This window comes from Chelonoidis abingdonii, chromosome 7 (genome assembly GCF_003597395.2).
Source record: "Chelonoidis abingdonii isolate Lonesome George chromosome 7, CheloAbing_2.0, whole genome shotgun sequence".
Lineage (NCBI taxonomy): Eukaryota > Metazoa > Chordata > Testudines > Testudinidae > Chelonoidis > Chelonoidis abingdonii.
In genome coordinates this window covers 8,063,145-8,127,751 of record NC_133775.1, presented here as the reverse complement: position 1 = coordinate 8,127,751, position 64,607 = coordinate 8,063,145, and the positions used below count along the sequence as shown (strand labels likewise).

The window sequence follows — 64,607 nt, the reverse complement described above, 5'->3', positions numbered from 1 at the left end:
TGGAGCACCCATAAGACACTACTCGATGAAGGAGAAGAAGTTACTCACCATGTGCACAGAACCATAGAGTTCTTTGAAATGTGTGTCTCCTATGAGAGCTCTACTAATCTCCCTCTTGCTTCAGAGTTTCCTTTGTGGGGTTTTGTAGTACAGAAGGCAGTTTGCCCACTCAGCCCTATATAAGCTCGGACACAGGGTACATGGGTTGGATGAACTGGCGCTTCTCCGATAAAGGCACAGAGCGCATTCAGACCTGAAATGTGTCCCCGGGGTTCTCCATCTCCAAGAACTCCAGACACTGCACAAAGTGAGTATCTCTCCTTGTGATTAGGTTATAGAACTGGGAGTAAGAAGACTCGGGAAGTCTGTGGTGAAACACTCTGCCTCCTTGTGCCTTTGTTGCCCTATCCATAAAATAGGGAGACTATACCTTTCCTACACAGGGAAAAGTGCTTAAAGATCCTGAGAGAGAATTTGTTACAGAAGTGATTTATTACGGGGAGGTGAGGGGAACCTCACCAAGTCCCATCTCCTATTCGATAAAAAGGGCTTTACTGTAGATTTCCCAATTTCTTACTTTTTTTAATCATGTAACTCTCAAAATTAAACAAGCACTATTCTTGTTGAGATGGGAGCCTGATGTTAAATCTGGCTGAGTCCATTGAGAAAGAGAGTGTACAATTCTGACAGCTTGTGGCTTAGAGACTAATCATTATAATAAAAATCCTAGCCAACCTCATTGGTTTAGGTTTTGATCCTGCATGTCTAATCCTGCATTGTTCCTACTGGAGTCTCTTCTACTCTATATAGGTTTTTATACTTAATCTATGTGTATATATGTATGCATATGTATGCTGTGCTATTAATTTATCTTAGTAGAGTCGAGGTCAAAATTTGCCTTGCACCTAGAGTGGAAGGTGGCGAGTCATTCTATCACTATATAATCTTCGTCTTCCTGAATCCTAAACTTGATGTTATTTTAGCAACGTTGAACTGTGCAAAACAAAATTTTGCCAGTGACCTAAGTATATAAATACAGTCATTCAATAGAAATTCTTTGGATCACGTGAGGTCTAACAACTGTCTTAATTAAGACCATATGAGTTTACTTGCCCGACTTAGAGACAAAATTTATCAGAGATTATTATTGAGAAGATTTAAAAGTTGGAATTAGCTGTGGAGTGTGACAAGGACTTTTGAGCTCTTTTTTTCTCTAAAAAGTTTATGGGGAAAGCGGTGACCAAGCTCTTCTACAGCAATCAAACCACTAGAAGCCAGCCTTTGGGGATGACTTGAATTAACTACCTCACTGATGGAGATGATGCAGTAAAGAGGGAAGCCTTTTTAGACCAAGTCCTATGTCCCATAACAAACGCACCCTAATCACCTACCACCCTTGTAGTTTCATGTGCTTGCTTTGTGAGGGAAAACTATTCTGAAATCCAGAATAATTTTCTGGATAAAAACCTGTAGGAAATGTAAACCTTACCTTTGGCATATCAACTTCAGAGGTCCATGCAAGCTTTCTGCTGTGGATTCCCATCCAGTCAGGATGGTTGGTTTTGATCTAACAGAGCTGTGGCACCTAGCCATCTGAAACCACTTTCCCCATGATGCTCCATTATGACGGCTGCTATCAGCTGAGCTACTCTTGCTATGGTCCCTAGCTTTGAAAGCTTTTAGGTCTAGAGTCCGACATGTTTTGGAGAGTCTTTGGTTTTAGAACTTTCTCTCTCTGTTCCTCAAAGTTTGCCACCTTTTAGGGCATAGGGTGGGGTGCTGTTCTTTGGTCAGACTTTTACTTAACTCTGTAGAATTGCTGGGGACGTTTTTCTTAGAATGGGTTGGGGTGACACAAAAGAAAGAGATCTTTGTTCAGTCTGTTGGGGGCAGTTTAATGTGTTGCTTTCCATATGCATCAACGCATCCAGATGCCACGGATGAGGGGTTTATAAAATAGTCATTTAAATAAATCGCTTGAAAGTAACACAGGCAATATCCAGTTCACCGAACTTCTGTAGATTGGATGCTTATGTTTAGATCATTAAACCAACTGGAATTTTTTGGACTTTGAGCTCAATGTGTTCTTTCAAAGGCGATAGCTCTGTGAACTGGTTCATTCAGCACTCCAGTAGTAAACACTTGACAGAAGGTTGCTTTCCCTGCCTGCCTTGTTTTCACCACAATCATGGAGTGTTTACATACATTTTAGCCTCTGTGCCATTTTTTGAAGGCTTTATTTGTCTCATTTATGTTTTTGGTTTGGATAATACTTAAATATGAAATCCATCTGTGAAGCATATTGTATATGCACATTGAAGGGTAAAACCAATTTTTAATTAAAATTTTATACAGTGCTTGTATTTCACTCTGTCCTGTTTTATTATGAAACACTTCAATCTTCTTCCTAAAACACATATGTCTCGTACATTTCAAGATGTTCCGTGTTGCTCATGCAGAACCAGTTTCTGAGCTCTGTCAGCAGAGCGCCATATGTTGTGGGGTTCATTTAGCGTCTCTCTCTGGCATTTGTGTAGGCAGCATTTTGGATGTAGTGCAACTAAGCTAGATTCCATTCTTCTCTTTTGTAAAACTTGTCAGAAGATAAAATAGCAGGGGAAAGAAAACCCTGAATTATACTCTAATGACTTGCATTATAAATAATTTATGGTAAGCTGGCCAATCAAAATTTAAAAAATTGTATGAGGATTTCATTTAATTGTGACTTGTGCAGAGTATATAAAATATACTAATGTTGCAGTGCAGCCCAATATTGCATCAGAAATTAAATGCTGGAGATGAAGATACTACTTGTACGTAAAGAAAATGACACTTGTCACTGAATAACGACGTAAAAGTACAAAAGCTGAGTTTTGCAGCACATGGGTAAAGGTATGAGGCGTTGCTTTGGTGTCTTCTGTCTTCATGAAAGCTACATTTCCCAATTAAATGTCTGCAGCTGGAGAGCAGTCCTTCATCCCCATGGGTTCGATTGTCTCATGCTGTAAGAAAACCTTCATCTTCCACTTGATAAGCAATCCATTCCCACCATGCAACCTTGGCTTACCGCTCTTACAGGCTGTGAATCCACTGATGAGCTTTCTTGCTCTATTCCGTTTAATTCTGGCCTTTAGAAATTAACCCAAGCATTTTAGCTTCTGCATAACAAAATCAGATAAGAGGAGCCAAATATCAAGCCCCACCTCCCAAGATTCAGTGATGTTACAAAGCAGCAAGCGTGGGGAGCATTGGCTTTGAAAAAGTGCTTCCCTTCTGTTCAGATGGTATAAAGGGGGGCTTCAGTGGAAGCCCACTGATTCTGATCCTCTTTACAGTGATGTAAGTCAGGACTAATTCCACTGAAGCCAATGGAGTTACACCCGTGTAGCGCTTGCGTAAGTGACAGAATCTGCTCCATGAACTCTATTGCCATACTCTTTCCTGAAGAATAAGCTTTTTAAAAAGCTGTTGACTTGGCATTCAGTTCTTCTATATGAGGGAATCTGATTTATAGTGGTTGTAGGTTTTACAGCATCTAACAAAGCAAAACTACTGACATTTCTGCTTTGATGTGGGTCTAGCTGTGATTTGATTTTGAAATCTGAAAGTAAACTGAAACTACTTCCAGTTTAAGTCTTGCTAACCTTTAAAGTTCTCGAAACCTTTTTCCTGGGGGACCAGACAAAATTATAGCAGTAATCTTACTTATGGCTGCACACCTACAGAGACAGTGGCTGTAGGTTAATGAAAAAAATGACTGTTACTTGCCCGTACTTCCAGTGGAATTTTTTTTCTTCAAATTGATGTGAACTCTCGCATTGAGACAAGTCTGAGTGTCTCCTACTAAATTGAATGTGCCTCTTGCAACTCACACATGAACATTTTCAACAATGCTGTTTTTTTTTAACGGATGCAATAAAAATTACACGTTTCTCTTCAAAATAAGCTGTCTTTGTGCCAATTCCAGAAGATGGTCAGAAAAATCTGCCCCTAACATCGAGGGAGTGACCACATTGCAGACTCTACTATTGTGTTTAGTCCTCATATTAGCCTATCAGGCAAGGCTGCAGCCACACTACAGATAATAGCCGACTGCTGCAGGAGATACACTGCTGAAATGTCTTGTGCCCATAGCGGTGCTCTGTTTGCTTACATGTGGCACTAAGGTAGCTGGGGACACATCCCTTGGTTTGTAGCACTTCAGTAAACTCTGCCTCTCTGTGAATACTTTTGCAGTGTATTGTGAGTGAACTTATCTGGCCCTTCTGGGGAACCTGGGTGGAAATGGCATGAACCTGGCAATGCCTCAAATAAGCTAGTTCTGGCTTGGCATGGTCCAGCTTGGGATCCACTGCCACCTTAATCCCTTTGTTTTTCTCCTGGCGTTGAGGTCCTGTTTTAATGGAGCCTGTGCTCAGGCAGTTTATGTGAAATATCATACAGCCTGGCATTTTGGTTCTTGCTCCTGAAACCATGGGCCCTGCTTGCATTGCTCCAGAGACCCACAAGTACCGTGGTGTCCGGTCCTGGCCATCCGGCATCATGCTTGAGCTGTCACAGTGGGGCGGGGGCATTCTCCAAAAAAAGGAGTTCTGTACCAGGGATGGATGAGTCTAACTGATGCATGGAAGCTGCATGAGGACATAGACACTGAGAAGAATAGGCCTATATGCAGTGGTGGATGGCTTCCCGTCAAGCAGCAGGGAGCAGTTAGTTAACAATAAAATACCATAGGGTTGTGGGGGCCTGTAGGAAACCTGGGAAGGCATTTGAGGACCGCCTCAAGGGTGGTTGCAGTTTCATGTCCACCCTATGGATACCTTGTTAATGGGTAATATGGTGAACTTATTCAAGCTCTGCCTAGTGCTCACGTGTGTGTCAGCCAGCCACCCACGATGGGTTTTTCTGTGTGGATAACGGTCAAGTTAAGGGGAAGATGCAAACTGTACTTTTTGTTCATTCATATACCAGGCTTCAGTTGGCCACTGCCACCTCAATCAAATGATGTTTTTATTACCCTAAAACCAGTCACTTACAGATGACTGCAGCCTGAAATACACATGCACGCTCTCTAGGATGAAATTCATCCCTGTCCTTGCAGGCAGCAGCACTTGAGTCTTGCTTGAATAGGTTCTCAACAGTGCAGAAACTTCTGAGCCTCTGCACATGGGCAAATTGTGCCCTCCGGCACTGTTTACCACTGTTCAGATTTCGTACTTGGCTCCTGACTGCATGTTACATGATCCATTTCTGCACAGACTAGTTAAAGTGAGATGGTATCTTTTTTGTTTTCTCAATAGGGATTATGCAGCATGACAACTGGAGCTTCTTCAGCGGGTGACAGAATTTCAAATACTTTGTACTTACAACTGGAGCAGATTTTCCAAAGAATTTGGCACTCACTGTACTGAGTTCTTTTGAAAATTTGAACCAGCAGCCTTAATAGTTTAGTACAGCCACAGTTCTATTAGTTTCAGTATTTCAGTGAGCTGCTAACAACATTTTCAGAGTCTTATAACTTCTTTGGTGCAGAGCAGGGCCAATCTAAGGAGCTGACCTTCATGAAATGTCTAATAGGCACTGCCCTTGATTGCTCCTGTAGGCCAGCATTAAGGAGGCTATTAGAAATATTGCAAAAGCTATTGCATTCTAAAAGCTTTAACAAGTCTGCTTACAGAATGCTCATAGCTGCAACCTCTATTGCCTTAGACACCTTGGCGAGTGATGGACATGCGGCGGGGCTCAGAGAAGAAAAAACACTGGTTGAGCAAGGCCTTGTACCCTCTAAAATATGAAATGCACCAAAATATTTGACCCTCTGCAAAACAGCAAATGATGAATTATGGGGAACTGCGTTCAGGTTAATTTTTCAAGCAGCTCAAATATTTAGCTGTATCATGGGTACACAGTTAAGCTGGACAGTCACCCTTAACTCTGCACCAAACGTGATGCTCTATCACTTTTAGCCTACCACGTTAAAGTACCTCAGTAACTGACACGTGATTGCTGGTATTTTTAAGTCTCTTGGCTCGCTGCGGTTGCAGCCACATCCAGGACTGACCCTCAAGATCTGCTAGTAGGTCCAGATCACCTTTTTCTTTTTTGTTCTGTAGCTGGGCAAGGATGGGTTGGTGTTTTCTCAGATTTCCCCTGAAGATGGAAGCGTACGCATCGTGCTGTAGAGATGAAATGGGCCGTTAAACGCCAGCCAGCTGAGGTGGTGTGTGTTTTGCTGCCCTTCTGCGCTACAGCAAAGCGCATGCCGAACGCCTCTTGTGACCATGTAATCACTTTGCAACTGCAGCAGCTGGAGGTCAGCAAAAAGACAACCCTATTTTTTTGATTTGGGTTTACAACAGTGGTGCTAGCCAGGTGCCTCAGTGAGCTAAGGTGCATACTCACAAAGAAGGCTGGATTTCTGTTATTTACTCGATGAGACACACTTGCCAATACATAAAACAAAATTGTTTTAACCAAACCCTAGAGCCCCTCGCACAGGAATAATGGGCCAGTTGCAAAGAGTTTGCTTTCCAGGGTGAAGATGAAAACAGTTCCCCGCCTTCCTTCAGGGCAGGGACAGCAAAGATGGAGCATTGTTAAAGCTAGTAATCGGGTTAACTTAAGGGCTCTAATCCTGAAGACACAGGCACAGATGGTTATAGGGGACTACTTGTGTGAGTAAAGTTACTCATGTCCTTATGTGGCTTCCCGCCATGAGGAGCTGTTAGAAAGGGGAATAGTCAGACGGGCAGCTGTGGAAGCTCCATTGCTGGGACCCTGAAGTTTCTAGGCAGAGTTGGGCAACTGATCTACCAAGGGCAAGCCTGCATTGGCAGGGAAAAGGCCCACGGACACAGTTGCATTTGCCAGCATGCACCTCCCCACTTGAAGGCCGAAGAGAGCCAGCTGGCCATCCTCACATCCCACCTTAATTGTCTTGGGTCATGCCCATAAACAAACCCAGGCGGTGGGGCTCGTGAGGGGGAAATAGGTGGGGTGGGGTCTCAGGGGGAAGCGGTGGGGTAGGGGAGGGGCTTTGGGAGAGATAGGCAGGGCAGGAGTGGCACTTCAGGGCAAAGAGATGGAACAGGGGAGGTTCCAGCACCCCTGCTGGAGTGTCTGGTTTTTAAATATTACCAAGTTGGCAACCCAATGCCTTAGCTTTAATGTTGGTACAGTGATTTGGAGAGGTAAAGCACTGCATAAGTGCTAAATAATATTAGTCACATATGCTCATGTTCTCATGGGAACTGCTAATGCGCAGCCATTTTGTGATGACATCAAAGAGGAACTGGATTTGTAATTACACTACTCCTTCCTGTAAGCCAGGAAACATTTGGTTGGTTTGGTCGTGTGGGTCCTTTATGACCCAAATCATAGAGTCCTTACTTGGGCACCATAAAAAAGAAGTCTCACGTGTATGTGATCAGCATTCAAGCATATAAGTAATCCTCTTCAGTGGGAACTGAAGCACATGTGTTTGCAGGAGCTGGCCTCACGCAAATTGGCTGGCCAAAGTTTTTTAACCTTTCATCTCAGCGATCTAAAAGAGAGCGTGGAGGAAAGAAAAATGCAAACACTAATCCAGCTGCATTGGACTTCCTTTTCTTGTAGAGCCTCTAGTAGGCTATTGGAGGATAGCCGGGATGAGATTCTGCTTGCCACAGCCCCTTTCTCCCCCACCATGGCCCTCCCTTTCCTGCCATGATCCTGATGCCTCCAGCGACTTCGCACCAGCACGCCATTCCTCTAGGCCGGGGAATTTTCTGATGGCCGCGTACAGCCGGATGCTGGCGCCTTTGTGGCACCTAAGCGATGCAAAGGGCTTTGAGCTCTGTGTGGCTTCATTAAATGCTTTTTTGATCCTCATCTGTCACCCCTTGTCGGAGTTCATCCCAAGGTTCTTGATAAGATTGTCTGTGTAGAGTGACTTGAGGGGAGAACATCTTTCTGTCGCTTAGAAAATCTAGGCAAAGAACTACAGTAAAGATGGCTTCATGTTTGCTAACTTGCTGGCCATCTCCTTAAAATTTATGGAGTTTCCTTTTTTTATTAAAAAAATGTGCCTATCATAGCGTACATTTTTAAATACCATTTTAAAATATTTTCTGGTAAATTAAAGTGGTGACATGTTTGTAGAGTTCATTGTTAATTTCATTTCCTTTTGCTCAGCCAGCCAAACCGCCAAGTAATTAATCTTTGTTTAAAAGCTGCTCCTTTGCTGCACAATCATGAATGATCTTGATAGATTTGTCAGGAAAATGAATGATAATCATTTGCTGAAAGACACAAGCCTAGGCGGGATGATAAATAAGAAAATACGTATTGGCATCATTAATAATGTCTGCTGCCAATGGACTTGTGTATCAGTTACAATTCTGAATGCAATGCAGTCTTGTTAGAATACTGCCATTTATCACAGGCAACAAGGATGTACGAGGTCTTGCAATGCAGACAAGTTATTCTGTGAGAAATCCTGGCATGGACAATAACAGCTTTACTCATTCGTGGGTGGATCTGTGTGTATTTTCCATCTCTCCTTTTTCGCCATTACCCCTTTCCTCTGCCCTGTGAACATGTTACATACAACGGTCCAATTGTATTATTCTCTATTCTGGAGCAGTTCTCTGTTAAAGTGTTTCTGAAGCACCCACAGGCTTCATCTGGGCACCATGCTGCAAAACCACAACTGCTTGGGCCAGATCCATGACTAGTGTAAATCCACATAGCTCAGTTGATGGTAGAGGAGCTTTACCAATTTGCACCAGCTGAGCTACCAGCGCCTAGGTAAAAATAGCTCAGATCTCAGTATTCGCAAACACACTGTCCTGTGTGCTAGCCTCAACGTGTAGAGCACAAAAAGCACCCACCAAGGCCTGCCCCAGAAGTGTAAGCGCTTGTACGTCTTCATCTATCACAGTGTAAAAGCATCTCTGTTTTCTTGGACATACAATGTTCTGAGAGGCAGAACTCCTCCATGTCGGAATGTCACCTTGGCTTGTGCTGAGTCTGAGAATCTCTATTGCTTCCCAATCATATTTATTCCCACCTAATAATCACGACCCCAGTGAAAGACACGCTTGGGAATTGTCTTGTGCAATTTAAGAAAACATCGGATAGGTTTGTAAAAGTCTTTCTACATTCATCACTGACTCCTTATGTGGTCATATCTGAATCCTGGCCATGTTACCTTGCCTTTGTCTGAGCTCATGCTAGGGCCTGTACTCTATGTACCAGCCCCAGAGAAACCAGATAAGGTAGGAAAAGAAAACACTCCATTGCACAGTAATGCTGACACTGGTAAGGATGGCATGTTCCATCCAGCGCCTAGTACGACTGAGAGGGATAGCACGGGCTTATTGGCACCAGTGGTGGCATCCCTGGCCCTAACATAGAGAGACCTGGCACTTAGACACTAGGAGGACATCATAATGCTGGATGAGTCCCACAGCGGATGGTCCTGATTCCCCAGTGGGTATTTTGGCTGTGCAGGTGCCCAGTGAGCGGCAAAGCCCATTCCACAGAGCAAGCATCGCACACTGGCTCACCAGCTGCAGAGAAATATGCTCATTTTCATATGAAAAGCCCAGGCCCTGGGCACCTGTCTGTGATAAGTATGCCAGCCCAGGATCCTGTCTGGCTGAGGACTGGCCCGGGATCTGGTTAGATCACACTGGTTGCAGAATGTTTAGCTATGAGGCCAGATAAGTCACTTCATTCATTATCACAGTGCTGACAGCAACTGGAAACAGACTCTAAAAACCCTCTGAATTTTTAAAGCACCATGATTTCCAATAGGACATGCTGGTAATTAAGTAATGATGCAGCCCCAGACAAGTGTGTGACCCCTGTCCCCGGAAGCCCCACAATATCAGCTGGCTTAGCCCCCTCCTCCCCCCCAATACTGTAACTCAAATCAGGCCTGCCACATTCACTGCCCCAACAATATAGATGCATATTAGGATCAGACTCGGGGGATGTATGTGTAGTAGGAAGAGAGCCTGCGATAGAGGTCTGGTATGAGGCAGGACCTGCTCTCAGAATCTGGCAAGAACAGGGCTGATATTGTAGAAACATTCCTAAGAAGTGCTAGTCACAGCGAACTCATGCAAACACAGCCCAATATCAAGTGGTACCAGAACATCCCAATATCAAGGATGGTACAAAAACATTCCCCAAAAATAACAGGCACGCACTGACCCCTCCCAAAAGATAAGGTCAGGATGACAGTACGTAATAGAAATGTTTTGATTGAACTAATATGTACAAGGTAATGGGTAAAAACTGCCACGCCAGGGGGCAGTAACTAACTATGTCAGAAGGGCAGTATGTAACTTGTTTGTATCAGGGTATAAAGATGTTTCTCAGAGGGCATATTTTTGTCTGGCACAGGAATGGAAAGTCCCACCGTTCACTGAGCTTGTCCGTTGTTATGGGCATACATGTATTAGTGGTCCAGTAGAGTCTGCGGGATACTAAAACCATGCTTCATTGACAATAAAGCTGGCTGAGTGCCTTTATCACTTAACGGATCTTGTGGTCATTGGACGGTTCGCTTAAGGTCAGCCACGCCAGCTGTCTGCGCAAGGCTGGGGCAGCACACAGAGCGACCATACACACAGCCCGACATCTATCAACATCTAACCACAGAAAGTACTGATAATACTGCGTTGCCATTGACAAGAGCAGCAAGAGAAAGGCAGCTCCACATCAGCCAAAGACAATGAGGCAGAAGTGTCACGGTTTTTCAATCACACATGCATATGTTTGGCACAAAAAAAAAAGCCAGAACTGAAACAAAAGGTAGCCATGAAAACTGTTTTATGGCTGTAATATTCCCTTTTCAGTTACTGAACAGCCAATTTTTTCAAGCACTGATCAGCTGCCTAAGGCCAGGCTACAAGGCGGGTAAATGGTAAGGTGCAGTTGCTGATGGCTTAAAGGTATGGAAAAGCAGGTCCATGAATACAAGATGGCTGGTGTAATGTGCACATTGTCCCAGTGACAGCTGATTGTGGTTTGTGTATCAGCAGTTGATACTAGAAGAAGTAAGACTGGAAAGTATTGTGCTACATGGACAAGAGAAGCCAAGGCATCAGCAATGAACGGTACGGTTGTGTTAAGAGTTACTCGGCAGACAATGAGAAAACACTGCTAAGTATGGGCAGTGATTTGGAACAAGATAACCACACTTTTGCTACGTATTGATGTGCATCACATTGGCTCAATCTATCTAGACAAGCCCTTACTCCAAATGCTTAGACGAAATGTGGTCGATTTACAAAAGTATTTTCGTAATCACTTGGAGCCTGGTTAAAAGACTGTCAAGTTCTGTAAACTCCCAAATCTCTGGTAACACAATGGAACAGTCAAAGAACATGCCTGGAAACATATATTCAAAAATTGTCTCCATTATGTCAGGATTATGAGTGATCAAGAGGCGGAATTTAAAGATAGAGTGGTCAGTGTAATTAATAAGCAAAGGATTTACCAAGAAGCAAATACACCTCTACTTCAATATAACGCTGTCCTCAGGAGCCAAAAAAATCTTACCAAGTTATAGATGAAAGCGCATTATATCAAACTTACTTTGACCCCCACCCCCCCAAGCGCTGCTTTATCGTGCTAGATTCAAATTAATGTTTTATTGGGTCACGTTACATCGAGGTAGAGGTGTAACTTGATCAGTCAATTCAATTCAGTTTCTGTGGCACCTGACATACTTTAACAAGGACTTATGGTGCATGAGATGGGTGGTTGGATTTACTGATGAATGAAAATCTTGCCCCACATAAAACAGACGTACCAAAGAGAGTTCATGAGGCAATTGCAAATGTTGGCCGACCTCCTTCATCCAAAATATGCAGGCAAGAAATGTGTCATTGGAACAAGAAGAAATTGCAAGCAGTAGCTGCTGAGCAAAAATCCTGACTTTCTGCCATATTTACTTGCATTTAACACAGAAGACTTACTGTAACCAAAATTGACGTTTTCATCCGCTATCAAGGAAAAAGTTTCCACTTTAACGTGGTGGAAAAAATCTGAAGAAGGCCGAGATTCCCTCTGACTTCACAGAACTGGTGGTGCAAGTTCAGCAAGCATAGCATGAATCTTTTCAGACTTTGGATACATCCATTCAAAACTGAGAAATAGGTTCAGGTTGTCCACAGCGCTGCTTGCTTCTGATTGCTTCATGGCTACAACTCTGCATTATTGTTACTGAATGTTTTTGACTTTGGGTTATATAATGTTGAAAACTGAAGGGCGTCATGGCCTATATAACTTCCTGGAGAAAATACCACACTAAGTTGTTTACAGAGAGTCTGACCCTATTATAATTACATATATTAGTATTCCGCTTACTGCAATTTTACTTGTTTGTTTGTACAACCCTAAATTAATCTCCTAATCTAGTGCCTTATTTGACTATGTAATGCAATTCGAATATGTGACTACAACTAAGTGTGATGTGTGTGATGACAAAACAGTTTTAAAAATAGAAAATATCATAAACTGGGCCCAACTAATTTTTCCCTTGGTGACAAAAAACATGATTTTACCTGATAAAAACCCTCTTTGGTAAATACTATGCTAGCCCTGCCCCCTGGGTTTGGTCTTCTAGATTATGAGCTCTTTGGGGCAGGGAATTCCAGTTGCTGTATGCATGGCACCTAGAACAATGTGGGCCTGACCTGCTTGACGTCTCTAAGCATTACTGCGGTATTCTAAACCAAAGCCAAGCCAGCCCAAGTATCAGCCAAAGTATCCCCACAGAAAGACATTAATAGCGAGCAGGATTATAGCATTAATGTTGCAAACAATCTTTGATAGGGGCTTTTCCACAATGCTGGTGAGTTTCTTTTCCAGGACAGCTTTCTCTTCCTTAGTCAGTGTGGGTACCGGGCTGCTGGAGATCCCGCAGAACCAGAAGTATAACTTCCTCCAGCAAGGAGGGCTCGCTGCTGCAGGAAATACAGACAGAGAGGGGGAATTAGTCTCATTTTCTAAACACTGGAGTATTCCGCTCGTCTCACCGCTGTCGCATGCCCTAAATACACCATGTCCCCTGTCTGCACATCTCCCATGCAGCACTATTGCTTGAGGCGTACAGGCTGAAAACCAGCCATGCTGAGCCACATCCTCAGTGGAAGGGAATGCTTCACCCTCTCAGCTGATGATAGGTCCAGGAACCAATGGCTGCAGCTCAGGAACGGCTCTGCGCAGGGGCTATGGCCTCCCACTTTTTACTGGCCGTAAATGCGAGCGACAGGGGCAGGGCGTGGAGAGGAGTGGGGGCGAGGTTTGGGGGAATGGGTGGTGTGAGGGCGGGACCTTGGGAGAAAGAGGTGGCAAGAGGGCGGGGTCTTGGAAAAGGTGGGGTGTCGGGGATGGGGCAGCATGAGGGCGGAAACTTGGGATAAAGAGGTGGCAAGAGGGTGGAGTCTTGGAGGAATAGGTGGCACAAGTGTGGGCCTCAGGGGGAAGGGGCTGTGTGAGGGCGGGGCCTTGAGGGGAAGGGGTGGTGTGAAGGCAGGGCCTCTATGGAAGGGGCAATGTGAGGGTGTGGACCCAGGGGGGGAGGGGCAGTGTAAGGAGGCGGGGCCACAGTTCAGGTGTCCATGGAGCCCGCCCCCACTTTTAGGGACATTCCAGCACCCCTGGCTCTGCATTAAAGGATTCACCCCAACCAGAGGAATTAATAGTCCGAAAATGACCGTGACTGTGGTTCGAAAGTTGCTCTCTTCCAAGAGCACAGAGCAAAAGCCAGCCCTCCTTGTTAGTGCTGCAGAGAAAATGAACCAGTAAGCTGGTTAACCATCATGGCCCAGTCCATCCTCACGACACAACTAAGCTAGCTGAAACCTAGATGAAAGAACCTTTAAAATAGCAAGTTACATTAGTAGCACTTGACATGTTCCAGATGCTGAGCAAGCATGAATCAGTCCTTGCCCCTGGCTGGAGGTAAAAAAGTGGCTGCTGATTTTCCACACCAATGATTTTGGATGTGCCGCTTGAACCATTTCCAGAAGCTTCGTGTGCCCACATCTCCCATAAGCTGACCAGGCGCTACAGGCACTCAGCTACTTGGACAATCAGGCATAACAACGTGAGCGCCCAAAACCAGTGGTCACTCTGGAAAATAGTTGTCCTAAATCAGTGGCCCAGCTACAATTTAGGATTGAGATGTCCCTGGATCTCAGCCCTGCACTCAGGCCCCAAATCTAATCTGCCTTACTTTAGCCAGGCATTCTTAAAATGTAACTAAAAATATGTCCTCCAAAGAGGTTAAATCATCCCAGTCGATTGACATATGAAGCATTTATTGCTTAATGAATAAAAACTCTTCTTATTTCTCCACCGCCCAACTTCCACAAAACTTGTAGGATTTCATCATCTCCAATACAGAACTCATGGCTTGTTTATCAGGAGTGAAGCGCTGTGTGCATTATGTCTTTTAATTGTTACTGGCTATTCCTTCCAGGCTTTGAAAGGTAGCATGTCATAAAAGCTTGAAAAAACATGTTACCAAAACCTCATTAAACTGTTATATAAGCTGTTCTGCATTTCCTTCCCCATCACTGCTAATTACCAAATTACCAAGCCGTTGGGCTATAAAAAGATGAGCTGGGTCAGGTATACTAAGAATTGATAAGAAACAACATCAGCAACCTGAACAGTTACACTAAACTTGAATCCCAACTGCCTCCATTTAAAAAAAAAAAAATGGAGGAAAACTTTTGTTGTTGTTTCTCACCTCTTCATTCTGAGGTTGGGAACGAATTCAAGCATGGCCAGTCTAGACTAAGGAGAGGTAGAAAAATCTCACGAGTGCGTTCCCATCTTGCGAGCTCTCCAGTTTTGTGGACTCAGGAGGGTTAGGTTCAAAATGTGCACCTGAAATTTTGGATGGTTTTCATCCATGCTGAGAAGGGGCGGGGAGCTATTTTCTTTCTAATAAACTGATAATTAGAAGTCTGCTAATGGAATTTGCTGATACAGTTGGGAGGCCTTGTCAATACAGAGGCAGATTGGAATATTAGACAGGAAGATCGGGATTACCTTGACGGCTTAAGTAACAGAAACGGGATGAAATTCAATAGTGCAAAGTGCAAAGTTAGGGTCTAATAATAAGAATTGTTGATATAAACTAGGGGCTCATCAGTTGGAAGTGATAGAGGAGAAGAACGACCTGGGTATGGGGGTTGATCACAGGATGATTATGAGCCACTAATGCGATGCAGGTGCAAAAAAGACCAGTGCAATCCTAGGATGTACCAGGCGGGGCATTTCCAGGAGAGACAGGGCAGTGTTAATGCCATTGTACAAGGCACTGGTAAGCCCTCATTTGGAATGTTGTACACCATTCTGGTCACCCATGTTCAAGAAAGACTCATTAAAGCTGGCATAGGTGCAGAGAAGAGCTACTAGGATGATCAGGGGAATGGAGGATCTATCTTATGAGAAGGGACTGAAAAAGCTTGGCTTTTATAGAAGACTGAAAGGGACTGTGATTACTGTCTGTACACACCAGGGAGAGTGAAGAGCTATTTAAGCTAAATAATTACCTTGTGGAATCTCTGTCATTGGAGGCTTTTAACAGCAAGTTAGACAAACACTTGTCTGGGATGGTCTAGCTCAGCAGTTCTCAACTGGTGGGGGGGGGGCGTGAGCTATTTCAGGGGGGCCATGGGACCTCACAGATGAAGCCTGTGCTCCAAGTCCCGGCACCCCAAAAACTTCAACAAATTACCTAAAAATAGCTTGTCTGCATCTAAAAATATCCTGACTTTAAAGGCCATATTTCAGGCCATCTAGGACTTAAAAGCAGGTGCTTGGTTTGTCTATCTTGGTGCTTATCTGGCCCCCACCACTGGTATATCTCAGGATCTGCTGGGAAGTTTCTGCATCCAGCTTGCCTGGCCAATGTAGGCAGTTAAAACTGGGATACTTTTAACGTCTAAAAATGCTGTTGCTGAACCTGGCTCTGAGGCTGGGGCCATGTGGGAGAAGGAAATTCCACATTTAGGGAGAGAAGGAGGAAACATTTCTCTGGAAAGTTGGTTTGTTTTCTGGTTTAAATGGAAGCTCTCTGGAACTATACAGAGGGTTGAGATGTTAGAATAAACCCGAGGAGGGACAGGGTAGCAGACAGAATGCAGGTACGGTGATTGAAGATAAATTAATTTAGCATGTAGCTATCACCTCCACAAACGTGGTATCGTTAGATCCATGGGCCAGATGCCATTGAAGTCATTGGAAGGATGCTGATAGGCCTTGGACCAGGTCCCCCATACCCATACATGCACATTTTTGAAAGTCCCAGCTAACCTACCTCCATGTTCTTTGCTTTCTGAATCTGTGCTCTCCCATGTCGGCTCGTCTCCATCGCTCTCGCCCACTGAAGGATTTACCTCCGCTGACTCGCTCTTGTAGCTCACCAGGTCAATTGCAGGAGCTTTGCTGTGTCTAGTCCACCACGTCAGGCTAGCCAGCTGGATGCAGCAATGCAAAACAAACAGGGAAAGCAGTTTAAAAAGCTGTCAGTTCATAGAACAAGACCAGTGTTGGTGACACAGCTGGAAACGGGAGCCGTGATTAGAATGGGGAGGATTTGACCTCACAAAAATCTGTGTTGCTTTGTTTCCAACAGTTCTTGTATTTTCCGTTGGCTGGTGCCATTTTAATCATCTGGAGATTAGCACACCTCTGGGTGTGAAGGCTCCTCTGTTTGGGAAATTACAGGATCAGTACAGGCAGAGCTCTGCATTGGGGGCCCGAAAGCTGTATGTGTTGAAGTTGTAGGCAGGGCCAGTATGCTTTGTAGTCATATATGGTGCCTCCTTCTCACACACTCCCTTCCTGAAACAATATGGTCCAGTTAAAGCCAGGGAAATATTTAATTAAAGGTGAATAAGTTGCTGATTCCCCCTCTCCCTTTGCAATCTGCCAAATCACGGTCTGCATCACAGGTTATTAGCTGCTGATGAAGCAGGCTTCTAGTGCACTCACACAAACAGATGGCTCTCCACAGAGCTGCAAAGGGACAACGGCAGTATCTGGAGCCTCACTCCTGCTGCTATGGAATGACATTTCACAGTGAAACACCATCAAAGAAGCCAAGCCCAAATCCTAGGCACAAAGGTCCAGAAACTCAAGGTTATAGCAAAGGAACAACCAACAGAAGGAACAACGGCGGGCTAGGGCATGGCAGAGACAGGACCGCCCACACCCAGGGCACTGGGCCAAGACAGACCTTGACAACGTCATGTTCATTCAGGGTTAGATTTTCCAGCACTTTTTTGGAGGGCACACAGGAGAGAAAGAGAGAATGTCCCTCAGATCCCCTGCACAGATTGTGATTCCAGCCGCAATACGCCCTGCTGTGATGGGAATGGGGCCAGCCCTGGCCTCCCTCTCTTTCTTGCTGGCTATGTGAGGCCTCCCCCAGAGCAAGGGGAAAGCATGGGGGAGGAAGTGGGACTGCCTGAAACACAATCCACTCTCTGCTCAGGCTACGCACTGTCCCTTATGCAAGGCAGATTATAAAGTTATAGCCTAGGTGGCACAGTTCAGGGCACCTTCACCTGTATTCCCCATGGTCCAGCAAGAGCACGTGGCTCCCTCACCATCACCTCTCTTGGCCAGAGACCTGTGTGTCTCTGTCTCTCCCTCCTGATCGGGACTTTTCCAAGCTGCACAGTTCCTTATCTACACTGCGCTATCCCCAGCAAGCAATACTAGCAAACCAGGCCAGCATCTGCACTTAGCTTTGGCTTCGAAGGCTTATGGACAGCATACATGCCCACAGTTATAAGTTACCATGTAGCGTGTTCTAAGCAAGCAGATTTTATTCTTAAGGTGACAGCATTACAGCGAACTCATATTAGAAAAAACAAAAGCACCTACACACATGCTAGAAAACTGATGAGCAATCAGCTCCCCCACGCCAAGCCCTGGCAGGTATCAGTGCTTCCAACCCTTCCCCGGCCCTTGGACAAAAGGTCCATTTGCTGGACCAGAAAGCAGGACCTGTTTCCATTTAAATGCTGGCTTTTAGCCACAAGTCTGTTGGCCTCTGGCAAATCCGGTTTGAACTTGTACAGGTGAGCCTCCCCAGGAGGAGATATCTCTCTCTGGAAGTGATACAACCAGTGTGAACTTGCCCAGTGTACATACGTACATGTACACACACACCCTTAGTTCCTGCAGGAGCTGTAGTCACCTGCCTTCCATGGAATTATATACAGTCCCTGGCCCACAACGATACACAAATGTAATACAGTCACATCTCCCAGAGACGTTGTAGGAAATTGCCATATCTGCCACTAGGCCTCAGGGGAAGTTGGCAGCAGGGCCAGGGACCTGGCACTATACAGGTGCACTGGCCATTCCCCAGCAAAAGGCTGGCAGTGTTGGCATCAAAGAGGATGCTACAACTGCACTTTGACAACTTGGTGCGGAGGAGTCCTCTCTTCCCTACATGTGTGACACCCTCCCAGGCCCAGTATGCACCCGGGATTCAAGGCACCCTGGCATTTTGTGCTAAGTTCTGGAAAAGTGCTATTAGCCAGTAGGACTCAGTTGCAGACAAAGGCGAAATCTGCATCATCATTGTAACTTTACAGAGCGGCGTCTTGGCCTGGCACTTTGCATGTCCATTGACTTGGCCCACCTCTCCTTTTTATTAAAAGCTGGGAAGTTTTACACTCACAGCCTAGGCCTTGCCAATGCCCCATTTCTCGCTGGCTTTCGGCAGGCATGAGTGGCCTTCTCCTGCCTCTGCAAGGAGCAGCGCAGCTGCTGACTCCAGAAACGTGCGCTCTCATTCACCCTCCCTTTCGAAGCACATGGCCATGCCAGGATGGGCCAAAACACTGAGCTAGTAGCAAGAGATGTGACGCCTGGCTCGTGTGTGGTGTATAAGCACAAGAATCCAGAAGTCTAGCCCTTCCAGGGAAATGCACAGTGTGGACTTGAACTGGGCTAGGATGTTAATGGACCTGCGTCCTTAACTATTAACACACTGTGGTTTATATGGTCATACCCTACATAGCCTATTCCCAGTTGGCGGTGGGAAATGTTGGTGTTTGCACTTGCAATTTCCATCCCATTCTGTCCTGAGGTGCTGGGGGGAGGGAATTGCTGCTTTCCTCTGGCATCCCAACCCACGTAACATTACTGAGAGCGAAGTGGCTAAGTTAATTCTGATCTGCTGAATTCTCATGTGTTTGTTAGGGGAACAGACGCCACCAGGAGCAGTTGACACTGGCCAATCACACCCCTCAGACCGTCACTTCTGCCAGACTGCTCTGGAGAGGGCACTCATTTCTCCCAACAGCACATTTCTCCTCTCTGCCTCCACGGAAATTAAATTCTCCACTGAGTTGCACACACAGTATCACCAGTTTAAATAGAGATTTTTTTTTTAAACACGCGAAGTCTGGATGGCAATTTCCAACTGATACAACATGTTCCAGAAGATTTATCGCTTTATTTAAATCATTTTCAACCAAGGTGAGCGTCAGGCAAGGCTAATCTTTCTTGCCACATTTTCTAAATTACTGTGATTTGATGATCCTCATCTTTACTGAGGATTTTTTTTTAATCACTTAAGAAATGTCACCAGAATGTTGCAAAGTTTGTGAGCACAAAAGAATTCAAGAAACTATGGAGACTCCATCACCCCCAGTCCCGCCCCCCCCCAACACAAATTGCTGCTTGTGCATAAGGTTTGTCCTGGAATTAATGTATTAAAGCCAGAATTTTCCTAAGAGCTCACAACTAATTGCTGATTTTCAAAACAGGCCCATTCCAATTTAGGCCACAAAATATGGCCAGGTTTTCAAATAAATTTGGTAGACTGGAAGTTATGGCCCAGATCTTCAAAGGCAGGCTCCTAACTTTCATTGAAATCCGTGGAAGTTCAGAGCCTACCTTTGGCTGAGCTCTGGTTATGCTGGATACCTCTTTTGAAAGCCTGGGATGGAGGGTGGGTGTGTGCATGTGTGAGAAAACTTGACCCCCACTGAAGTCAAGAGAAGTTTTGCCCTTGATGTCAAGATTTCACTCATGACCTTTACCTCGCTGTCTAAATGAAGGCAGAGCTTTGTGGAGAGCTGATGGTGCTGAAAGTTTGAGAAATGTGATTCCCAAATTTTGGGAAGAGGGGAAACTCAGTTCAGTAGAGAGGGTAAGGAAGGGAGAATTACAGAACAGACCCTAGATACTCAAGATGCTCCCTCCCAAAAAACTTTACTTTCAGAAGTCAAGTTTTTAAGGGGCAAGAGTTGCAGAGTCACTAATGGGAGTTCAGTGCCTAACTCCCACGGACAGTCATTTGGAATCAGGCACCTTGAAAATCTTCCCTTTCAGCTTCAGCCAAGTTGCCATGAAATGCCTTCCCCTGCATCCTTGTGCTCCAAATCTCCCTCCACCTCTCACCTTTACATTCAGGAGCTTGTCGATGGGCTAGTATGTTGGGGAGAAGCCTTATCGTGTGTCCTACCCACCCAGCAATGGCCTAAAAACTACGACTGCAGCAGCCTACCTTCAACACTGACAAACCAAGGACACAGCCATGGCATATCTCATGAGCTGTGATCTCATTAAGCGCAGTCCACAGAGATTTGCTAAGGGGAGCGTATGGCTAACAGGACAGCTATTTTGGAATAAGCAAAAAAAACTGACTGGGGAAAGTTAGCAGCATAATTTCCGTGTGCCTTAGGACAGTATTTGACTCAATGGACTGGATGTAGCAGAAGAGCTGGAATGCAGCTGCTGAAGGCAGATGGTATTTCTGATTGGAAGCAGTGCATGAATCAGTAGATCTACAACGAGCACTTTGCTTTATTATCGTGGCAAGTGCACAAAGAGCAGGGTCCAGATCCACTCAGCGGACCTAGATTCAGGTTGCAGTGCCTCACTTTTAGGCCCCCTGCCCCCAGTGGGAGCTTCAGCCCCACGTTAGGTGCTCAGGCTCCCCACACAAGGCATGGAGGGCGTTAGGTGCCTCAGAATGGGATTCACGAAAGCCAGCACTGCAGTGGCATAGCCAGGTGGAGGGAACAAGGGGAGCATCAAAAAAAAAGGTGTCACCCGCTGCAGCGCTTTTACTAACGGGGTGGTGCTTTTACTCACCCGGCGGCGCTCCGGGTCTTCAGCGGGAGGCCCTTCACTCGCTCCGCGGGCAGGGGTGGCTCCAGGCACCAGCACGCCTAGCGCATGCCTGGGGCAGCAAGCCATGGGGGACGCTCTGTTGATCGCTGGGAGGGTGGCAGGCAGATTGCCTTCAGCAGCATGCCTGTGGAGGGCCCGCTGGTCCTGTGGCTTCACCAGACCTCCTGCAGGCATGCCGCCGAATCCATGGGACCGGGACCTCCCGCAGGCAAGCCGCCAAAGGGAGCCTGCCTGCTGTGCTTGGGTGGCAAAATACCTAGAGCTGCCCCTGTCCGTGGGTCTTCGGCGGCATTTCCTTCAGTGCCGCCGAAGACACTTGGAGCAAGTGAGGGCCTGCTGCCAAAGCGCTGCTGAAGATCTGGAGCACTGCTGGGTGAGTAAAAATTAAAAAGGTTCCAAGATGCTCAGTGCGGGAGCGGCTGCTGCCCTGCCCCCCCCTCCCCCCCCGAGCTTCGCTACTGCAGCACTGGAAGCTGCCTAAGCTAGCCAACGGGAAATGCTTAGGAGAGGGGCCTGACTGACGCTTCTTCCCTCAAAGGGAGTTAGACACCTACTAGGAGGTGTCTCCCTCCACTTAGGTGCCTAACTCCACGAAGGTTCACAGTTGTGAATCCTAAGCCAGGTCAGTCCTCTCTCACGAACAACGAGGACGAGGTGGTGGTGCCTGCCTTTATACCCAGTGGTTAACTCACTTACCCAGGCCAAAGGTAGAGCAGGGACCTGAATCCAGGTCTCTCAAGCGAGTGCCCTAACAAGTGGGTGATAGCGTGTTCTCCTATGGATCTCTCTCTCTCTCTCACACTTTCTCTGGTGGTCTATTTGGAAAATCTCCAGTCTGGGGGCATTTGGATCCCCAACTTTAGTCTGAGCCCGTGTCTCCTCTGCACACTTTGAAGTTCTGATTTTTGAGGAGAGGAGCATTTCCAGCTCTCATTGGCTGCACCAGGCACTGTGGGAACTCAGCAATTTGGAAAACACGGCACCGAATGTATTAATCTGACTCTCTGGAGCAGACCAGTTGAAGTTCCTAGTGCACTAGGCCTCAAGACAAGCACAGGCCCTGGGAGTGTAGCAGGTGATCAGCCCAGGTGTCCTGGTTCATTTGCAGAACAGTTGCCATGTCACTGTACCACTTCCTTTCCCTCTGTGGCCCCTCCCCCATACTCCTTGCCCAAGGGACTTTGAGATACTAGGCAAAGTGAGAATAAATCCTTCTGTTCCAAAATGCCATCTGGCACCTGACAGTTGCATTTCAGCTTCACAGCCTCAAATTTAATTGTAAGTGCTTTTGCAAGGTTTTCAAGGACGGCGTGACACAAACCCTTGACTACCTACAATGAAGACATATGAACTCTGGAGCATACCAAACAAATTCTTTGCATATTTGTTTCCCAGCACAGCATCAATCACCCACAGAGATGGGAGAGTGTCCAAAACAGCAGGGAGAAATGCTACTGCTGGCAGTTCTTGGATTGTAATTCATTTAAAGCTCAGCACATTAACTGTACCACTCTAACATCAGGACTGCCTAGAGAATTCAGGGGCCTGGGGCAAAGCAATTTTGAGGGCCCCTTCCATAAAAAAAAAGTTCCAATACTATAGTCTCATGTGGGCCTCTGCGGGGCCCAGGGCCTGGGGCAAATTGCCCCACTTGCCCTCCTCCCCTGGCAGCCCTGTCTAACATCAGCTACAAATGGCTATTTCCCCTTCTATATATAAACCATTGAGTCCTTAAAGATGTCTGGGCTACATCTTCCACTGGTGTAAAGCGGCATCGCTCCACTGAAAAGCTGTTCTTAGTATTTTAAGTCAATGCAGCTATGCCAATGTACACCAGCTGAGGGTCTGGCTTGTCAGTATTTTTCTTGGGTTTGTTGGTGGCATGTCTTGTTTAGTTCATTTGACAGGATAATAATAATTCCTAGCTCTTATCTGCCAGTTTTCCTCAGTAGATCTCGATGCATTTTACAAAGGAGCTGAGTAGCATTATCCCCATTTTATAGCTGGGGAAACTGAGGCACAGAGCTGAGACATGAGTTGCCCATTTCAGCATCTGGAATAAAATGCTGGGGGCCTGAATCCCAACCAGCGCTCTCACTAATGCATCACACTGCCTCCCAATGATAGTAGCTGGGCTGGGCCTGGTAAGGAGATATGAAGTACTTTCATCACAAGGTTATTGGTTCAAACCCATGCCAGGCTGGGGGCATAAAAATCAATGTTTAAAAAAAATCCAGCTTTCTAAATTGTTTTTTTTTATTTAAATTAAATGCATATTTATTTATTTATTTATTTATTTATTTAAAAAAAAAACTTAGTTAAAATGAAATTTGAAATAATGACAACCTATATTAAGGCCTAGATTTATCGTGAATCTATTCAAACTTTTAAATTAAATGCAAAAAATAATAATATTGAGTAGTATATATTTGGTGCTAATTTTTAAAGAATGTCAAACCACCGAGCTGGTGGCCGTCACTGGCTGGAAACCTGGAACAAGAGTATGAAGTGCTAAACCAGCTTTTCACAGCAGTGGACTTTTCCACAAGTACAGCGAGGATATTTTATTTGTTTTAGTTTATTCAACTAGCTCAGTTCAGTGACTGAGTCAATCAAAATTAAGAAACCAATGGGAGTTGAAAACCTGTATGCTTCTTTCAACCAGTGAATAAAAATGAGGTGTGAGAGGACCAGATCGGCTAGTTCTAAAATCTGAAAGGATACGGTGACAAGACATAATCAGTTCAATTCACTAATTACAGATAATGCAGCCTTTGTTGAATAAAGCAGTTAGTTTTAAATGAAAAACCGTGTTTTGATAAAACATTTTTCTTATGTATCCAGCATATTTAAAGTAGCGTTATTTAATAATTAATAATAAATAATAAATATAATAATGAATATAATAATAAATATAATACAAATTTTAAAATGTCGGTTTGAAGCATTTTAACTGAATTTGAATTTCCATCCAAATAGAGTTTGATACAAATCACAAGTAAAAAGTTCATCGTCATCTCGTAAATAAAAAAATGCATTTCCTAATATAATGTCAAAATTAAGAATCTGAACAAATGCATGTTAAGCTATATAATTATGGTTAAGCTACTGTCAGGGATCTTTTTCATGAAAGTCAGAGACAGGTCATGAGAAATAAACAAAAATTAATGGCATCCCATGATCTGCCCGTGATCTGTCCCTGATTTTAACTAAAAAAGATCCCTGACAGAAGGGAGAGGTGGGTTCAGCATCCACTGCTACTGGGGCTCCCGGGTCCCCCACCCATGCAATGCCTGGGGGCTCTGGGGTTCCCCTGCCCCTGGACCTGGGCTGCTGCTAAGTCTCCTCGCCTGAGCAGCTGGCAGCTGCAGAGTCCCCCAGGCGCTGTCCTTGGCCGGCTTATTTAGTCTACAGAAGAGAAGCGTGAAGGGGGATTTGATAGCAGCCTTCAACTACCTGAAGAGGAGTTCCAAAGAGGATGGAGTTAGGCTGGTCTCAGTGGTGGCAGATGACAGAACAAGAAGCAATGGTGTCAAGTTGCAGTGGGGTAGGTTTAGGTTCGATATTAGGAAGCACTGTTTCACCAGGAGGGTGGTGAAGCACTGGAATGGGTTATTTAGGGTGGTGGTGGAATCTCTTTCCTTACAAGTTTTTAAGGTCAGGCTTGACAAAGCCCTGGCTGGGATGATTTAATTGGGGTTGGTCCTGCTTTGAGCAGGGGTTTGGACTAGTTACCTCCTGAGGTCTCTTCCAACCCTAATCTTCTTGATTTTATGATTTATGGGCCATGGTTGGGCAGCTGTGGGTCCTCCCACCAGTTTGGGGGCTGGGCACTGCATGGGCGGGGCTGGGGACTGCATGGGCGGGGCTGGGTGGGAGCTCCAACCCCATGGCAGAAAATGTCATGGCGAGCAATGTCACATGACATAATCACAGCTTGTGTGAGTTTGGTGCAGCTTCCTGGTTAGCAAAAAGAACTAAATTTCATGTAAAAGGAATATTTAGTTGCAAATCGACATGTTTTAATGGTTATCAACCAATGAGAATCAATAGGAAAATAACTAAACCGTATAAATGCCAGACTCAAATAAAAGTGATGATTTAAATCAAAGTTTCCTGCCCGCTGATTTATGCAACCGCTCAGTAAACCAAGCCTCCTTAGACCCTAAACTACTTGACAGTAGCTCTTTAAGCTGACACTCAATAAAAACTTAACCTTTATGCACAGTTCTGTTTTAATACAGTAAGTAAAAGAAAGTTGCTTTCTTCTGTACCATGATACTGTTGTTAAATGTAATTGCGATCACATTGGGATGGAATGTTATTTCTCTAAATGCCAGTGTTGCAAAGATATTAATCTTGTTTGCTTGGAAGATTGATGGGGGCTTTGCTGAAGTAGGACAGAAGCTTCAATTAGATCCATTTAATTCCTTCTCAACAACACATTGTAATATGATTTCCCCCCACTTCTTTTCCTTCTCTCCCAGATATGATGTGCTGTGGTGTGTGTGTGCAAAGCTGTATACACAGCATGAGAACTCACACTCCATTTCAATAGTTCACTGAGTCTTAAGCAGCATTAACACTCTGAGCCCTGGAAAACAGAAGCGTTTTGGAAAGGTGCTTCTTTGTAGACGTGCATTATAGTCCCTGAGATCTCAGCAATAGGAGAGACAGGGCCGTACAGATCAGGGAGTCCTCTTGGACCCTATGATGGAGAGGGGCTTGAAAGGTTTGAACTGTAGAGCTGCTTACCTTTTCCTCTGGGATTGGTGGAGTGCAGAAACTAATTAGGGTAATGACGATGCCCGTGAGCACGCAGAGAATGAGGGCAAAGTACAGGTAGTGCACGTCCTTTAGCACAGCTGGTCTTGTGTCCTCCTCACCACAGGATGGCACACCATAGGAAAACTCCATGATCATTCGAATGCCACCTACTACCAGCCCGAACATGAGGCCCCAGAAAGCACCCTGCAAAGAAAACATGGGAAGAGACGCATAAGAAGTGAGGGATCATTGAAAACATCTGGGAGGGCGGCGGGGGGGGGGGGGGGGGCTATAGTCTCTCTCTGGGAATGGTCCCTTCTCTCCAGGATGGAGTCAACAGAGCAGAACAGCAAGGGATGGGAATTCATTCATACTAGATACTTTAATGGCCCTCAGAACTTGTAATCTACTCATTCCCACCCTTCTAACTGCAAGACAGACACATCAGACCCGACTGAGCTAAGGTCCTTCCATTGATTTCAGTGAGGCTCTTGGTGGGCAAAAGGTCCCACTGAGGTTCATCTCATTGCAGGAATGGGACCTATTGGTCCATCTAGTCCAACGGCATGTCTCAGACAGTGGCCACCCCACATGCTTCAGAGACAGGGGTAAAAGCCCTCTGAAGACTGTAGTCCTTCCCAGGAGGGAGACATTTGTTTCTGGCCACATCATAAAGGGGGAGAGACAGAACCATAAGAAAGGTTAGAAAGACCATTTGAGCTTCATATGGGGCTTTTACTGGAAAAGGGAGTGGGGGTTCATTTTCACTGCCACTTTGTTTTCAAGGGGTCTAGCAAAAAGATCTGATTTTCCAGAAATAATTGGGACCCTGAGCTAGGTTCTGAAGTAGGGTCGGAAATCCCTTATGGGGTTTCTCCTGCCTCAAAGGCTGAGCCTGTGTCAGGAGCAGAACCAGTGTCCAGTGGAAGGTTCAAAACAATGGGATTAAACAGCCCCAGTGATGCTCCCCCTTCTCGCTGGCAGAGGAAAGAAGCGGGCACAGAGAGATGCAGGGCAATGATAGAAGTCTGAGTCTCCACCTCTGCATATTGGACTGGAGGAAAGCCAGACGTGGTGGGTGTTTTATACATGAATTTTGAGCTAATGAAAGGTGTTGGATGGACAGACTTCAATGGAGCCAAAACAAGTTACACCAGCTGAGGATCTGTCTCCTAGAGACTAAGGCCAGATCCTCAAAGTTATGAAAGTTAGGAACTTGGATACCTGGGCCTGACGCCCTCTCTGTACGTAGAGCAGTTACAGCACAGACAGTGGGAGTGCACATTTGCCCCTCACCGACCTAGAGGGACCACTTCTAGGAGTATGAGACCAGTTGAGTTTCCATGGCCCCTCTGCTGAGGCTGCCAGTTTGCCCCAATTGTGATGGTTTCGGCGAAGCTGATACCCATCCAATAGAAACAGGGGTAAGGCCCACTAACTCATGCCACTAAGCCACTTTGTGATGGTCACAGCTTTGCTGGGCTGGGTTTGAACAGGTGACCTGGAGATGAAAGGTTCCATAGACCAGTCCCAGTCCCCCAACCATCCTGTCCTGTGAAATTTCCTGTTTAAAATCATTTTATTGTTAGTCTCAAACAACTGGAACCAGTTCTAACACCTCTGATTTCTAATTTTTCCAGATAGTGGTATGCAATAATCCACTCAAATGCTTACTAAGAACACACACACACACACGCACAGACCCACCCTATGTGGCCAGCCCAGTCACTGATTCCTCACTTACGGGTTCATTGATCCTCTTGCAGAAGATTGCCAGGATGAAGAGGGCAGTAATTGGTGGGGCCAGATAACTGGTTATAAACTGAATGTAGTCAAAGAGCTGGCCGCTGTTGGATATCTGAATGATGGGAATCCAGAGAATACTGATGACAATGAGGATGAGAACAAACACTCTGGAAAACCGGAGATTGGAACAAAAGAGTATTAGCTCTGCATGTTTCAGAATCCACCTGGAAACAATCCCCAATCAAGAGACACGTCCTTGTGTTTTCAATGAATTCTAGGGAAAACCACTGTGCACCTTGAGTGAATTCCTCATCTGAAGTGAAATCTAGGACAGGCTTTTCCTTGCAACCAGGCAGGAAGTAAATTTCATTCTCCTAAGCTAACAACTCTTCGCTGAGAACTGGTCAAAGTGCTCAAATTAAGCTCTGTGGGACCTTGTGAGGACCTGAATGGGAGAGATCCAAGGAGAATCCAGAGCGCTGCAAGAAGTGGTGCAGGTGGCTCTGTGCGTGGCAATCTCAGGGCTAGCTGAATCATGACTGCCCCAGTAGCCCGACATGTTTTTAGTGGAAACTGCCGGAGGCACTGTCTCTTGGATGAGACACAGATCCTGACAACTTGTGATCATTAAAATCTCATGGCCACTTTTCAGAAGAGTAGAGGTCTTTAGTGCTGTCACCAAATTCCAACTAAGGCACTCCTTCCTACTTAATAAAATTCCCACAGAAGTTTCAGCAGCATTCAATATCCTCCTCCATTTCTGCCTTGAGCCGATGTACCGTATTGCTGTGTACTATTAAACAGCTGATGCGTTCTCCCCTCTCTATCCTTCACCTAACTCACAGGGATGTTTTGAAGCTTACTTAATATGTGTGACTTCAGATAAAAGGCTCTACAGAAGTGTAGATTATTATTAACAATGTTAGTGGGAAGGGAACTGTTTTACAGCCTTAGTGTAATGCAGTACTGGAGTTTGTCAATAGAGGGTGCCATGATTTCACTATAGACTCTGCTGAGGCAGGAGTCTATGACAAAGTTAGAGAACACAGAAGAAATAATCTCTCCAGGTCAGTGGCAAATTGAGCCTGTCTGTGTAACTGAATCTACTCCAGTTAAAGTTGGGAAACATAACTTATCTCAGGTTTTACTTTTTTCATTAACATGCATGTTAATTTCACCTGTTTTTTCCCCTCCCTCTAAAAGATACGCTCTAGTTCAAACAAGAATTGATTCAGGGCAGTTCTCTGAGATCAGATGAAAAGATCTCAGTGGTTCCTGCTGGCCTTGGGATCTATGAATCATAGAGTCCAGATAGGACATTTTGGAGAGTTTAAGACCTGCTATCAAAATAACAACAACAAATAGTCTCAGCCCAAAACGCTCAGTGAAGCCATAAGAAAGTGAGAGGACCTGCCAACAATCATGAGCTCCTGCTCTGTGGCTTTCTTGCGGAGCCGCTGCCAGATATCTATGGCGAAAAGCGTGCTGCTGCTGTTAAAGATCGAGGTGAGGGAACTCATCAGGGCTGCCATCATCACAGCTATCATCAAACCCCGGAGTCCTGGGAAACCAAAAGGAAAATTTGGTTCAGATTATTGGTCTTTTAGCTCTTGCATCAGGTGCTGCATATGAACATAAACAGAGTCCAGAGAGCTCTTTCGATCTGCAGCTCTGGTCTGGGCCCATCTCGACTTTTTAGAGCCAGTCAACATTTAAGGTCAAATTCTTATCCCCCATCGCCCCTCCCAAAATGTCCTTTTTTCAGAATAAAAATTCTCCAGGAACATTTTTTTTTCTTTAGAATTTTACTGTTTCAATTAAAAACGTGAAAACTAAAAACTTTGGCTGAAAAAACTGGAAAATTTCCATAACATTTTTGGAAAAACATGTTGGGTTTTTTTGGTTTCTTTTGATATTTTGCCATAGCAAATACTTTATTGTTTTCCATTCAGTGCAGCTAATTCTATTTATCCATCTCTTTGTCCAACACACACACGCTTGCCTGCTACATAATGGAAAGAAAACTTTGCTATCTTTTAATTTGTTTACCAATCCAACTGATAGTTGCAGGACATTAGTTCCTTATATGGATAGCTCCAAAGGCCACTCCATTCTGAGGACACAGCTGTTCAGTGCTAGTACAAGCCCACACCCCTAAGAATACAGCTATCTCACCTACAGGCATGAGTCCCATTACAAGCTTAGGATAGGCAATGTTAGAACAACCCACTTTAGCTCCGCAGATGGTTTCACAGACTTTCGGGTCCACACATCCCACTTCATCTGTAGCAGAGAGGAAAGATTAGAAACCGAACCAGCCAGCTTAAACCTCCTTTGTGGCGTATCTACTCCAGCTCTTGGAAACTGTCTTAAAGGAATTGATTCTTGATATCTTGTATATTTAATATAAGGCAGTAAAACAGCAAGAACACAGTTTTCCAAGCTATCGCAATGGGAGCCAAAGAACATTTCGGGTCTGCAAATAAAGGTGGAGCCTCGTGATGACACACTGCAAACTTGGTTCAGAGCAGATGGAACGCTTCACCCCTAGATGGGTCGGTGGCAGCTGGGACTGAAGCTGGGACCTCAGGTTCTAAACACATGAGTCTTGACTGCCTATGCTAAAATAGCCAGTGCTGTTAGCTAAGGCTGCAGCAGGCTCACCCAGCTCCCTCTGCGGCCCAGCCATCACTAGAGGGGGACAGAGGAAACAAGCACCGCAGCCCTGCTTGTCTCCCCCTGCAATCCAATCCGAAGCAACAGTGAGAATCTGAGGACTCAGCTGGGTCTAACACAGCTCGCTCTGGGTGGCGAAGAGGAAAGGAGATCTTGCTTCTTTCCACAAGCAGAATCTCAGGCTGGCAGTTGCCTACCGTGCAGAAGCAGGGCCAGCTTTAGGCTGATTAGCCCAATTCCCCTGAATCAGGCCCTGTGCCTAAGAGGGCCCCGCACTAGAGCCCTGTGCCTTAGGCACCTCTTAAATTTTTTTTGTTTACTTACCCGGCCGCAGTCCGGCTTTATGAAGGGCAGGACCTGATTTGAATATCCAGTGGCAGTCTGGGGCTTTGGTGGCATTTCAGCGGTGGGGGCCCCGCTCCGGGGGTCTTCGGTGACATTTTGGCGGCAGGGAGTCCTTCGGTGCCATGGAAGACCCAGAGCGGACCCCCCGCTATCAAAGTCCCGGACCATCACCAGGTATTGAAATTGGGCCCCGCCCTTCACAAAGCCGGCTCTGTGCAGAACCCATGACAAAGCTGCGGGGAGAGGGGTGTCTCAGGTGAAATATTTTTACTATTACATCAGCGTCATAATGGAACAAACCAGCTTCCATGTCTGACTCAGAAGACCCGCCCCTCGCGTCTGTATGGGTCTGTCTACACTGCACTGTAAACTCAGGTCTGTGGGATCTGGGCTTGTGGACTCGGTGTTTCCAAGCCCATGCTAGAGCACACACACTGCATTGTAAATCTGGGCTTACCATTGCTGGATGTGCTGACATGTCCATAATGCACTATGCAGACCTTCTGGCTTGGGTTTGTGGCTTGACCTGCTGCCACACTGCAAAATGACAGGGCTAGGACCTAAGTCACAGCAGAATTTGGGCTCTGATTCACCCCCCCAGTAGGTTCATAGGAGCCGGGTCCTGAGTACTTGCTGACCTGAGTCAGACAGATTTGTGTGTGGATGGAAGGGAAAGTTGGGCTCAAACCTGAGTCAGAGCCTGGGCTTAGGGTGCAGTCTAAACATACCCTACATCTTCATGTTTCTCTCTCGCCTACTCCCTTTTCTCTCCTATTAGATACATGCAGTGTCTACAAGATGATATTCTGACACCTGTCCCTTGCAACTGTCCCAATGGTTTCTGCCACAAGTGTCCTAAAGCAGCACCTCAAACCTGGAAGTGGAGTCAGGGGCTGGGAAGCTCCACCTGAATTGCCAGTAGCCCTGTATGGAGATAAATCCTCGGCGAGACTGCTGAGCTCTGGCAGGTCTGCACTGACACAAGGAAATTGTATTCACTATCCACAAACAGTCCAACTGTAAGGAACAACAGCTTACCTGGGTAAAGAGCTCTGCTGATCATACCAGGCATGACAATGAAAAACATAGAGAGCATTTTCAAATAACCCGCCAGCACCGATCCACCCTTGGCATGGGAGAGGTTCTTGGCAGACAGGGACCTTTGGACTATAACCTGCAATCAGTATAAAAGGGAAAGAGTTAAAAGAAAACCCTGCAGAAAGAAAACAGACTCATCATCTAATGCAAGATACTTTCATCTCAATGGATCCCAAAGCACTTTGCAAGCCCATGATAAAATTCTCCTCTCTGATGTGCACTGCAGATCTCTGTTGCATGGTTCACTCTTGCTGACACCAGCGAGGGTCTGACTGCAGCAAGGAAATTTTGCCTTGCCCTTTATAGGCATCACTTCACCCGCTACTGCAATGCAGCCACCTCTAGGGTGAAACGCAGCAACTGCTCAACAATGCACTCAGCACCACGAGACAAGAGCTCAGAGCAGGGAATGAAAAAGAACAAGGCATTTTGTTAAAAATCCCCCACTGGATTGTGGTGAGCAGACCTGAATTTCCCACCTTTGAACACTGAGAGCTGGGATGGCTCAAGAAGAGGCCCATTTCTCTGTGCTCTGAGCCCACCCTAGCTTTTTGTATTTGCTCAGTACATTTCACACTAGGCTCCTAGTTGGTGACCAGATGAAGGACTGTATGTTGACGGTGATCTGCCGCTGTGCAATACTTCAGGCTTCCACTGCACCTTGTTTGCAGGAATTTCAAAAAAAAGTGGGTTATAGATGAGATTTAAGCGACTTGCACAGAGTCATGTGCCATATCATTGGCCTAGCCGGGAACAGAACACAGAACTCCTGGCTTTCGGAATGAGGCTTCAGAACTGCCTACCTCCATAAAGAGACCCCACTTGCTCACCAGCCAGCTGTGAACATAGGGGAAAACATCACACCCTGCTGCTCCCCACCATCAAAACATGTCCCCCACCCCCAATACTCAGAAGCATTGAACTGCAACAGGAGCTGTGGAAAGAATGAGCAGGTCTGGTCTAGTCCAGTCAGCAGAGGCGGTGGCCCCCCAAAGACAGACAGATGGACACACACATTCATCATTTCACTGACTCTGCAAACAGTGCAGCAGCCTGGAAAGGAAGATCCTGAGATAAAAGGCAGAAGGGGAGAGAGAGAAAGAGAAAAGAGACTTTACCTGATCAGTGCACCAACACCAAGTAGCCAGCACAGAGAGACCGAAGATAAGGCCAGGCCAAGGAATGTCCCCAGTAACAGGGTTCCTGAGCATGTGGAAGGCGTCAGCGCGTGGGAAGTGACAGGTGGTGTTTGGGACTATGACACTGGGTATCATGGTGTTGTATTTCTCTTTAAGTCCTTCAAACCAGCCAACTTTTTCAAACCCTGAGAAGGAAGCAGCCAGTGGTTTAGGTTTGATGCCCTGCTACAAGGTCATTCATCCATCTGGTTCTCTCTCTTTTTTGCTTTTTTCCCCCCTCCTCTCTTCCTTTCTGTCCTCTCACCTAGATTTTGGTGGCCCAGTTGGTGTGTGTGCTGGGGTTAGCAGGACTGCACCCAGAAACGCTGGGATGCTAATGGGATCTATGTAATTCTGCACCCAGCAATGCATTCTGGGTGAGACAGCACCAGCACCACAGAATTCCCTTAGCAGTGGCATAAATTACCAGAGTTCTGGCTCATGACCATTACTGGGTTCTAGTGGCAAGAAAGTGCCACTAGAACCCAGAGTCACTGATCAAAACCTTCTGGAAGAGCCTTGGCAGGAAAACACGAAACCACAAGAGACAGCATTTGGGTTACTGTTTGGCAGGCAGGCTTTGAGCAAAGTGCTAAGAATCCGTTTTTGTTCCCTATGATTCCCTTGTAAATCCAGAGTATCTCCACTGGAAGAAAGCGGTAGAGGTGGCTGAAACTCAGAGGAGTTACGGGCACAAGAGCAGAGTTTGATTCTTAGGAGCTGATCCAGCAAGCTGCTCCGTCAACTCCCAAAGGGAGCGAAAGGCATTCGGCACCTTGCACAACTAAAATAAGCACTTTGGAATAAACAAGGAAGAGGGGAACTAGCTTGGCTTATGGGGACAGGTGCCAAATGTAGCTGTGAATCCTGTTATTAATATTAAATTATGGGCCTCTGTTGAAAGAGGGAAAAAATGCTCCAACTGCTCAACATCTCAAACCTTGTTTGACTCAGATTGTAGGTAACACAGGCCCTTGTTCCTCTTACCTATAAAGGCGAGAACCGAAGCCCCAAGTACCATGATCACAGTCTGCAGCACATCTGTGTACATCACAGCGGTTAAACCACCTGTAGAGAGAACGGCAAACCACAGAGTAAGAGAGAGCCAAATGGGTGAGGTAATATCCATCCAACTTCTGTTGGTGGAAAGGACAAGCTTTCGAGCTTCTCAGAGCTCTTCCTCAGGTCTGGAGAAGGTAACCGGAGTGTCCAAGCTAAATACAAGGTGGGATGGATTGTTAAGCATAAAGGTTTCACACATGCCATAGAAAACTGCTTAAAATGAAGTGGACACTTCAGGGTTACCAGGCAGTAGGGTGTGTTACAAATTGTTGTGAAAAGCCATACAACTAGTCTCTCTGTTAAGTCCATGTTTAGTCAAAAGTGGAACCCTACAAAAGACTATATACCAAAAACCCACAGATCCCCACGGTTACCTCCACAGATCCAGCAACCACCCCAGACAAACCAATCAATCTGTTGTCTACAGCCAGGCACTCAGCTATCACAGAATTTGCTCTAAAAAGAAAATCCAGGATATACACCAAAACCTGCTTAAACCACCTTCTCTAAACAAGGACACTCTACCAGGGAAGTAGATTGCATTATGGAACAGGCCACTCAAAATGTCCTACAGCATGTGTGAAACCCTTATGCTTAACTATCTGTCCCACCTTGTATTTTGCTCAGATGCTCCATTACTAGGGAGCCCAATCTGAAGCTCAAAGTCAATGGAATTCTTTCCATTAACTTCAGTGAGCTTTGGCCTGGGCCCAGAATGCAGACAAGTAAAATGCATTGGGGGAAGCGAGTCTTTGCCAGACTCCAAATTAGTGTGCTGCTTTTAAGGCAGTATCATTACCAGCTATAGTGTAGACAGCTGTCACGGCTAGCAAGATCATGGTGGACAGGTAAAGGTTCCAGCCCAGGGAGACTTGGATGAAGAGTGCTCCAGAGAAAATATCTGTCTGGAATAAGAACAAGGAGAATTTGAGTCTCTAGTGAGTTGCATTTATTAGCATGTCTCTGACATAATCTTCAGCTCACTGGAAGGCTCAAAACCCATTGGATCGGCAACCAGAAGGGAGGATGCTATGAAAGCGAGGGAGGGGGACACAGAGGGGAAAAGGACAGACACAATAGGATCAAAAAGGTGCACTGGGCTGTGAAGAGCATGGGACCAGATTCAGTGTTGCACTGTAGCTCCATGTGCCAGGCCCCAGACATGCATAAACCCTCCCTATCAGGTTAATATCTAGCGTAGGGAGGGCGGGGGGGGTTCCAGGGTGAGATCAAGTAGGCCTGTCCCTCAGCAACTCTATAGCCCTGCAGTAGCTGACAGAAGCCATTACAGCACAGTTTAGAGCAGCCTGCCAGGGATGTAAGTGATTGGCAGCTCATTCAGACAGGGTCAGAACTCCCAGTGCTCTCAGCAGGAAAAGGCTCCTGACATTGGAAAGAGGAATGAGATGAATGCACAGACAAGAGCATGAGTCACTGGGAAACATGGGAGGGTCTCAAGCACTGTGGGTGTTGTGAATGGTTAGTCTGAGCTCACTTTTCTAGTAGGTGGGGTCATTGGCATCTGTTAAAACAGAACATCTTGGTATCACTCTGGGCTTCGGATACTACATGGCCTAATGGTCAGAGTGATGGACTGTCAGCTGGAAAGACCTTGAGTGAGTGGCCAATGTCTCGTGCTTCCACCTGGCTATTTGAAAATGGACCCTAGCCAGCTCCTCACTGGTGCAGATCAGGGTTGCTCTGACAACTTCAATAACATTAGGCCTATTTAGGCAGGTTGGAGATCTGACCTAGAGCTGCAGAAGTTCCCTGGGTTTTACTTTGTTGAGGGGGATAGTAAACGAGGCCAGATTGAAAAAATAGCAGCATTAAAATTGAGATGGATCCATTGTAAATACAGAAGGTGGCACATAACAAGTGGGGAGGTTTCGTTCTGTATTAATCAACCCAAAAGAAATCTGTAAACCTGGGATGTGGAAAGATGCAGACACCGTCCATGGGAAAGTGAGACAGAATGGAGTGGTAAAGAGAGTGTTCCTCTCTGCCCCCAAATCATCTCCCTAAAATCCAGCTTCCATTAGACCTCGTGATCTTTACAGCCAAGGGGGGCAGGCGGGGGGAGTGAAGAGCCTCCTGTACATAATGGAGTATGAGCTTTGTCTTCCCAGCAGGAAATATAAAGAGAACTACATCCACACACTTTGACCCCATCACTCACTCAGCTCTCCGCTCTTCCTGGCAAGCAGGAGGATTATGAAACTGAGCAGCAAAGTTATTAACCTACTTTCCAGCAGGAACTGCAGCGTGAAAAATCCCCCTCATAACCAAACCTCCTGCTGTCAAGCCAGCCGTTAAATACGCACTCTGAAAACAAAGGTGTTACCTTAGAGAAAACACCTCTGAGGCCAATAAGCTAAACCAGAGACACTTGTCAGATGCGTATGAATTAGCCTGAGAAGAGAGGTCGCTGAGAATAAGCAGTGAATACTAAGCACAGACCACTGAACCAAAATGCACTGAAAAATAATGTTTCCCCACGAGCCACCTTGTAGCTGTGCTAAGTCTTGAGTAGCTGTAGGCTCCCTCCCTCCCAATATCTGGTACCCTCCTGTGCCAGCAACTCCTTTCACAGAAGCTGACCAGAGGTCATCATGCCAGAAGGGCATTTGGGCCCAGATTCTCAAATGTATTTAGGCTCCAAACTTCCACTGGCGGAAGGATCTGTGAGGATCCAGGCCTTAGTCACTACAGATGTGGGCTGGAAGTAAATTTCAGCCACATCTACACTACCCACTGGATCAGCGGGTAGTAACTGATCTATCGGGGATCGATTTATCGCATCTCATCTAGACGTGATAAATCGATCCCCAAACTGATGCCCGTACTCCACCTCGGCAGGAGGAGTAAGCGGAGTCGACGGGGGAGCCGCGGCAGTTGACTCGCCACCGTGAGAATGGCCAGGTAAGTCGAACTAAGATACTTCGACTTCAGCTACGTGAAGTTGCTTATCTTAGATTGATCTCCCCTCACCTCCTCAGTGTAGACCAGTCCTTAGAGATATTGGCTTAGAGACAAAAGACTGTAGTTCCCATTATCAAGTTGCAGTGGGGAAGGCTTAGGTTGCATATTAGGAAAAAACTTTTTCACTAGGTGGGTGATGAAGCACTGGAATGAGTTACCTAGGGAGGTGGTGGAATCTCCTTCCTTAGAGGTTTTTAAGGCCTGGGTTGACAAAGCCCTGGCTGGGATGATTTAGTTGGGGATTGGTCCTGCTTTGAGCAGGGGGTTGGACTAGATGACCTCCTGACGTCCCTTCCAACCCTGATATTCTATGATCAGTCCCTTGAACTAGTTAGTCCCCTGGGTAATGAATATGTCCTGTGCCTAAGACTTTGCGCTATAATTCTCCCTCTGGGCGCACAGGTAACTCCCATTAATACACTGAGCAGATAATATGCTTCTTTCTTTGCAGCATTCAAATCATCAGAAGCTGACATTTCTTCATGTGCCATATAATGCTACTGGCTTGCAACTAACAATGCTTTAAGAACGCTGTGCTTTGCCTTAAGGTAGAATACATTTCCCATTCCTTTTTGCAGATTGAAACAACAAGCAATTCGTGAAGGTGGAGGGACTAGAGATAACACTAGTTGTTTCCTTAAAATACAATTCTTAAAATTAGAAATTTCAGTAAAGAAAATAATCATAGAAATGCTATTATGCTAAGATTATTTTTGCAAAGAATTTAATCAACACAAGATGCAATAGATCAGATCATCAGATGGTGTGCATGGAAGTCAATGGAGCTAAGCCAATTTACACCAGCTGAAGATCTTGTCTGATATATGGAGAGGAGTAGGGGGAGGCAAGAGGGCATTTATGGTGCATAATGTGTTCCTTAATTATTTGTCATGTTACTGTAAGGTTCACAGAGTGATTACTCTGTGTCTGTCTACATTGTGTAGACACAATGTTGCTTTCCAATGGGATACATACTGATATCTTGGTGAAAATATAGAGAATGAGGGACAGTACGGACATGTAGATTTGAATCCTCTGTCCTCCAAATCTCTTCTTCAGGTACTCGGGCATTGTGACAACTCCTGCAGCAATGTAAACAGGCACAAAAATCCAGCCGAGGGCCAGCAGCGCCCAGGTAGCCTGGCAATGGGGAGGAAGGAAAAGAAAAGGTCATAATTAAAAACATGCGATAGACTCTGCACAATGGAAATTCTCTGTACATGCCATGGACAGTGTCAAATAGCATGGGAATATGGGATCTCTAAAGCAGAGTATTGCTCTGCCATACAGACAGGAAAATCCTGGGACTTGGGGGTTATGGTTGGAAGACCAGGTGGTAGATGGGTGAATGAGAACAGGATAAACACCACTGTCAGTACAGTGACAAGCCTTTGGAGATCTCCCATCTCTCTCTTTTTTATAGGATGTCAGATCCTGTTCCACTTCCTTGCCTCCTTGGCAAGATTCCACTTCATTGCACTAGGTCTATAAAAGGAGATGTAGTATTTGGTGACCTTTGGTTCCAGTGGCATTGCCATTTGTGCCAAGGATCTAAAGCTCAGTGAGTTAGGAGCCTAAATACCTTTGAGGATCAGGGTCTAACTGACCTTCAGGCTCTTGGCTCCGGAGAAACCTTCGACTATCTCATGATTTTTGCAGGACAGTATGACTAGGTTAGCAGCTGAGGATGCTGAATGAACAGAATCTCTCTGCACAGCAGAAATAGAAGCAACAGGAAGACTCTGATGGACTTTTGGACAACTTCCTGTGTGATTGAACTGGATTTGCACATGCACATGGTAAAATAAGTGGCAATGCAGATCCAGCATGAAATGGATCGTTTGTTTTTCATGAAGTGTCTTTTAGGAGTTTAAAGTTCTCTCTCCCATCAGACTCTGCTACTCCAAAATCCAGCCCAGGCCAAAATGGAGATGTTAAAACTGGTGGAGTCATGTTTGCTCTCCGTGATCATCAAAATATCTCAATATGTCTGATGGCTCATGAGCTACACATAGGCTCCCTATTCTGCTGAAAGGGCTTGTTGGTGCAAATTGGAATTGGCAACGGGACCCAAATCTCAACTCCCGTAGGCACCTTGAAAATACCAGCTGCAGTGAAAATATATGCAAGAAAATTGATCTTGGATGGATTCCTACTTGCCCCTTCAGGATAAATTGGCACCATTACCAGGCTCCACTCAAGGGAGGTCTTGGAATGGAACAGCAGAGATTTTGAGTTATCAGATGGATGTGTATTGAAAGAAAACTAGCACCAGACTCACTTCCATCCAGTGCAGCTAGTAATTCCTCTTGAGTTGTACGTGCTACACCTAGTCTTCATGCTCTTAGAAGGGTCAGCGGCTAACCTCCAACTGATTTCAATAGGCCCCAATTCACGCCAAGTTGTTGAACACAGAAACACACATTTTGGAACCTGAAATGTTATTACAGTGTTGCTATCTCTTGTGGCTTTATGGTGAGACTTGTGTGTAGGGCTGCACAGTCCCTTATTACAGGGGTTCGCAACCTTTCTCTTTCTGAGCCCCCCCCACAACATGCTATTAAAAGTCCACAGCTCACCTGTGCCACAACTGTTTTTCTGCATATACAAGCCAGGGCCAGTGTTCTGGGTTAGCAAACAGGGCAATTGCCTGAGGCCTCACACCACAGGGGCCCCACGAAACTAAGATGCTCAGGCTTTGAGGAGCCCCGGACTTCAGCGGGGGGCCAGAATTCAGCCCTGTATCTTGGGGCTTTCACTTTCTGCCCTGGGCCTCAATGAGTCTAATCCCGGCCCTGCTTGGCAGCCCCCTAAAACCTGCTTATGCTCCCCCAGGGGGCCCTGGACCCCTGGTTGAGATCTACTACCTTATTACAAGGGATGTCCCTTATTTTTTCATCTCTGTACAAGATCGGGAGTTGCTGAGCACTGCAAAAAGCAGGAATAAATACCCCTGGTAAATGTAGGCAAGTACTGTTTATTGTTAATTAAAATAACAATAAATAATATCAGAAGGAAGGGTGGGAACGGGATGCTAAGAACACTTATTTGGAAATACAGTGTTGGCAACCCTACTTTTCCGAGATGTGTAGTTTTCCCTAAAGCCCCAGGTCCTGGAATCCTGTTATTATGTGAGAATCTCAACTTTTATTGTCTAAAAACACTGTTTCAAATCTTTATGGCTGCAGAGCACAGCCTTAAAATGTGACCTGGGAGCTCCCTGAAGGTCCAGTAAGCAGCAGGTAAAGAAAAAGAACCATCACATGTACATATTTTAAATCTTATGATTTTTAAACAATCTTGTGATTTTTAGGGGGCCTGATTCAGGAGTTGTGAGCACTGGGGGGTGGACAATACTGTTAATAACAGAGTCATGGAACCCACACTCCATCCCCTTGTAAACTGTAACCCCAGGGCAGCCTGGATTCTTACATTCCACTCAAAGCCCCCGACGGCGAGGCCCCCAGCTGCTCCTGTGCCTGCTAGGCCGATGAACAAGCCACTGCCCACGTTGCTTGACATCAAGGAGGCTCCAATCTGAAACACACAGCACAGAAAGAGAATGCAGAGAGCCATTGTAAGTAGTTTCTAAGCAACATAAAGCACTTCCCTATGGCCTGTCCTGCTGTCACGTCTGAGGCTGTTGTCTGGTGAATTCTTTTTTAAAGGATACCATGTTTTGACTTATTAAAGTAATCTAGCCTATGTGAGTCTGCCCCCTGGTGCCAGCCCTCATCCAGTCAGTTTTCATTCAGTCATTGACTTCAGTGGGAGTTTTCCCTTTGACAGACACTGCTGCGGAGTTGTCTTCATGAATTCTGAGGAGCTCAGATATGCCAGTGAGAGATACCATAGCAGTTACATAGGAAAATAGATGGATACGCTCCGAGCACAGAGTCAGGATAGGGCCTGTTTGAAACAAGCACTTGTTTCCTTTTAAATTTATGTATTGTAAATATGTAAATTATTGTGGAGCCTCTTTATGGCTTATTCCAATCTACGGGTATTCCATGAAGTGCAAAGACACAGCTTCAGCCTTAAACTTCAATGGGTTGGAAGGATGACATTATGTGTAACCTCTGCACAGGTCCCCTCCATCTCCACCCTGTCCCTGCATGGCCCCCAAACCCACGCAGAGGCCATTGCAGGGTCTAGGATGGGGGAAAGGAGGAGATGGCACCAAGGAGGTGGTTGAAGGAATGGCGGGGAGCCTCAAGCAGAGTGTGCCCTCCATCCATGGGGCAGCTGACAATCATATGGGCCTTAGTTTTTCCTCAGGAAAACTCCAACTGACTTCTGAGCAAGTAGGAATGAAGATGAAATCCTGTCTACGCCGAAGTGAACGGCAAAACTCCCACTGATTACAATGGGTACAATTGCTGTTATCATGCCAGTATTCCCTCTAAGGTAGCCAGGAAATAAAGACAAGCAAAAAGAAAAAAAGGACTTTTGCATTTATAACCTCAGAGAATCCAGTGCCTTTCTATAGGCAAATATTTATACTCCAAGCCTGGACCTTGAGCTGTTCAAGAAACACTTGCATGGAAAGAATGTTGCATGTATCTTAAAGAACGTGTGAGCCCGGGAAAGCTGCAGCCCATGCAGAAATGTGGGTTCAAACACATAACGGATGGAAAACTGCTGCAGTCTGGAAAATGCTAACACCTCGGGTTAATTTTAACACTGCCCCTAGCGTGGTCCAGTGATCCCTTAACTAGATGAAAGCAAGGTACACTGCTCTTCCCACAGGATAAAGCACTTCTGGCTTTATGTATCACTCTCCGTTTGGACAAAGATTTGCCACACCTCTACACAGGCCAAATTCATCCCAGGTGGCCACTAACATCAATGGATATACACCAGGGATGAATCTAGCCGTGCATTACCAATGTTTTGGCTTCCCTCCTATGGAAAGTTTGCTTTCCAACCACACCTTGTCTGAAGAGCAGATTCCTAATGTGCCACTGCTGAGCTCTGAGCAAAGAGTAATGGAGTTTGACCTGCTTCTTACCTTCTGAGAAAGTGAAAATATTAATATTGCATGAAGCTGGAAGCTGTGCTCAGAATTAACCCTGCTACTCAGCCCTAATTCTCCGTACAGTAAACCACTGATTAAAAGGCTGACTGCAGTAATGTGAAATCATATCTTGAGTAAATATATTGATTCCCAAGAAATGTAAATACCTTCTCTAAGACACACATCCGACTGCATCGGACACTGATGTAAGAAACACAGAAGGTGTAGAGCAGTGAGACAGTGGCCTTATTATTTATTCTGGTAGTGCCTGTGTCCAACGCACAGGAGGACACAGATGTGCCAAGAAAAGTAACCTTGAAGCAATGGAAATAGTTGTCTGCAGTTCCACAGCCCATCATGAGACCATGGGGAGGGTACTCATTTGGCCCCTGTCACCACTGTATTTACCCTACAAGTTGTGACAAAGTTCCTCTTCTACCTTGGTGGGTCCTGCGCTTATTGGCAGATTTGCTCACCTCAGTGATCTCCCCTATAGTCTGGATCAACTCCTCCTGTGTCTGATCAGGAGTTGGGAGGTTTGGGGGGAACCCGGGCCCGCCCTCTAGTCCGGGTTCCAGCCCAGGGCCCTGTGGATTGCAGCTGTCTATAGTGCCTCCTGTAACAGCTGCATGACAGCTACAACTCCCTGGGCTACTTCCCCATGGCCTCCTCCAAACCCCTTCTTTATCCTCACCACAGGACCTTCCTCCTGGTGTCTGATAACGCTTGTACTTCATAGTCCTCCAGCAGCATGCCTTCTCACTCTCAGCTCCTTGTGCCTCTTGCTCCCAGCTCCTCACACGCACTTCCTCGCCTCTGGCTCCCCCCGCCTGACTGGAGTGAGCTCCTTTTTAAACCCAGGTGCCCTGATTAGCCTGCCTTGATTGGCTGCAGGTATTCTAATCAGCCTGTCTGCCTTAAGTGGTTCTAGCAGGTTCCTGATTACTCTAGTGGTCAGGGAACAGAAAACTACTCATCCAGTGACCAGTATATTTGTCCTCTACCAGACTCCTGTATGCCACTGGCCTGGGTCTGTCACAGGGTCTATGGCTTATCCCAGGGGTGGGCAAACTTTTTGGGCCTGAGGGCCATATCTGGTTATGGAAATTGTGTGGCGGGCCATGAATGCTCACAAAATTGGGATTAGGGTACAGGAGGGGGTGAGGGCTGTGGCTGGAGGTGCAGGCTCTGAGGTGGGGCTGGGGATGAGGGATCTGGGGTGTAGGAGGGTGCTCCAGGCTGGAACCAAGGGATTCAGATGGCAGGAGGTAAATCAGGGTTGGGGTAGGAGGTGAGGGCTCTGACTGGGGGTATGGGCTCTGGGGACAGGCCAGAAATGATGAGTTCAGGGTGCAGGAGAGGGCTCTGGCTGGGGGTGCAGGCTCTAGGGTGGGGTTGGGGATGAGGGGTTTGAGGTGCAGGAGGGTGCTCCAGGCTGGGACTGACGAATTCAGGGCACAGGAGGGGGATCAGGGCTGGGGCAGGGGTTGGGGGCACGGCAGAGGTCAGGGTGCAGGCTCTGGGCAGCACTTATCTCAAGCAGCTCCAAGAAGCAGCAGCATGTCCCCCCTCCAGCTCCTATGCGGAGGTGCACTCAAGCAGTTCTGCACGCTACCCTGTCCACAGGTGCCACCCCTGCAGCTCCCATTGGCCCAGTTCCTGGCCAATGGGAGCTGCGGGGACAGCACTTGGGGAGGGGGCAATGTGTGGAGCCCCCTGGCTGCCTCTAAACCTAGAAGCCGGAGGGGGGACATGCCGCTGCTTCCAGGACCTGCGGCTTGCGTGTGCGGAGCAGCCCCTGACCCTGCTCCTGGCTGAAGTGAAGCAACCCCCAGACCCTGCTCCCCAGCGGGAACTCGAGGGCCAGATTAAATTGGCTGGAGGGGCGGATGTGTCCGGCAGGCTGTAGTTTGCTCATCTCTGGTTTATCCTCAGACCCCACTCCAGCTCCCATTAAAGTCAATGGAGAAAAACTTCAGTGGGAGAGAGATCATGCCCTGTGTTACACACTAATGTAAAATCATGAGTAACTTCATCAGACTCAATGGAGATAGACCAGGGGGCAGGGGAGGGGAATCAGTGATAGAGAAAAGGCAGATTCTGTAGGCCTGACTGTCTTCACGGAGCGTGGTTTTTACACAGAGAGGACTCCAGACTTCAGAGGAGTTGGTTACTCCTGATATATTGGTGAAAGGGAACAAAAGCTATAGGCCAAAATCTTCAAATCTGGCTGCCTAGCATTAGGCTCCTAAGAGCATATTTAGACATCTAAATAAATGAGACGTGACCTGCAGAGTACCTGAAGCTCTCACCTCAGTCACAGAATCATAGAATATCAGAGTTGAAAGGGGACCTCAGTCAATGGGAACTTCAGGGCCTCTAAGTCTCTGAAAAAGGTCAGCCACATTGATTTAAATGCTTAATCTGGATTCAGGAGCCTCTCTTTGGGTTGTTTGCCATTTTTCTTCCACCTTTAGGCTGTTGGCTATGGGATAGAAATACTGTACACATATATGGGGCTCTGTCAGATCAACAGGGGAGATTAGTTCCAAAGTTGGGGGGTCATTAGTTGGCAGTGCTGTTTGGCCAACCCTTTTGGTTAAACTGGAGGGGCTATTGGCGCCTCAGCTGCTGTGGTATCATCTGAGAGGCCTGCCTTAGAGACCCTCTCTCATGACCAAACCTGTTAGGGTGTTATAGCTCGAAGCTAAAATTATGAAGTTGCCAAAATGTTGCCACCCAAACTGGAATTTAGCTGGGACGCTGGGATTAACCTCCCAAATTTTGCAAAGAGTGCCAGGCTATTTCAGTTATCGCAAGTGGTCCGACGATGGCACCTTCAGCAGCAGAGCAGATCCCCTCCCATATTGCATCATATGTTTCCTCAGGCGTCAGTGCTAAACCAGTCATAACTAGACTCAAGTGGGGCTCAGCGCCTCTGAGAATCAAGCCCAAAGTATCTCAAGTTGGGCCCAGAAAACAGAAGCAGGCAAACTCAGAGGCTGCTTTTGACCTAAGCAACTTGCCAGATAGTGAATCAGTAGGAGAGCCAAGACTGGAACGTAGCACCCAATCCTGTGTTCTAACCACTCAGCTATATTACCTCCTGGAGTAGCTCAGCCACCAGACGCAATGAAAAATAAGAAGAGTAGGGATCCTGGGAAAAGCCAGTTTCCTTTCAACATCTTTTAAACCTTCCACTCTGTAGTTACAGAAACACTCCCTATGCTTTTCCCTAAATGTCACCTGGGAGAAAATGGAGCACAAAAGCACATTAAAGCAATAACAGCTGTTATGTATATGTACACCTCTCCAACAGAAGAGGTTGAAAACTTAGCCTAGAGGATTTATGGGCATTGTGTATACAGAGAAAGAAGTTTTTGGTTGAAAACTGTATTCTGTTACCAGAGACTCACTGGAGAGAGAGATGGCCATATATTTTGCAATTGGATGAAAAGGCTATTTATTCCTGTGACACCTTTATTCTTTTAAAACTTTTAAATTATCTTTAGGTGTGACTTTCGCTCCCACGAAAGCATGCCCTTTAAGAGCTTTATTCCTTTCTCATGAATCATTTTGAAGATTGATATTTTTGGGTTTGGAGCCGAATTTTAGTCCTCACACAGTCAATAGCGTAGACTTTCCCCCACCCGGAGAGGGTAGAGGCAAAGGGCTCTGCCACACGATTGTTTTCTTTGTCGTCTCTACATGATTTTTATGGCATTGTGCAGACTTGAGTCATGTAATGCTCCCATGGCTGTTCTGAAGTTGTATGTGAAATGAGTTGGGAACAGGGGGAGAATCTAAATCCAGCTCTGAATTGGCAGGTGGGGCTGCATCATAGAAGCCACAGCATCAGGTAACCCATTGCCTCTGACCTGAGCAAAAAAGCTAAGAACTGAAAAGATCAGGGAGACTGAACTGTCCATTTCCTCCAGGTAGGGGTCTCTGCAGCTCAGGGCTTAGGCTCCTGGGAAGAGCTGTGGGGGGAGATTACTCTGTGGTTGGGGGTCCCTGTAGCTCAGGACTCAGGCTCCTGGGTAGAGTTGTGTGGGGTGGGTACCGCCTTGCTGTGCCTGTCCCCAGACCTTTCAATTAGGTACCTGGATTTGTTTGAACCCAATTTTTAAGTAACAAGTGGAAGCATCAGACTCACTGGCAACCATGTCATGGACCGTCCAGCCAGGAAATACCCTCCAACTGTCCCCCGGCTTGCCCGTATGGATGACTGAAAAACAGAAAGACACATTAAGTGCTTTCCCCCCACGAGTTCCCGCCCATCACACCAGCCCCGCTCTCCAGTCGTCCTGCCAGCAACATGCTGGGAGTCATCCCAGTTCTGCCCTCCCAGCTGCTGCTAGACTTGGCTAACTCCCCGTGTCCAGGTCATCCAATGCTTTCTGGAGGATTCAATAAACCATTTTGCAGATGCTCAAGGTGCAGCGACAATAGTTAAAACAGGGATATAATGCACCGTGCTCCGGCAAGTCCAGTGGGGTGAAACCTCTGGCTGTAGCCCATCCATTCCAGGGATGTCAAAGTGCTCACCTTGTCAGAGACCCCAGACTGCGTACCACAGTGTGCACATGGGATTGCACCGAGGCAGTGAAGAGTTGCCCCATTCTAGGGGGAACTATGAGTGGAACAGAGCCTTAGGAGGAGCAATCCTTCCTGAGCTTCCCATTGCATGGGAGAAACACACAGCTTGTTCCCTGCATGTTCCCAGCCAACGCTTCTGGCCAGTGAAAAGGGGAGTGTTTCTTGTTAGCTCATTACTAACACTATGCTGAGCTAACAAGCCTATCTGGTTTCTGATTTGGGGGCCTGGTTGTTACTTTGCAAGTCAGAAAGCCCCTCAGTTTGTCAGGACATTGTACCCAGAAGTTACCAACCAGCTGTGAGTTGTTGCTCCGCTCTGATTTGTGCAGCACTCTCATCTGCATCTTGGTACCCAGAATATGGAGCAGCTCCGCTGCTTGGAGGAGTCAAAAGCTTTGGTCCATGCTTGCAGCAGATGCATGGGGCACCAGAGACTGGGGGTGCGGAGTGATGGCCTAGGTCTTCCATTTTCCCTCTCCCCATTCCTATGTATGCTGGCTGCCTGGCTTGGATAGAAGCTGCCCTCTGACTTCTGAATCCATTTAACAACCTCCTAGTGAGTGCACATGTTAGGAGAACAAAACAACTTCCCAGCCAGGCCGCTATGCCACTCTTCCAAATAGGCTGGGTCACAGGAAATAGGGATCAAATAATAATTATCTTTCCAAATTTTCCAATGCCCGATTCTGTCCTTTTCTCTTCATTTGCCCTCTTAGGCCAAGAAAGTCTCCCAGCTTGCCTTTCTGCAGCCATTCCATGGGGAGCCTCACCCCTTCTCCCCAGTGCATTATGGGATACTTAGCAATTCTGGTGGCACTACCCTTCCCTCAGTGCTGTTCGGGGCATTGCAAGGAATGGAATCGGAGCTGCATGGGAGTGTGGGGGAAAATGTTCCTACTCTCAACCCCCAGCTTACCAGTCAAGGCCTGCTACTGTCTGGCCCTGCGTAAGTGCTATGTACAAATCAAAAAGCAGGCTGATTATAAGCAGATATCTTTGCACCCATAGCTGATTACACACTCTGTCTTCTGTCCTCTAATGGAAGCAAATCATTGATCTCCTGGACTCACCCATATCCCAACGGCAAGAACGAAGACAAAATAAATGATGACAACCACGATGTCCACAACCTCGAAGGCAAAGTTCCTCTGTCCAGGCTGGCCAGGTGACTCTGTGGTGGCTGGGGTGGGCTGGCTCATGGCTGCAAATGAACTGCTGATTGTCTCTCTCTCACACTGGACTTTGATGCATGTTTACCTTCATTATGCTCCTTTAATAATTAACAGGGTTAAGAGAGTGTCAGTGGGGGAAATTGAGAAACACAGGGTGGCAGATAACACTGTTGGCACACTGGCAATTGATGGATCCCCGTCTGCAGCACGTGTAGGCATCCTATACTGAGTCAGTCATCTCAGCCCTGCCTTGTAATCTGCCAAGCTAAGGATGGGCAAACCCTCACAGGGTTTGGAAGGTGGCTCACATAAATGAGTTCAGGGAATCAGGATTAAAGGGACTTGAAAAACCTCAAATTTACAAATAAATGGGCTTAGGACATCACGTTTATTTTGATGGGTACCAAACAGGAATCACTGTGAGGATATGGGCTGGAGAAATATAATTGAACCTACAACATGCTAGGACTAGATCTTCCCACAACATACTTAGATTGGGGCAGGAACCAACTTTCTGCACTCTGAGGTGCCATCACAATACAAAGAATAAATTGTACAGGGCCTGTTCCGACTAGGGTTGCCAATTGTCTAATCACACAAACCCAAATATGCTGCGGTTGTTTGCGGGGGTGCAGGCTCTGAGAGGGAGTTTGGGTGTGGGAGGGGGCCCTGGGCTGTGGCAGGGGGTTGGAGTGCAGGAGGGATGTGGGGTGCAGGCTCTGAGAAGGAATTTGGGTGTGGGAGGGGGCTCAGGGCTGGGGCAGGGGGGTTGGGAGCAGACTCTGGCAGCGGGGCGCTTACCTTGGGAGGCTCCTGGGTGGCGAAACAGCGACATAGGGTCCAGGACCTACATTTAGCATTAAAAAAACCCCCCACAAACCCCATCAACTTCTTTTTTAAAATAACTGGAAGGTGAAACAAAAATGTACCCCTGAATGCCACTAGCACGTATTCAGACATGGTACAGTGCCACCTGGTGCACGAAGAAGAGAACAGAAAGTGGAATTGAATGAGAGTCCAGCACTTGTTATTTAGATAAACACATTTCTTTCAGGCCCTTTATAAGCAAAGAGTCTTGTTGGCAAATTCACCCAAGTTAATGAGACACAAACCTGAGGGCCTAACTACCTGCAGTCATTAAAGATCCCCTGGCACTGTTCTTCACAGCAGGGCCATACGTCCTGGCCAATTTGCATGTTTACTTTTCCCTGCTTCCCCCTTGCAGTACAGATTAGGTTTGGGATTCAGCCTTCTTTCCTGCCTGAAACTGCTGTGTGCTGTTTATATGTTTTGCCAAAAGCTGCAGCGTTCCAAGCCAGAACTAGCTGCATTTCAGCAGCGGGAAAAGTATTATTCTGACTCTTTATTATTCAGGTGATTTCTGTACAGTTTGCAAGGTGCTTCCTGATCTTTCAGAAGGAAAATTGCTATATATATATAAATATAAGCTCTTAATTATTATTGTATTCCGCTACCTGACGTCAAATCAAACAGCACATAGCGACCCTGGACCACTCAATATGAGCTTCTAAATTCCATTCCCATCAATTAAATTAAATGCGGATAGCAAGGCAGAGGGAGTAGCATTTGTGTTGCCTTATCAAGGGAGCTTGTCACATACATATTTGGCACTGACGGAGTTAACTCGCCTAACTTGCAAAGATCTGGGGAATGAACCTGGGAAAGCAGCTGTCTCTGGGCGTTGGTAGGGGGAGCAGGCATTGATCACCCTGGGTTTGTCTAAGGTGTGGCAAGCTGGTATCTCCAGTTCCTTCACTACATCCTGTCACTGCCACTGGCCACCTGGTGCAGCTCAGGACCCTGGCTGGCGTGCGAGACTTCTGCATTTATGGGTGTGCTGCCCTGTATCTTGTCAATCTCAAGCCAAGCAGGACCTGATTCCTGCTCCCATTGTCTTCAGGGTAGCCTTCTCCGCTGGGGAAAGGAACTAAGGGAATCCTACACATTCAAAGAGCAGCTGGGATCCTCCAGCTTCTGGAACTGCCCTGAAACATCTGATGCAGCCTGCCTGCTGCTCAAACAATAAAGGAGAATGAAGGGAGGGAGCAAGGCTAGTGGCTAGAGCAGGAAACCAGCCCTCAGCAGTCCTGATTCCTAACAGCTGTGCCACTGACAATGGGGGAGACACTTAAATGGGTTGCCACAGTTTCACCAGCTGTAGGCACAGTGGGAGAAATAAGGAATGTATCTGAAGCCCTTTAAGAGCTGCCCAGTGCTGTTGGTTCGAAGTGGAGGGAGGAAACGAAGAGGACTGGGAGTTCCCGGAGTGTGAGACCATAAAGATGTGGGAGTAAATTGCTGGGTGGGTCCCTCTCACATTATCATAGATGTTGGCTTGATTTTTCACAGTGGTGAAGTCTCCAGGCCATCATGGGATGGTGAGACAGCCGGGCCACCTTCTTGGCTGACACATCATGGAGTGAGCCAGGGACCTCCCGAGCGTCAGTGTGAGCTGCTATAACTTGAGCTAAAGAGCCAAGCCACTCGAAGGAGGGCAGTAACAGACTCTGCAAATGAGGCACAGAGGGGCCATCAGGTAACATGCACACGAGAGTGGGTTACACTTGCACAGAAGATTTTCACTGCAGTGATTCAAAGCGCAACAAAACCTCTTCCCTAGCACCTCACTGGCTAAGAAGAAGGTCTTGTCTGGAGAGGGTGGGCAGGGGAGGTTGCATCACTGTAGCTATGCCTGAACTATCCCAGTGGTGAGCTGGAGCCAGTTCCCACAGGTTCCCAAGAACCGGCTGCTAAAATTAGACCTCTGTGGAGAACCGGTTGTTAAAGGGCCAGGGGGTGGGCAAAGAACTCCAGTCCGTAAGCCAGACCATCCTGTTGCTCCCAAGATTCCCAGCTGGGGAGGCTGAGGCTCCCCCGGCCCTTATCCACTTCCTTCCAGCTGCAGCGTGGCCAGCCGCCAGCATCAGCTGGGCAGCTCAGCTGAGCTCTGGAGTTGTCCTGCTGCCGCTTTTTGAGAGGCCCGGCAAGGTGTGTGTGTGTGGGTCCTGCTGCAAGCTCCAGGGCTGGCCAGAAGGGAGGGGAGGGGGCAAATGGGGCAATTGGCCTGGGCCCTGCAGGGGCCCCTGGCCCCATGAGAATGTCTCCCCAGGGCTCTCCCCTGATTTCCCCACCCTGAAGAGCCGCAGCATGGCCAGCAGCTGGGAAGCTCAGCTGAGCTCCTGAGTCGTTCTGCTGCTATGAGCTGCCGGCAAGGTAAGGCGGGAGGGGGCTGCATGTTCTAGGGTTGCCGGGGGGCAAGTGGGACAATTTGCCCCAGGCCCTGCAGGGCCCCCTGGCCCCACAGATATGTCTCCCCCCACTCTGACCCCTCTCCCCCATTAAATCGGAACTTTTTATAGGGAACCGGTTGTTAAGATTTTGGCAGCTCATCACTGGATTAACCTACAGTGTACAGAGGCTGCATCTACGTCAGAAAGGAGTGGCACTGGAGCAGTGCACCCCGGCTTGAACACCGGCACCTCCAATTAGCTCCATGACTGAAATGCCAGTGTTCAAAGATCTCCAAGCTGCTCTGTCAATCCAGTCTCCAGTGACTACTTCTCCTCCTTCCAAAGTCACGTAACATGGATACCACCTAACCCATGTCTGGGTTGTGACTGGTCAGGGGGATTTGGATAAAATGGCAGTGTGCTGGGTCAGGCGGGTTGCCAGAGCTCACATACTAATGCGGGGTTGTAGCCAAAAGATACTCAGCCCTTGTTTTCAGGAGTTCAGTCCCCAGCAGGTTTTAATAATAAGAGGTCCAGTTGGTTACTATTCCAGATTTGGCAGCTTCCCTCCTAGCAGCAAAGATGACCTGTAACTTACCCTACCCCAGCAGGGGGGTTGCCTGCATAGAATAAGAAGGGTCTACTGCTCCGGCCCAGTAATGGAGAGTGCAGGGGGAGATGCTGTTCCTGTCCCATGAGGATTTTCAAGACTTCAAAGTGATTCCCATCCCAAAACAAAAACCCGCAAAATCTCAATTCAAGTGTTTAATTCCCATTTCAGCCTTTCCCATTTTTTTTTTTTACTATAAATTAAATTTCACTGTGAAAAAAAAAAACACCTCATTTTGGATCCTAAAAATGAAATTTTTGGTTTCAAAGGGGGATGTTTTAAAACAATTTTGAAACTTGAAAAAAAAATCAGCCTGGGGAAGTGGTCAAAGCTGACCCTTGCTGAGGAAAAGATTCTGTTCCAACAAATTGCCCCTTTTCTGACTAACAGATGTTTGTTGAAGAATTCCCGACCGTGCAGCTGCTCCCTTATGGCAGACAGAAGAGTCTTGTGCTGAAGTCCCCGGGTTCGGGCTCTGCCACGGACTCTAGACAGACTGCTACAGAGGCTTGGATTCTCAACAGAGCCTGCACATTTCTGTGCACACCTGAATACAGAGCCCCTGCTTGAGTCTACACATTGTGCAGTGGGCACATGCTTGCCAGGCACATCCACACACACACACGCACGTGCACACGCTCATTAGAAACCCTGTCTCAGAATCCCCAGGTGAGTAACAATGATCCTGGCACTCTGGGTGGCTCTAAACGCCAAAGAACCAGCCTCTCAGCACATATGGCAAAATCCAGCCTGGACATAAGCAGGTACCATTCAATTGGCTTTGGCACAGTTGTGCCTGAGGATACCAGGGCTGGACGGTGCCTGTAGTCTTCAGGCACACAGACTCTGCTATGGCCAAGCAGGCCACTGAGAGCCAGTATCCTGGCCCGAATACCCATTGAATACACAGCATTCCAGCTCCAGAATGCACTTTGCTAACTGGGCAACGCTAGACAATCGACCAAGTGGGTGGATTTCCTTCCTGGCCCCGGCAGGCAACTGTAGTGCACGCTTGTGCATGAGATTTGGGTCCATTTATCTTATGCTGTGCATAAGTGCCTAATCTGGAGACATGCCAAGCAGCTGCAGCTTCCACTGAATTAAATTCTGTACCTACAGCGCCTAGCACATGAACAGGGCTGCAAGGCACTACAGAACCACAAAATAAAAACAAGAGTCTCCCTCAAATCAACAGACTTCAGGAATTGGCCCAGAGTGGGGCACAGCTGCTCAGCATCTCTCAGGATCAGCCCTTTCCTAAAAAGAAAGGTTCCTCTGTTGCTCCATTACAGGTGTGATCCCTCTCTAAGGGTAGCCCACTCCCACACCCCCAAAGCCCTAGAGCAGGGCAGGCTTTTCCCAAGCTGAACGTTACAAATGGCAGTCTGCTGGCTCAAGGAATGGGATGCAAGGCCAGGCTTGCTAACCCCCTGCAGGGACCCTTAGCTCTGGAAGGAGCCGTCCCCAAAGAATGAGAACACACTCTTGGCATCTATGCTCTTCCATTGAAATACCAGGTTGCTATTTGAAATGCGTTTCATCTGATTGCAAATGGGTCCGTTGCTTGTTTCAAGAAAGTGTTTCTTGCCAGGGACCTGAGCTGTGCCAAGGCAGTGCTTGCCTGCTCTACTCCTCCCTACAAGGAGCCATTTTTGGCAGCACTCTAGTTCTTCAGATCTTTGCTCTGTCTCCCGCCTCATCCCCAATCCCCATTACACCATGGGCTGACTCACAGCTACCCCATTCTGTGCCAATATGCTAACATCTCAAGATCCCTTGGAGCTTTGAGAATAGTTTTCTTGGAAATGCAGGCTGCTAATCAATTACTTTTCCCCAGTAAGCCTCATTTGTATAAGGCTTCCTAGGAAAAGGTCCCCCACCCCAAAAAAACCAAAACAAAACAAAAAACAAACAAACCATCAACCAAATCCATTATCCAAAAGAGACTACAAAAGATTCCAACCCACTGAAGTATAATGACTGTCAACTACATATGCAGGGCTGAGACCCTCCGCTGGTGAAAACTGGCAGCTCTCAGTTGACATCAGCATTGCTACAGTGATTTACATTGGCCTGTCTGTTACCCTACACTGTTAACAGGCAGAGTGACCAGATGTCCCGATTTTATAGCGACAGTCCTGATTTTGGGGTCTTTTTCTTATATGGGCTCCTATTACCCCCACCCCTGTCCCAATTTTTCACATTTGCTACCTGGTCATCCTAGTTAACAGGGGAGCACAAGGTGCAAAGACAATAGCATTGTGGTGCATAAAGTTCCTTCCTGAGCCAGAGAGGAATTCTGGTAATTGTTAATATGCCTCAAAAGTGTACAATACCTTGCGCCAGTCTCCTGTGAGTTTCCTTCTGGGACTGTGTATTCCCATAACCTCAGTTTCTTTTTGGTTCCTAATGCAGAGGTGGAGTGCCTGAGGGAGGCAGGGCAAAACAGTGGCACGCCCATGAGGCAATCCAGTTTCCCTCCTCCTCCAGCACCGGGCATGTGACATGAACTTGTTTTGCTCCACATTTGCTTCGGCTCTGAGTGCTTACATCCACGTTGCCAATCCATTCCAAGCCACCCATCCAGAAAGACGGCTTATTGTGTACACACTGAGCAGCGAACCTTAACCTGGGATGTCTGACAGGTTGGCTTTTCCAGCGGTAGTATTTATCTCACGTTCCCTGGCTCGCCTTGACATTAAATTACCATCTGAGTCAATTACCTGAGCAAAGGCGTGGGCCCTGCCCCGCATCAACAGAGGCTGAGGATGGTGATCTGTGTTAATGCCACAGGCACCGGAAACAGTAAAAGTTTAACAGAGCTAGCATGCGAGGGGGTAATGTAACTACCATCACCTAGTGCGACGGTGTGAGACATTGCCACAAATGTTACAGGGCCGGCACGGGAGTGGTGAAATCAGCCCGACGCTACTGACTTCACTGGATCTGCCCCTGTGAGGTCTTGCTAAACCAATACAAGTATGTTTAATATTATTTGCTCTCCTTTCACAGCAGCAAAACTGGCAGGACATTTGTCTCCTCTTAAGGAGAATAGTTTTCAGCTCACGTCACGGCAGCAGAGAAAGAGACCTTTGAGGGTATGGAAATTGCAAATGGCATTTCAAGAACTGCAGCTAAAAAAGTGCTAAAGAGCAAGTGTTTCGGGGCAAAGGATGTTGGTTAAGTGACAGGCAATTATTTTCCATAGGCTAACAAATACATGGGTTTTCTCTTCCTTATGGAGCTACTTCAGAACCGTCGGCAAATAGCTCCAGTGATAATTAGCGGCTTTATAGATGTATTTAGAACTAACATATCTACAAATGACAGCATAGCCGAGACAATCCACAGGACAACCGCACGTCTAACCTTCTACCTAAGGTATTATTATTAATTCCTTCCTTTGTTTTTTGTTTTTTTGGAGCGTTGGGCAGTTCATCTGATCCTTCATTTTTTCCTTAGTCTTTTGCTCATTGAGAGCTTAGCTTGAGTAAAATCAAATTCCGATCTGGTGTAAATTTAGTTTCCATCCCTAGCGATCCAACTGAAATGACATCAGTGTAGCTGAGCTTAGCATCTGGCCCTGATTTAGCTCAGTCTTAGTGGATAGTAATTTAGCAGGATAAGACCCTTGGTCACACCAGAAGAATGGAAGGAGGCTACGAATATTTTGTAGAGTGAGGTTCGTGACGGCTCTGGAAAGTGGGGTCACCCTTAATGGCGGTATCACGATGTGTGTAAAAATGATACGAAGCCAAGGTAGGAAGCTGTGAGGAGTGCACTGAATCCTGGTCAACCAGGAGGATGGAAGCCAAGCGAGAAAGAAGAAAGCTGCGTGCTCTAATCTTGGACAACTCAGACAATACATGGATCTGGGAAACTTGTAACAAGCAGTGTTGCTCTTGAATTTGGCTTGTCAGTCACACGTGGATTCATCACACAACTGGCTACACCTCTTGCGCGTACACCATGATCCAGCAGACGGATGGTTGCCTCACAGCCCCTCTTGAGGGATCATTAGAGTGCAGAACGAAAATCCACCTTCCATCCATGAGGATCCTTAAATAGCAGGTGGTGCTTGGGCCATCGAGCCAAGGCTCTAGGGGCCCATCTACACGGCCCGTGTCAGCTAATCTCCCAGCCTGAGTCAACAGCCTTGGGATTGTGGGGCTCCTGCTGGTGCTCTAAAAATAGCTGTGTAGACAGTGCTTTGAGGTTGCAACTCGGGCTCTGAAGCCCACTGCTCCCACTAGGCTACAGACAGCCGAGCCCCACTCCGAGTCACAACTTCAAAGCATGGTCTTTTTACACAGCTCTTTTTAGAGCACTGGTGTGAGCCCCAGTCTGTCAAACTGGACTGGGACGCTCGCTGCTGTGGGCTGGGTGGACGTGCCTTAGGAGGTCCTTCCTACACCAGGAAAGGCCATGAAAAGAAACAGAGCCAGGTCTAAGCCAATCCATCTCCTCCTCAGCAGTCAGCATCAAATGGGGGGAGGGGGGTGATTCCTGGTCGTGGTAACTCAAGCCAAGGAGAGTTCCTGCTGTGAGCTCCAGCTGAGAGAGCATTACAGCAATCAAGCTTCATGGTATTAAGGCTGCAGCACCATTAGCACTTAGTTTCCGCTCATTACACAGAGGAGCCAAAGTTTTCTCCAGTGTCTCACTGTACAGGATGGCCAGGTATTGAAATCAGAAAGTGCCTGCCAGGGTATTATTCCTGGAAACACAGTGTGTCCCCTAAACTTTGGGCATCATGTTTCTGGCTGTAAAGTGCCTGTAAGGCATCCAGAATCTCTCTCTCCCTTCAGGGCATGCTAATTGTCAGAGGCGATGCCAGCACAGTCAGCATGCAAGACAATCTTTCCAGGCCTATCCTGTCGGTATGTCAGCAGACATGTCCATCTGGCACATGCAGTGCAAGGTCAGCATGTTTCCTGCAGGAGATCATCATGGTCACTAGCAAAATGCTATCCACGGCCAAAAAAACTCAGAGAGGAACTAAATGCCACTAGATACTTCTGGTCAGAACCTGAGCTGGGGTAATTTGTCATAGCTCCATTGATGTCAGAGAAGTGAATGCAATTAAAACGTCCTCTTTCTGCTCTCTGCAAGCCTCATTCTGATCTCAGTTATTGTGCATCAGCGTAAATATGAAGTAACTTGATCGGGGTTGATTCTGGTCTTCTTCGCACCAGTGTAAATCAGGTCTAACTCCACCAAGCCAATAGGAGTACACTGGCATAAACTCGGCATGAGACTAGAATTCAGCATGCTGAGTGCAGTGGTGTTTTCCTGGACTGACTCCACGTAATTACCAAGATCACTGCTTCCGTGAAGTCCTTGTGCATTGATTGTCATGTAATTGGTACTGTGGATGTCAACTGAGTCACTCTAGGTTGGTGTAACAGAGAATGAAATCTGGCTCAAACATGTGACTTCCAGCTCCATCTGCTCACTTAGTGACACAAACAAAGCCCTACTGAGCCAGCCCCACTACAGGTGACTAAACTGGATTCTACTCTGCCTCATTCCCCATGCAGCATTCCCCATTACTGCTGATAGATGAAGGGGGAAGGACACGGTCAGGGTTTCACTGTCAGCACCGTCCCAGAAGCGGGCAAATGGTTAGTCCTGCTCCAGCAATCCCCAGGGGGGACCTGCTTGCAAATTCCCAGTATAACAAAGTGTGTTTTTAACAGCATTTCCTTACAGGCCAGCAACGTCTCTCCATGCACACCACCTGGATACCTGAGACATTAGGGGCAGACAGAACTGATGGGGGGAGACACTTTTGTTTAGGAACATCTGGGAGGTGTCACATGACCTGGTATACCTGCCAGCATATCCTTTAGGCGTTCAAAAGCAATATGAATATTTCTAATCATTTTAACCAGTGGGTATTTTTACTGATTGTTTAGGTGTCTGTGGTCAAATCTTTACAAGGAGTTTATAGTTCTTGTTTTAATTTGTTTGCATGGGTGAGTTTGAATGATTTCTGAGTTCCTGTCTGGTGCCCACGGCCTCAGTGTGGTTATCCCCTTGTCTCACTGGAGGCACCGCCAAAATAGCTTTTTTCTTTAGCACACCAGGAAGGGTCAACTACCAGCAACGCCATGAAATGAGTGCAGGTGACAGAAACTTTAGAACTGTCCAAAGACTGCAAGGAATCTCTCTCCTGTATACACATCATACAGGGACTGAGCCAGCACCGAAAGATGGGTTACACAATGTCAAGAAGTCACAAGGCAAACAGAAGAACTAGCCACTACACAACCTCCTTGCCAGTTTTTCCTAGATGTGAAATCTATAAAGGAAAAACAATGCATTTGTAGCTCTTTTTTATGATATAGAAAGAAGATCTTGGGGGGGATTAATTAAAAAGACTGCTTGTGTTAAACATTCGAATTTCAGCTCTTGTTTTTCCTGGAAGACTATGGATTACTGTGGAACTAGAGAGATTATGAGATCGCATGTACCAAGAACAAAGTGAAAGTTCAGCAACTCAGCTGGGACGCATCTTTAGTCAGACTGTTCAATACTGGTTGAAACTTACTATTTGTTTTCCAGAGAATCCACTCAGGTGCCTCATTGTCCTGGGCACAAACATGATCAGAGACCATCCTTGCTCTGAACAGCTTATAACCGGTTGTCCCAATCCTGCCATCTCCATGGGCGGAACCCCACCGCAGTCTACAGGGTCCTATGGGAATGCAGGGGTCAATCAGTGTGGAGCTCATTCAGGATCAGGGCCTGAGTTAAGACAAGATGGATGGCTAGTGTCACTACAACAGGCTGACTAAAAAATGTGCACATGTTAAAGTATTTGTTGTCTCATTGCGTCAACTCTGTCCCTGTCCATTTGATTGTGTCTTCCCACCTTGTCTTTTAGATTGCATGATCCTGGAAGAAGCTAGGGAGAAGGCAGCTGGGTCTGGTGCTGGCTGAAGCAGCTTGGGGCTATAAGCCAAGATGCTCGGCCCTGTGTTCGCAGAGACAGGACTTCATACATTCCTTGTAAATAAAAAAGGCTGCCTCAGGGAAACTATGGAGTTCACTGTCAGTTTCTACTCCCAACTGGAAAATCCCCAGGACCCTGACTAGCCACTCAGATCAAAAGGGTTAACGATAGGTTTGCACAGCACTGCCTACCTAGTGGCTGCATCTGTCTCTCCTCATTCAGGTCAGATCTCCTAACCTGCCAGCCTGGCCTGCCTGCTGCAGTGACTTGGCCCTCCAGCTAAATCATTCATTAAAAAAAGCCCACTCTTTCCAGAGCATCCAAGGCTAAAACAAACACACAGTCTTCCACTCCTGCCCCTCCCTCTTAGTCTGTCTTCAGTTCAGCCCATCCTCAGTGCTCAGCTTTCCCCATCCCTGGGCTCCCTTTTCACCTCTCCCTGCTCTCTACTGTCGGAGAAAAACTCAGTTCTCACTTTTTGTTTGGGTGCAGCAGAGTCAGATACTTTATTATTTCTCAAGCAATTGCAGTTGAGGGAGGGAGTGCCCTAGGACACAGGGTCGCCCCAGTCCTGGACAGGTCTCTCAACGGGTAAACAATTACAGCAGCATTTATACTTTTGTTATGGACAATAATAAACAACAGCTGCATTTTGTTTATACATAGGTGGTCCTGATATCTTGTTCTTCTCACTTAAGAGACTCCAGTCTACATTTCGTATTATCTACACAAGGTTGAAACAACTTCTCCCACTGTTCTTTTCCACTCGCCTCACACCATCCTCGCTTCTACGAATCTCGCGTCATTAGGGTTACAGCTAGCCTGACTCTTGCTAACAGAGACTGTCATGCATTAAGATCCCCAACAAATCCCTCTCAGTTCTTTCTCTTCTTCCACACTACCAAGCACCAACTCCAAGGGCTTTGCACTTGGAGTCTCCCCTTCTGCCTTCTCTCCACCAGGAAAGGCCTGGTTTAGCTGCACGTCTCTCATGTGATTTGGATCATTTTCTCCACCGGGTCAGATGAACTAAGTGTGCTACAGGTGGGGCTGGACCCTTCTCCCCTTAAAGAGCCAGTCAGCCTATAGTGAGCTCCTGGCTCAATCCATCCCGGCTGCTGTGGCCTTTAGGCACTATTGCAATATCCATGTTAAATAATGATAAACAAAGCCAGGGAGTGGGGGAGGCAGGATAGAGTGAACTGTGACAGGAATGTGTGGGGAACAAACAAGAGACAGTGGTGTTCCCAGGGATCCCGGCTGGATCACTATCCAGAGAGATGCTAACGAGAAGCAGCAAAGCTGCTCTGCTTTATATTAGTGCAAGTGAATAAATGCCCAGCCAAAGATGACTGATTGCCTGACAACCGAATACCTAATCTATTCTCTTCCTACCTAGTACATCTCAAGTTGGTGGAACCCACATCGCAGTGTAAACCCCTGGGTATGGGACCCCACATGCTCAGGCACTACTATGCTCCCGGGTGGGTTAGTAGCAGGGCGCCTGGGGCCTCTGCATCCAAAAGCCATGATTCACCATAGGGCACGTGCCCAGAAGTGGGAGGATGAAATGGGTTTCAGCTGAGGGACGGCTTAGGAACAACCTCCATTAAGAAAAGGGGTGGGTGGGTGGCGAATGCGTGTCAGCACTTTTTTCACTCCAGCAGCATGGCTGGGCTTGGCTAATCATCCCCTCCGACAAGTCTTCCTCTTCCGCTTTGTGCTTAGCAGAATGATTCTTGACAGCCCGATCCCGAAATCTCTGCTTCCGTCACATTCCTCTGTGAGCTGTGGGGCACTTTCTGCTTTCTCCTCACCCCTGGCTCCTGAGGACAGGGTTCTATCTGCTTCCTACAGCAGTCCTGACTGGCTGTCCTTCCCCAGGAGATGAGCAAGTGAGAGCTTTTGGTCAGAGTGCTGGCTGGAAAGAGGCTTGGAACTGTGAGCAAAGAAACACTCTCTTGTTCATCTATCTAAAATTCCCCTTGGACTTTTAGATAGATGGCAGAAGGCAGCCAATGAGAGTGTTTTTTTCCCCCAGGGCAGAGGTGACATTTGCAAGAGGACTCAAGCATCTTGGTGCATGGCTGGACTGACTCCAGCCCCGGCCACACTTGTGAGGAAATCACAGTAGCACCTGGGGCCCCAACCTGGCGCTGATCAGACTGAAAGGGCTGCGTGCTTCGTGTTGTTTCCTACATCATCCCTAATTAGGGAGAGAGACTTGTGGGCAGGCGTGAATGCTAAATGAACATTTCTCAACCCCACAGGCAGGCTTGAGTCAAGCAGCACTCCAGTCACCTGTGACAAGACGCACCGAGCGGCATCTGTTCTGAAGGACACTTCAGTCTCCACTGATGACACATTAGCAGCATCCCGTAGCGTGCAACCATTACTGGGGCCAGTTCTTCGCTTTGCAGCTCAGAAACATATCCTTCAAGTGTCTGGAGTGCCTACATAAAGATGTAAAAATGTGTTAGCCGGCAGCGTGCCTGGGCACCACTGCCCTCTACTGGAGAGAATATCTGATCTGGTCAATCGCGTTCCCCTTGTGAGCCCACAGAAACTTTCAGTTACGGTGACACAGATGTCCCAATTTTATAGGGACAGTCCCAATTTTTGGGTCTTTTTCTTACATAGGCTCCTATTACCCCCCACCCCGTGTACTGATTTTTCACACTTGCTGTCTGGTCACTCTACTTTCAGTCCCAGTTCTATAGAGCTGGGGGCGAGGGGAGGGGGGAGAAGAGCAGGGTTCATGCAACAGATAAAATCTGTTTAAACTGAACTTCCTAGTGCTTGCCGATACATTTGGGATCGGGCTTATCAGCTGTATTCTGGGTGGCCAACCCCCAAAGTTCAAAAATTATGAGATTGTCTCCAAACCCTCCCACCCCTTGTGATCTTGAAAAGATGAGGTTGTGTTTTGGGGCTGACTTTTGATTTTTCAACACCCCCGCCCCCAACACAGTGTGTCTGTGTGTGAAAGAGAATTCGTATTGGCCACCCTCCTGACTGCATTGAATACAGCAGTTCTGGCTCCCAGACCAAAAGCTCCCACTAGCTGCCGATGGTGCTGAGCTTCCAGCTTCTCCCCAGAGCCCAACACTTTAATTAACTAACTCTCTGTGTGTGTCCCTCAACCCCACATCCACCTCTCCCCCCAGCCAGCAATTAATTACGCACTCCTCCCAGCCTCCACATCAGTTCCGTTCCCTACCCCAGCCCCACAGTTGCTCCTCCTGGATTTCTTCACACACACACAGGACGGGGGGAGGGGGGGAGGGAGGGGCAGCTTCAGGGATTCATCTCCCTACCCTCTCCCTTCCCAGGCCAGGTGCTGCAGGAGGGTGGAAGGAGGAACAGAAAAGCCACCCTATTGCTCCCTGGAGGAAAGGGGAGCCATCTTGAGCTGTGGGGCATTTTCTGCTCTCTCCTCACCCCTGGCTCCTGAGGACAAGGCTCTACCTGCTTCCTGCAGCAGTCCTGACTGGCTGTCCTTCCCCAGGAGATGAGCAAGTGAGAGCTTTTGATCAGAGTGTTGGCTGGAAAGAGGCTTGGAACTGTGAGCAAAGAAACACTCTCTTGTTCATCTATCTAAAATTCCCCTTGGACTTTTAGATAGATGGCAGAAGGCAGCCAATGAGAATGTTTTCCCCCCCCAGGGCAGAGGTGACATTTGCAAGAGGACTCAAGCATCTTGGGGCATGGCTGGACTGACTCCAGCCCCGGCCACACTTGTGAGGAAATCACAGTAGCACCTGGGGCCCCAACCAAGTTCAGGACCTCCTTGTATCAGGCACTGTACAAGCATGTACCGAGATACTGTCTCTGCTCCAAGTAGCTTACAATCTAAATAGACAAGACAAAGGAAAGGTTATGATCCTGATTTTATAAATGGGGTATCAAGAAAGGTGTTACACCTTTTGGCTCAAGAAGTTAGTCAGTATATGGTGGGTTGGACGTTGTTCCTATTAGACAAAAGTTGACGATGGAGTCAGGTATTTCTTTGCTGCAATCCTATTTACAAAGAATGTACAAAGTGCTGTTTTCCTGAACACAGCACGAGACAGTTTCTCTGTTCAAAGCCTCTTTCCGGCCAGCAATCTGCCCCAAAGCTCTCTATGAGATTTTTCTCAAGGTCACATTCCAAGTGCTTTTCTGGGGCTTCCTTACTACCTATTCTATGTGCCCCTGCCCTCCCCGCCCCACACAGTTCCACCAAACAATACTCAGCCACCATGTTTACATTCAGACCCCAAGGAAAACCTCTCAGTCCACATGCTGGAGGAACTTTGACTCTAACCTTGCATGTGGCCTATGGGTTATTTTTTGGGGGGGGAGGGGTTAGGGGTAGAGGAGGTGTCTCCTATTGTTTCAGTTATCTATTCCATCAAGGAACTTCATTGCTTCTTACATTTATCCTAAATGAAGTTTGGCTGTTACACTCACCAGCTTGCAATTGATTTCACCCAACTTCCATCATAACAAAGAGCTCAAGTGACGTGCCCATAGCCACACAGGAAGGCGGTAGCACAGCAGGGAATGGAATCCACATCTCTTAAGGTGAGTGCCTTAGCTACAAGACTATTGCTTCATTTCTAGCCTCGACCTTCAGTAAGTCTGGTCTGCCCATCCCCAACTCAAACAATCTGTGAAGTGGGCAGGGCAGATCAGACACCCTGCTTTCTTAGCTTGGCTTAGTGTACGTAACGTGAGATCTTTTGAAGGAGCCTTAATTTCTTAGGATTAATTGGTAAATAAAATAGGTGCATAAATAAATTCAAAGACTCTCAGAGGCTGCTGAAGCGAAGAGAGTCCTGGGAGTAATTGCATGTCACTAGAACAAGCTGTGAATGAAGGACCAGCCAAGGCTGGTGCTGGAAGAATGAAAATCAAACATAATGAATTGTTACAGCTTGTGGGTGTGAGAAAAACTCTGGAACAGTCCAAGTTGTCAACTATGAGGTAGGGTTACATTCTCTCCCCCTCCCCACCACCCGCCCTTTCGGCTGGCCTGATTAGGTGAATGAACTCAAGCTCACTACAGGGTAATCAGTCTTGCTCGCTGTAACCTTGCAAAAGCTAATCAGCATCCAGAAATGACAGCTCCCTCCAGGGTGCTATTTCTGTAGAAAAATGGCCCCATGGCCGAGTTTAAATCCTGGGAAAAAATTCTCTGGCATTCTCCAGTAATAGTTCCGAACGCTAATCAGCCCTGCAATCATAGTAATAATAAATACTTCTAAATAGTGCCTGAATCCAGAGGAATATGTCAAACTGCTTTTCAAAGTTGATACACAACGATGCTTCACCACTGAAGTATAAAACTATCTAGGGTAGGCTGCAGAAACTCTGTCCTAGTGCACAGCATCATTGAAGAAATTTACAACAGTGATCAAGAATTCCATATTCAATTGAAAGTCCAGGGAGGATTTTAAATAGATAGAGTCAGATCATCCAAACTGGGATTTGGCCAGGACTCTACTCTTGGGGAAAGTGTCATGGGAGCTCCAATACTGCTAACCCAAGCATTCAAAAAAATCACAGGTCAGGCTCCAAGAAAATACTGATAGATAGCAAGATGAGTCTTTTTATTTGCCTTCTGATTTCTGTGTCTTTAGTGGGCCCGCAGGGCACATTTTTAAGCCATTCTCCACAACCACGAAGGCTAGAAATTTACTTTTCTTTTTCATGCAAGCTGAGCAGCTCACGTAATCACCTGATTCCAGGAGCTGAGGCATTAAGAAAAAACACTGAATACCACGAGATGTGTGATAAATTTCTAAATGCAACACTAACACTTTGATGAGCACAAGTGGTCAGAGCTCAGTTTCAGAGCTTGTCTGAAAGATGGCACTTCTTACAACACAGCACCCCCAAATGCTGTGCTAATGTAGCCCACTGTTTTGCATGTGTTACATAAATTTGTCCTCCTCCTTCACCCTGATGGCTGGCCCACAGAGCGA

General features: G+C 46.8%; 1 protein-coding gene across 3 annotated transcripts; it reads right to left on the bottom strand.

Annotated features, from left to right (window-relative positions):
* Positions 1-11,686: 11,686 nt before the first annotated feature.
* On the bottom strand, positions 11,687-47,913 carry SLC5A9 (solute carrier family 5 member 9). Of its 3 annotated transcripts, none has more exons than XM_032803974.2 (14): positions 47,718-47,913; positions 46,205-46,276; positions 40,464-40,568; positions 38,007-38,171; positions 34,849-34,954; positions 33,975-34,055; positions 32,928-33,133; positions 31,750-31,885; positions 29,866-29,973; positions 29,101-29,251; positions 27,689-27,857; positions 25,933-26,148; positions 16,334-16,493; positions 11,687-12,962 (listed from the first exon to the last, which is right to left on the bottom strand). In XM_032803974.2, exons 1-14 carry the CDS (start codon positions 47,844-47,846, stop codon positions 12,754-12,756), a joined length of 2,013 nt encoding a protein of 670 aa, XP_032659865.1. In that variant the 5' UTR covers positions 47,847-47,913; the 3' UTR covers positions 11,687-12,753. The 3 variants fall into 3 exon arrangements, with proteins under 3 accessions (XP_032659865.1, XP_032659866.1, XP_032659867.1); XM_032803975.2 differs by having other exon boundaries at positions 11,687-12,959; XM_032803976.2 differs by lacking the exons at positions 38,007-38,171; positions 40,464-40,568.
* Between the last annotated feature and the right edge of the window lie 16,694 nt (positions 47,914-64,607).

What these genes read in the sequence shown, in the direction of transcription:
- SLC5A9 (XM_032803974.2), bottom strand. Translation starts at nt 47,846, where the DNA reads ATGAGCCAGCCCACCCCAGCCACCACAGAGTCACCTGGCCAGCCTGGA. An exon ending in TTCTTGCCGTTGGGATATGG is followed by an intron (nt 46,277 to 47,717) that starts GTGAGTCCAGGA and finishes TCTGTTTTTCAG; the next exon opens with TCATCCATACGGGCAAGCCG. An exon ending in GGTGTTGGTGCACTGATCAG is followed by an intron (nt 31,886 to 32,927) that starts GTAAAGTCTCTT and finishes TACTGATTGCAG; the next exon opens with GTTATAGTCCAAAGGTCCCT.